This window comes from Oryza glaberrima, chromosome 5 (genome assembly GCF_000147395.1).
Source record: "Oryza glaberrima chromosome 5, OglaRS2, whole genome shotgun sequence".
Classification (NCBI taxonomy): Eukaryota; Viridiplantae; Streptophyta; class Magnoliopsida; order Poales; family Poaceae; genus Oryza; species Oryza glaberrima.
The window spans coordinates 15,743,412-15,805,148 of record NC_068330.1 but is presented as its reverse complement, the minus strand read 5'-3'; the positions used below and the strand labels follow the sequence as shown (position 1 = coordinate 15,805,148).

Here is a 61,737-nt window from a genome sequence, read left to right as displayed (position 1 = left end):
GCAAGGCAAGGGTAAGAAAGAGAGAATGAGGGACAACAGTGTGCACCTTTGTAGTATAAATTAATTGTCTGGCTGCCCAGAACTTGATGCTCTTCTTTGCCAAGCGTTCAAGCATTTAGGAATGATGGTTCTGGCTGCATCTTGCCAGACAGGGTGCGGCTCACTTGTCACTCGTAAATCAGGAATATCCTTGACTTTCTCCCAATAATCTCCCCCACGTCTGCATCTCCTCGCCAGAGCAGGGCAATCTTCAACGGTGAATATTTGGAGGCCGTGCAGTCTTTGCTGGAGACCTTCTGGTAAAGCGGTTATACCAGGACATTCAATAAAATGTAGTGTTTTGAGAGCAGTCAGATTCTGCATCCCTTCAGGCAAGGAGGTTAAGCTGTTATTACTTGCCAGTTCTAGGCTTTTCAGATTTGAAAGACACCGAATGCTGGCAGGCAAGGAGCTAAAACTTGGGCAACCCAAAATTACGAGAGTTGTTAGAGTGCTCTGGCAACCCAATCCTCCTGGCAGGCCCTCAAGTACATTACTGTCAGTTATCACAAGGATCCGTAGGCAGCTGAAGTTCGTAGGGAATACCACTAAGTTAGGGCAGCGATTAATCTGTAAGTATTCCAAATTACATGGGCCTTCATCTGTAGAGGGCCTTGCTGACAGTCGGTCAGGTGGTACACCCGTGAAGTTTTTGCAATCTACAATGAAGAGTTTTTCTAAAGAAGTCAAGCTTCGGAACTCCTCCTCTGGCCAAACGGTGAGGCTATCACAGTACCTGATTTCTAATTGTTGTAGGCATCCAAATGATTTCCAGAACCATAGTGGTGACTGTAATCCTTCATGTTGGATGAAGCAATCACAAGAAGACAGGACTAAGTCTTGAACAGACATCATGTGACCACTTCTACTCTTCACATTTTCTGGTGCTGGTGTATTGAATCCTTGTAGGTGTAGTTTAGTGAGTGAACCCCATGACAACAAGTGATCGGGCAAAATATGCTCCTTTGTGTCAGTGTTTCCTTCACGTTCTCCTTTATAGATATAGTATAGTGTTCTTACCCTCCGTGAACTCCCTTGATTTGCACAGAGATACAGATATGATAGATTACTAATACCTGACACTAACCCCAGCAGTACTTTGTTTCCTGTCAAACTTAAAGACTTAAGAATCGGAACATTAGGCAGTTGTGTCAGTTTTGGGCAGTCTATAATTTCCATGGCGTCCAACTTTGGAAAAGTAACTGATGTCACTTGTTGAGTGTCATATTCATGCCAGTTCTCTAAGGATTCCATCCATTCTAGTGACAATAATTTTAATTTTTGAAATACCACTAATTGGTTGCCATATTCTTCATCAGTGGGGTACCTGTAACACAAGTATTTCAACCTCTCCATTCGTTTGAGACGGAGAACTTCAAGAAAGGGAAGCTGCCACACTGGTGGGAGTTTGACACACATTACAGAGCCTCTCAAACTGAGTTTAACAATATTTTGCAGTGTCACACCATCTTCCATCCACATTGGAAAGTCGGTGCCCATATATTGCCTTAGCTTTAGAACTTTTAATCCGTAGGGAGGCCTAAGAGCATCCAGCACTTCTTCAGGACGGCATAATTGCAAATATTCATCTGCAGAATGACAATGTGAACAGGTGAAATTTCGTGAGTCCCAACAAAGTGCTAGTTGCTGAAGATTTTTCTTATTCTCAAGGTTGGCTTCTTTTGCTTGTAACGGATTTGTTACCTTCAGCAAATTATGTAGTTGTAGCTTGCCCCCAAGTTCTAAGTCCTTGAGTTCTTGAAGTCTACGATCAGATTCATTACCAACCATATACATTGTCAATGTTCGTAAACTGCTGAGCTGCCCTAGACCCGGCGGCATCCTTTGTAGACTAGAACAACCATCAAGGTATACATGGCGAAGGCTGATCATAAATTTCATGCCGTCAGGCAGGTGAGTCAGGCCCCTGCATCTATTGAGCATTAGTATTTGTAAATTGTACAGTGCACTGACCGCTTCAGGGAGTGTTTTTATGTCGCTATAGGATAAATCAAGATACCGCAAGTGCTTCATATATGCTGGTTCAACTGAGAATCTTTCATTGTCACAGATATGAAGCCCAAGCACTCTACAAGGGGACACCATGAATCTGACGTCCTTCATAGAATTCATATGATTCTTACATAAACTAAATAGACTTCGGATAATTGGACAACGCTGCATCACGAAACCAATCTTGTGTGGATGTGGGAAAACTAGATGATGGACATTCTTCGGCATTTTATTTATTTCAACAAGATTTTGCAAAGTATAGCACTCATCCCTGCTTATAGAAACTGCAAGATCATGCATAAGATCATGAATTTTGCATGTAGTTACATCTTTGTACCCATATATGTACTCTTCCTTGCGGGACCGAGTTTGCTTCGCATTTTGGAAAAATGATCTCCAAAGAAGCTCCAGAAAAACCTTGTTCCCAGTTTCTTCTATGTCCGAGGTCTCTTTAGATGGAATGAATCCATTTGATATCCAAAGATGTATTAGATCATCCTTATCAATCTCGTAGTCCTTTGGGAATACAGCACAAAAAGCAAAGCACTGTTTCATAAAAGAAGGTAGATGTTTGTAGCTCAATGATAGGACTGTCAGTATGTTATTTTCCTCCCAAGTATTGTTTTGAAGGATCGCCAGCCAATCCCTTACATTATGTTTTCTACTCAGCAGGCCTCCCATACTATTTATTGCTAATGGGACTCCAGAACATTTTTGAACAATTTTTGTACCAATCTCGACAAACTCACAAGACTTGGCCACACCTGTACGGAACGCTCTTTCACAGAATAGAGTCCAAGAATCTTCTTGGCTAAGTTGTTCTAGGGCCAATGGAGGAACTGTCCCCATAACTGACGCAACATTCGAATTTCGGGTAGTGACAACCACCGCACTTCCCATTCTACAGGAACAAAGCAATGTTCTTAGAGCCTCCCATTTTTGTTCATCTTCATTCCAAACATCATCTAGTACAAGGAGGTACCTCTTTTGGCTCAAAACTTCCCGGAGACGTTGCTGTAGCAATTCCAGGTTATCACTCTTCAGTCCACAATCATTCCCAATTGCGGTGTCAATTATCCCCTTGACAATAACAGGAACATTGAAGTTCTCTGACACACAAACCCACATATGCTTTTGAAAATGTGCTTTCACTTTCACGTCATTGAAGACCAGCTGCGCAAGAGTTGTCTTGCCCAGTCCTCCTATCCCAACAATAGGAAGTATTAGCAATTCGTCACTCCTGGCACTTAGAAGCATATGGACGATTTGACCTCTTTCTTTCTCCCTTCCAATAACTTCCTGCTCGTCAACGTAGGAATAGGTCTGCATCCTCTCATCCACTGGCATGGGGCAATTTAGGAACCCAAATCGATTCATTTGCAAAACAAGCTCATTGATCTGTTCGACTATCTGCTGGAGTCTCTTTCCTATCCTATACTTGAACAGTAAAGGATTATAATGAGAAGAAAAGAAAGCCCTTACGGCACTATTGATTTTATGCCCACGACGGAGCGCCTCGCAGCGAAGCGCCTCGTAGTGCAGCTCATCGAGGGCATCATCAGCATCACAGGCAGCCAGCTTCAGCTTGGTGATCCAGGACTTCACAGCAGGCTTCTTGGATGCCTGCTCCTCAGCATCATATATCACTTGGTTGACGGCAAGCAGCAAGGTACACAGCTCCGAACGCCGGTGTTCAATACCCCCGATGAAGCTAAACTCTGTGGAGAGTGATTCGCTAGCTTTTTTCAGGAGGGCAGGTAGAAGAGCTGAGAGTAGCTCAGCCATGGCTCCAAGCTTAGAGTTCAAAGGAATATGGGCAAGATGGGAAGACAGTGGAGAATCAGCAGAAGGTCTAGTATTTAGAATCTTAAGGAGGAGGAAAGATACAATACATAACAGGTTGCTGTAAGTGGGACACAAATATATTGAGGGAGGACAACAATAAGTTGATTCTTAAAGGAGTACGAGAAAAATGGATTGCATCCATCATGCTAGGTGACACCTTTTGAATTTCAAATAATCATGTCATATTTTAAAATGTACCCATAGATCCAAAATTGGTCTGAATATGTGCTTTATATCCCAAATTGGTCACGAACAGAACTTATATACTAAAACTCATGTACCCCCAAAGAATCGATAGCATTGCAGTTTTCAGTTAAAACTGCAAAACGTAAAACAGTAAATGTCAATGCAACACAGAATCAATCATGAGATACATTGGAAGTCATGTATATCAAAGCCCCAGTGGACGTTGGGTTTATGCTGCAATCACAGAGAATGTTCGTTGGGTTTATGCAAAAACAGAAATGACCATTCGCTGGAATTATAAATCATTGCATGAACCCAGTGATAGCAGAATCCCCCTCCACTGAAACATCTCCTTAGCAGCAATACGATGAAACTTCGAGGTAGTTTCATCTTTCAACTAAACAACACCAATATTTTACTCTATAAAAAATGGCAGTATGACACACATATATTACTTTATTAGAGAATGTGGCAAAGGCTCGCGCATCTTTGCATCAAGAATGGAGGGGAAAAAGCAAGCTAAAGTATAACACGCATTATTGCGACGAAAACACTAATATGGATCTTCTTTTCAAAAAGGAAATAAATAAATAAATAATAAAAAGTAACACCCTTAACAGCAGTTGTTATCACCGCGGTGCATACATAGGGTTATCATTCTCTATCGGAAAAGATGTCCATTGTGGAATCGATCCAAAGCTTCAATCAGGAATTCAATATTGCTAGACCGATCCACGCATACACCCACCACCACCACCACCCATAAAAAAACAAAAAAGAGAGGAAGACAAACTTTACCTCTAGAATGCTCTAAGCTACTAGCAGGGTCAGAAAAGTAAAGTAAATCTTACAGTTGCAGGTGGAGGCTGTGGAGCCATGGCTGCCGTGCCGTGCCGTGACTTGCGCCGACCGCGGAGATCCGGCTTCCTCCGCTCCGATGAGATTTGGCTCCAGAACGCGTACGGCCGTTGTAGGAGAGAGCATGGCTGCCGGCGTGCGGCGGCCGGCACCGGGTTTTCGCCGCCGCCGCCGCCGCCGGAGCGGAGAGCGGAGGCGACCGAGCAGAACACGAGCACCGGAATCTCCGCAACCGCTACTCCAGGCCGTCGGATCGGAACAGACGGCCAGGATCTGGCCCGGCTCACTCTCATCCAACAAATTGGGGGCCCGCAATGACGGCCCATCTTGTGGATGGGCCTATAAATTAAACTAATTTTCCAGCCCAGCAAGGGCTCGCACTCCGGGCCATGATACCATCATATTTACTTGTTTGGGCCTGAAAATTTTGGCCCATTCCTTCCTGCGAAATCCAAACGACGAAACAAACAGCGGAGTCCGAGAGACTCCGATGAGTGGTTTCCTCACTCAGATCTCTCCTCCGTCTCTCCCACCGCTTCTCAGATCCACCACCACCCGCGGTCGCCGGCGGCCACCGCGCGCGCCATGGCCGCGCCAGCGACTCCGCGGCTGCTCCTCTCGCCGACCTCCAAGGACCTCATCGCCGCCGCCTCCTCCTCATTCCCGTCGCCGCCGTCCCCGACGACCTCTTCCTCCGCCCCCGATCCCGCCTCCCCGCTCGACGCCTTCGCCTCGGACCCGGTCCTCTCCGCCTTCCTCTCCCCGTCCTTCTCCCCCTCCGACTTCTCCTCCGCCGCGCTCTCCTCGGGCCTCGCCGCCTCCCGCGCCGAGCAGCTGCAGGAGGCCATCCGCCTCCTCCGCCGCCACCTCCGCGCCGAGGTGCTCCGCCGCCACCCGCTCCTCCTCTCCCACCTCCTCTCCCTCCGCTCCGCCTCCGCCTCGCTCTCCTCCCTCCCCTCCCACCTCCACCTCCTCTCCTCCCACCTCTCGCTCCTCTCCTCCCATCTCTCCGCGCCGCGCGCACACCTCGCGCACTCCTCCTCCTCCCTCTCCACCCTCCTCTCCACCGCCGACCTCCTGCTCCACTCCCACCGCCTCGTCCGCCTCTCCTCCCGCCTCCTCACCTCCACGCCGCCCCCCGACCTCGCCCGCCAGGCCGAGCTCCACCGCGAGATCCGCCTCCTCTACGAGGAGAAGAACCTCGCCGGCATCAATGCCGTCGACGAGGAGATGCGCAAGGTCGATGCGGCTGCCTCTAAGCTCCGATCGGAGGCCAGCGCTGTGATCGATCGCGGCATCGCTGAGTCCAACCAGAACGACGTCTGGTGCGGGCTGCAGGTGTACTATAATCTCGGAGAACTGAAGCCGGCGGTGGAAGGGCTCGTGTCGAAGTACAAGGCGGCAGGCGCGAAGAGTGTGGCTGTGGCACTGGACATGAAGGCGATATCAATGGCTGCAGGGGGTGGAGGCGGCCCTGGAGGGGTGCAGAGGAGTGGCACGCCGCAGATTGGCGGCAGTAAGAAGGCAGCGGAGGCACTGTGGGATAGGATGAGGCAGTGCATGGAGGAGCTGCATCGGTCGGTCACGGCCGCATGGCAGCTGCAGACTGTGCTCACCAAGAAACGTGTTCCATTCACACAAATGCTGTTCCTCGAGGAGGTTTGGCAGGTGAGACCTGATCAATGGGCTAATCCAATTGCTGCAAATTAATCGAAATGAAATTCATAATTTAAGATGTGTTAAAGTTGGTAAACATTGAACAGACACTATATGAAGATTTTGTTGACAATATGATGTTCGTCTGTGAGTGAGATATGTTGGCAGCCAAGAGATGTTAGGCAGAATAATTCACATCGATATACCTGTAACTATTTTGTAGGGAACAAATTGTATCTAAGTCTACATGTTTAGTTATTGATCCTATATTGTTTACACTTATTTTGGCAGGGTTGCACGATATATCACAATGTAATTTGTCAACCTAAATTGAATCTTATGATATATCATTTTCATGTAGTTGATAGTAGAGATAAGTGCATGCCTTGGATTAGGTGTAATGTATCAGTTCTAGAATAATGAATTATGTTTAAGATGTCAGTTGGAAAGTAATATGAACTATCTATTCATGATGCTCAGTGTTGCAACATATATTGAGTTATTACTAACTAGTAAACACATATAGTCCTTTCTATCTCCTATAGCCTCCTGTTCTGTGAAATTTATGTGTGGATGTTCCGTGGTCTGTACAATCGAGTGCTAAATTTTCCTTGTTCTAATATTTACCTGTCAATTGTTTATACTTGTGTGCCAATATCTTGATATTGCTCACCTTTTTTTTAGAAATTTAGCATTGACATGCTCACCATGCATTCCAATTCCTGTTTCTTGCCTCACTGACAATGAGAAAAATTGCAGGAGGGTGAGCCTCTGTTAACAGAGAGAGTATGGGATGCGATTGTTAAGGCCTTTGCAAGTCAACTGAAATCTGCCTTTACAGCATCAAGCTTTGTGAAGGAAATTTTTACTCTTGGATACCCAAGATTGTTTTCAATGATTGAGAACCTTCTCGAGAGGATTTTAAGAGACACTGATGTAAAAGGCACCCTTCCAGCTCTTACCCCTGAAGGAAAAAACCACATGACTGCAGCCATTGAGATATTCCAGACAGCCTTTCTGGCTCTTTGTCATAGTCGCCTCTCTGATTATATCAATAGCATATTTCCCATGTCAGGCCGTGGTATACCTTCAAAAGACCAAATATCAAGGTTAATTTCTCGCATCCAAGAGGAAGTTGAAGTTGTGAGAACTCATGGGCATTTGCTTGCTCGTGTTCTACAAGAAATTGGAAAAGTTTTGCTTCTCTTAGCACAAAGAGCTGAATATCAGGTATTCACCTGTTACTTTATAATGAAGTTATTTATTTCTAATTTTTCCTAGGGGTTTTGTATGCTTTCTCAGTTTGTCATGTAAATATTAGCATATGTGATTCTCATGGCTTGGTAAATCTACTACTAAGTTCTGATGATTTTGATTGGAAACTTGTATATGTTATTTTTATGTCAAGTCCTGTCATGACCTGTTTCACTGACTGTTTTGTAGATTATTTTCTGTAAAAAAACTTAAGATTTTTTTCTAGCAGATGGTTGTAGCTCTATCTGTAGGTCCTTATTGTGCATTGGGTCGTTCTCTTTTCTTGACTGAGTTTGTGAAGCTAATGAGTCACCTCACAGACCTCAACCTATGTTTAATATGCACTGCTCGGTGCTCTCTGTTCATGGAGGTGCCTGTGTTCTTCTGTCCTTAGGAGCTCCTCTAGTTATATAAGTCAAGCTTTTCACTGAGATGAATAAAACTTTGGAAGTTTTTGTTAAGTTTTGTGGTTATTGGGGGTCGCAGAGTGAAGTCAGAGAGATCTTAGAACCCAGTGAATGTGTACTTGTGGGGACTGCTGGTTGCTTCCAAGAAAATAGTGATATCATGTTGGTTTGGTGAACTAAAATTTGTGTTCTCAACTTCTGTCTAAAATTTGAAGTAAAGAGAGTACAGCATAGAACTTGCATCATGAGAAAAATGATGTCCTATAGTGCACTGCTGCATGAATCCTGCTGCATGAGAAAATGCAACTGACGTCTCAAGCAGAATAGCAGATCATGAAACATGACAGCATTCGTTGGTTTAAGCCGTTCTAAAATCTACAGCATAGAACAGTTGGATCAATGTGCCTTTGCTGGAGAGCAAAAATGCACGCACCATCTAATTATATTGTTTGCTTTGCTGTTGGTTGTTTTACTGACTGAGTACTATTTGCACCATTCGTCCTATGTGATGTACTTGCTTATTTGTATGTGCGCGCACTGCACGGGTTCATTTATACACTTGTCGTGCAGTGCACAACTGCAAAATGACCATAAGTTGGTTGCAGGCATTGTCTTGGTTTTTGTATGCATCTGCTAGGCGCTGATGTATATTTTGCTTCAATGCAGATCTCTACTGGCACTGAAGCCCGACAAGTTACTGGCACAGTGACTCCAGCTCAACTAAAAAACTTTGCTCTATGTCTTCACCTCCAGGATGTTCACACACGTATTTCAAGCATTGTGTCAACACTTCCAAATGTTACCTCTGAAAAACTTTCCAAATCCCTTGAGGCCATTTATACAGTCGCGTGTGATTCAGTGAGCCCTCTATTCAAAGAAATGTTTGATCGTCTCGGATCATGCATTCTGAAAATGCACGAGCAGGACTTTGGAACTCATGGAATGGACGCAACAATGGATAACAATGCTTCAGCTTACATGGAGGAACTGCAGAAGTGTGCCGTCCACTTCCGCAGCGAGTTCTTGTCAAAGCTTCTACCTTCATCATCATCCCGCTCAGAGACCATCTGTACCATAATGGTTAGAAGTATGGCCTCAAGGGTCCTCATATTGTTCATAAGGCACGCCTCTCTAGTAAGGCCACTCTCTGAAGCCGGGAAGCTGAGAATGACAAGGGACATGGCCGAGCTGGAGCTAGCAGTCGGCCAGAATCTGTTTCCAGTGGAGCAGCTGGGCGCACCATACCGGGCATTGCGTGCATTCCGGCCTGTCCTATTCCTGGAGACGTCTCAGCTTGAGAAGTCTCCACTCCTTCAAGACCTGCCCCCTAGTGTGATCCTCCACCACCTATATTCTCGAGGACCTGACGAGTTACAGTCTCCATTGCAGCGTAACAAGCTCACGCCGCTGCAGTATTCTCTCTGGCTCGATTCCCAGGGCGAGGATCAGATCTGGAAGGGCGTGAAAGCAACCTTGGATGACTACGAGATGAAGGTCAGGTCTCGCGGAGATAAGGAGTTCAGCCCTGTGTACCCTCTCATGCTTCAGATTGGATCTGCATTGTCTCAGGCCAAGGGCTAAACTTGTGTTCAGTTCAACCCAGCATCACATATGTTTGTATCATCATCATGTAGGCATTGGTTACTTGAGAGATCGATTGAGCTTTGGAATAGTTTATACAAATGAAATAGCATTTGCATTTGTTTTTTTTATGGAAATAAAGGTGTTCAAAGTACAGACTCTCTTTCTCCTAGCTCCTATTATGTTCTGAAGTGTGTGATATGATTGATCATTGTACATCTATTAGTCCTGTTGTTTCCATCTGCCTGCTTGACTACAAGCATGGGAATTTTGCATGCGCGGCACGCTGATCACTTGCCAGTTGTATGTATGATCTTTGGTGTTTAACTCACCCGAAATGAAGGAATTTTACCTACTCATGTGAGAACTCCCAGAGATTCCAGAGTCCAATTTGGGTTCTTTAAAGAAATTTCCGTGTAATGCATAATGCAATTGTTTTTGTGCAATCGGAAAACATATCAATATCATTGTTGTGATTTTTCTTTTCTATTTCCTGGCATCTCCTTAAGATTTGTGCTTTATTTATCTCCATCCATGACACTAAGATGGTAGTGACAGTGGACATGAAAACTTAATTTATTTATACAAGAGTTAGGTTTAAGAGGGACCGAGGGAGTTACACGATTTAATATAAACTTAATAACATTATTTATTTATATTACAGACTTTCAGTATATATTTAATAAGTATCCGTCCTCACTGCCTAGTAAACAAAAGGGATGAAAAATGTATAAGCAAGATAAATACTCTCTCAGTTTCTTAATATTTAACGCTGTTGACTTTTTTAAACATGTTTGACCATTCGTCTTATTAAAAAAAAGTAATTATTAATTCTTTTTCTATCATTTGATTTATTGTTAAATATACTTTTATATATACATATAGTTTTACATATTTCACAAAATTTTTTGAATAAGACGAATGATCAAACATGTGCTAAAAAAACTAACGGTATCAAACATTTAGAAAAAAGAGAGTATAAAAGAAATGATCATGAGTCAAAGCTACTCAAGTCCCAATCCCCAAGCAATGGATCGATCATCCCCCCCTCTCTCTCTCTCTCTCTCTATAAAAAAAAAGAAAAGAAAAAGCAAGCAGTAGATCATTTTGCCGCGGGGGGAGAGTGTCAGTGACTCAGTAGAGAGAGAGAGGGGCAGCGGAAGAATGGGGCGGTGGTGGCCGCCGACGTCGGCGGCGGCCGCGACGGCGGAGCCGCGGTCGGTGCAGCTGCTGCTGCTGGTCGTAGCCCTCGTCGCCGCCTCCTTCTACGCCGGCACCGTCTTCCGCTCCCCCTCCGCCCCCGCGCTCTTACTGCCCCCATCCGCCTCCCGATCGCCCGATCCTTCCAGAACCCCAGGTACCCTTTGTCTTACCCATCTCGGAGCGCAGCGAGGTGGCGCCCGATCCGCTGCTGCCTCGCATTCTTCAGTTCAGTTCTTGTGGGGGGAATTGGCGTCGTCGGCGGTTTTGCGTTTTCTGGGAGCTTTGCGCAGCTACTTTTTGGCGGTTTTAGGTTCCTAATTGTAGAAATGTTCGATGCTCTTGAATAAGTGTAGGAAGGTGATTATTTTTGTTTAGCAAGGAGGATTGCTTGATTCGTTTGTTACCAGGTGATATAATGTCATGTATTAGACACTGAAAAGAATATGGTTTTGACAAATAGTTGACCATTTTCAGGAAAAAAAAAAAGGAACAAATCAGTTAGACATTTGATCAAATGTATGAGCTGCCAGTATAGAAAGTCGAAAGAGTGCAGACCACTCCTATTCAGTTCATAATTTGTGACATTATATTTTTTAGAGCTTGACACATTTCTGTATGTCTTAGATATGAATTTCTCTGATCTCTTTTTTCTCTGCACTGCAGTTTGTATTGATGGTACAATATACATTTTAGTGGACATAACCTGGACCCAAGCTCACTGTTTAATTTGTATTATTGTATATTATTTCCATACCAAATTATTAAATCTGTTTGATTTTCATATGCAGGTGCTCCAAAGTTTACAAACAGAGTCTCTCTTTCTTATCGAACAAAACCAATCTCAGTTCCAGATTATGGAGTTGATGTTTGTCCTTTGAAATACAACGAGTATATTCCCTGTCACGATGCATCCTATATAAGCCAATTAAAGAAACTGGATAGATCTAGGCATGAGGATCTTGAAAGTATTTGCCCACCACAAGAGAAACGCTTGTTCTGTTTGGTGCCCCCACCAAATGACTACAAGATACCTATAAGATGGCCAACAAGTCGGGACTATGTTTGGCGTAGTAACGTCAACCATTCACGCCTTGCTGAGGTAAAAGGAGGACAGAACTGGGTGCACGAGAAGGGTAAGCTTTGGTGGTTTCCTGGAGGTGGTACTCACTTCAAGCATGGTGCATCAGAGTACATAGAGAGGTAATCCTGAGTCCTGACTTGTGTAGAAGTAGAACGTTTTTTCTGTCCCATGTTCAGTAGTGAGTGTAGATTTCAATGCAATGCTTGATTGCTTGTAAGAACCTAAGATGATATTTGTTGGATATGATGATTAGCAGTTGGTGCTGAGCATTATCAAGTTTGGTCCAATTATAATGTCTTCTTGAGCAACCATTGTATTTGAAGCATACAGCCTAGTATATTAGTTTAATGCTGATGCTCTCCTTTTTTTAATCTTTTAAATATAATTTGACATGGTAGTTTTATACCTGATTGACACAGGCTAGGGAATATGACAACAAACAGTACTGGTGATCTCCGCTCGGCAGGAGTGGTCCAAGTTTTGGATGTTGGATGTGGTGTTGCGAGCTTTTCTGCTTACCTTCTTCCCCTAGACATTCATACTATGTCATTTGCTCCAAAAGATGGCCATGAGAATCAAATCCAGTTTGCTCTAGAACGTGGGATTGGTGCAATGATCTCTGTGTTGGCCACCAAGCAATTACCTTATCCTGAAAATGCGTTTGAAATGGTTCATTGTTCCCGTTGTCGTGTTGACTGGCATGAAAATGGTAAGGTTTACAACTTTAAACACTGTTTATGTCAAGCTATGCAGCCACATTTGACTTATTATGACTCTGAGATTTTGATTGGGCAACATAGTTTTGTGGGAACATTCAGCTATACTATGCTGGTGCTATTCATGATTTTGTGGGAACATTCAGCTATACTATGCTGGTGCTATTCAGCTATAACAAGTTCATCTAAAAGATTAGTTGCTCTCAAGTTAAAAATCTCTGTTCTACATTGGTGCTCTTCCTAAAATGCAATGATCCTTTGTTTCAAAATTTTAATCTGAATGCATAATTCATATTTTGCTGTATGACTTATTTTCAGATGGAATATTGCTGAAAGAGGTAGATCGTCTTCTGCGGCCCAATGGATATTTTGTATACTCTGCTCCACCAGCTTATAGAAAAGATAAGGACTTTCCTGTTATCTGGGAGAAGTTAATGAATATAACAACATCAATGTGCTGGAAGCTTATTGCTAAACATGTTCAGACCGCCATATGGATCAAGCCTGAAGATCAATCCTGCCGACAGAAAAATGCTGATACGAAACTACTGAATATCTGTGACTCGTATGATAATTCTTCACCTTCATGGAAAATTCCATTGATGAACTGTGTGAGATTGAACAAGGACCAGTCAAATATGCAGAAACTGCCTTCCAGACCTGACCGCCTATCATTTTATTCCAGGAGTTTGGAGATGATAGGTCAGCTCATTTAAGCTCCATTTAAATGTGACAAATGCGCCAAGTTTCATAATGAAGCATACTTTTTGTTTGTTTCAAATGGGCAAACAATCTTCGTAATCTTAAAAATGGTCAAAACAGGCATTCTATTCAAAATTCATTTAGGTTAGTGTTATTGACATTTGGGGCTTGACCCATTTGTTGGTGACATAGAGTGCTCCTTCCAGACTAAGGCTCATGATTTAGGGGTTGTTTTGGACTTTTGGTTCCTTGGAAATTTTTATGTCCTTAAAGCTATTTCAGCCTAAGTTGGGTGACATAAAATCTACTATATTTTTTATCTCTTACCTAATTATTTGGGTGATTCTGAAGGATCAATGGATAGTTTCCGTATCCATTACAATTTTGAACTAGGAAGCGCTGTTAATGAAGCATACCAATCTGTCTTGCATTCATCAATTTTGAAGTTCTCTAAACAACTATATATAAGCTTATAATTGTCATTAGTTCAACTTTTATGAGTACTATATTTGCAAATCTGATGGGAGTTACTCTCAAATATCAAATCTGACTTTTGCCTTGAGTGGCATATACATGAATGTAACCTGTTTTCTGAAACATGCTTGATAGGAGTTACTCCAGAGAAGTTCGCAAAGAATAACAAGTTCTGGAGGGACCAGGTTAGCATGTATTGGTCATTTCTTGGTGTTGAGAAGACTAGCATCCGAAATGTCATGGACATGAATGCTAATATTGGTGGATTTGCTGTGGCACTAAGCAATGATCCTGTCTGGATTATGAATGTAGTACCCCATACAATGATCAACACATTGCCTGTTATCTATGATCGTGGGTTAATCGGTTCTTACCATGACTGGTTGGTTGTTTTTCTGGAAAAATAAACTTTTCTTTTCGTTATTTGTGATGGAACTAAATCCATCTATGCTGCAGGTGCGAGCCATTCTCAACATATCCTAGGACATATGATTTGCTGCATGCTTTCCACATCTTTTCTCATTACCAAAGTCGGAAGGAAGACTGTTCAATGGAAGATATCATGCTAGAAATGGATCGTATCATTCGCCCCGAGGTAAACATGCCTTATATTCTACTTGCAGAGTCAAACTTCAAACGTAGATATTATTATGGTCACAGAAACGATTTGTTAGTGCTATTTGTGCTAGAACAAAAGTTATGCTCATTGGCATGCTATATTCCTCAGCAAATCCTAGCTCTAGTCATCAAGTGTTTTGGCCTATCGTTATTGATGTATCATAAAATAGAGTAGAAATGCCTTATCAGAATATCTATATTTACGAACAACTTGACTTCAGTGCAAACGTAATGATTGGTGTTTTATCGCTTTGCCTAGTTAATAAATATTTTTCCATTTCATTTTTAGTTATCCACAAAAGGATTGGACTGTGTCCCATGATTCTCACAAGCTAATTACTGACAAAAATACCAGATTGGTGGTCACTGCAGAATAAATAGTTTATCTGGAGAAATAAGATAACATGTTATGAAATTCAATGATAGTATATCCTTAACCTAATGATTTGCCATTCATATTATTATGAACTGTAAGCTAACAGATTCACGATTCAGACATTATCTTGTGTTGGATCAACTTTTGTGTTTTTCAATTTGATATGGTTAATTACACAAATAAAGTTTATAGAGAAGATCCGTGATCTGACAAAATTATGAACATACAGGGTTTTATCATTATTAGAGATGAGAATGCCATCCTGTCAGGAATCAATGATCTTGCACCAAGGTTCCTTTGGGATGTCACCACACATATGTTGGAAAATGAGGAAAGCAAGCCGGAGAAAGTCTTGATTTGCAGGAAGAAATTCTGGTCCATCGTTTGAGGTGGGCTTAGGCCTAAAGCTGCTGTTTTTATGACCTATTTTGCATTCCCATTTATATCGCTGACTAAACGTGGGTATTCTGCACCAGTGAGCGGATACTATTCAGCGCCAGTTCTTTCCAGATGAGTGTCCTATTATTGAAAAAGCAGATGTCATTCGGCAAAAGGAACACAGAAAAATACATGGAAAAGAAAAGAGGACAACACCGGGTTTCCTTCAGCAACTATTTAGATTCGTATTTCAGTGCTTGAGTATATGTCGATTTTTCTGACTTTAAAAAGGGCCGACCAAAGGTGTAAAGATGCAAGATGACTTTTTCACTTGTTTGATGACGATGCTAGTATGTGTTATGTACTTTCTAATTTCTAACTAGTCTAAGTTAACCTAGGTGTTTTAGCAAAATTTTGCTGGTGTTTCTGTTCTTGTACGGGAGCACATGTGGTACTACTACGACTGAACGGCATGAAGGCTAAATTTACAGTGAACTTTGAGGGATAATTATTTCATTATCTGTTTAATTTGATTTATTATCCTAGTTTGTATGTTGTGGATCATCAACCATGCGCTTGTTTGCAATATCTGTCTACTCTGTCTCTGCGTTGAGCTACCCAGTGTTAACACAATCGCCATGACCATGCATGTTCCATGCCTGCCTGTTTCTTTATTTGATTTTTTTAAACAAAAATATTAGCATGTTATTCTGCTACGTTCCACGGCACATTGTTCTCATTTTTGTTCCTCTTTTTTTTTTAAAAAAAAAAACTTTGGAGTTTTAAACCTTTTATTTTTCTTTTGCCGATATGCTTTATATTTAGCTCGGATTCTAGTTTTATTTTAATTTCCACATGTTTTTTTTCCTTTGCATATTTTCCGACCGATTCTTTTTTTTTTTTGCATGTTGATTGTTCACCTTTTTTAAAACCTGCAACTTCTAAGTTCTTTTGCTGATGCTTTATGCCTTTTCCCATTTTTGCATGATCTGCATGTTTTATTGGTTTCCTTCTTATGTGTGATATTCTAATTTTTATTTACTTTGTTGTTTCTTATTATTAAAAGGTCTGTAGGAGATGTTCCATTATATCTTTGCACGCAAAACAGAATAACTCATTAGCGCATAATTAATTAACTATTATCTATTTTGAAAAAGATTAATATGATTTTTAAAGCAAATTTTCCATAAGAAGCGATAAAATGTAAAAATGCAGACATAAATGGAAGAGAAGCTAGAGCAGGAAAACACATGTATATTACAAACTCTGTAACTAATCAAGCAAATCTAATGAAGGGGCTAGGGGCCGGTTCCCTCATCCTACGGTTCCCTCATCCTACTAATATGGATGTGCAGGTCTCCCCCATCAGGGTTTTCCAAACCGCCGGGACCGGAGTTACCGCGCCCCGGTGGTAAGCACGGTTACCGCGTGGTAACCGCGGTAACCGTGAAAAACCGTACAAAATTTATCAAAAATTTAAATTATTTTTTAAATTTATTTGAATTTACGGAGGTTACCGTAGTATTTATATTACCGTACCCCCGCGGTAAGCCCGGTAACCACGCGGTTACCGGCGGTAAGATAAACCCTGCCCCCCATCCGTCAATATTATATAAAATAATTTCATTGCGCTGCTTACAGATATGTCAACATGTCAAAAACATAAAGGTGTACTGCACGTAGTAAAACTCATGCACTTTAGAATTTAGAACTCCTGGCAGTGGCAGCTAATTTAATCGTGCATTCACAATTAATGACCACATTTATCTTGTTTTTTAATAATGGAAAAAAGAATTTCGGCCTTGCTTCAAAGAAGCTACAACTACTTATTATAAAATTCTCTTAAAGAAAACAAATACTCAGGCAACAGTAAGAACATAATAATAAAGCCAACACACAAGACAAAAACAATTATATTGAAGTATATTTGTAAATCTCTATTTGTAGTTGGTGAAAATCTGCATGACCATATTTATCTTGTAGATATTAATATACATGATCTTGTGACTGATAAGTACTGCATGTTAAATAATTAACTGCAGGCACGACAAGTGATCGTAATGGTCGGAAATTCATTGCCACAAGTCCACAGCGAGGCATGGTAAATTAATTAAGTTGAAAAAAAAACATCCATTAAATAGTTTATCCATGAGAGCGACAGGGAACCTATTCTTTGTGCAACATAATTAAACAGTTGGGAGGTCGATCTTGAGTATATATTTGTCGATCTTGAGCTTACGTGAGTGACAATAGAAGCATCCACAACGCAGTAGAAAACAATGTACTCCAGTAAGCATTAGAGACCATCTTATTATCTGGTAATAACCATTGTCAAAGTGGTGAAGAATAAGGCCCCACCTTCTTCCCCATTCTCACAAACAAACATTGTGGATGCCGTAAAAATCTGACCACTACATTGCAGATATATATGCTCTAAGTATTCTTATGTATGAGTGCAATACAAAATGCTGCCACTTGTCTAGCATTGTTACGGAGTTTACAGTCCACCTAGCTACTTAGAGTAAGGGTCCTCTGCAGGTACCTGCAGTACTGCTCACTGATATGTGGGCCCAAGGGTCTGCGGGGTCCACATGTCAGTCAGGTGCAGTACTGCAGAGGATCTGGATTGAGATACTTATGGTCTCTATACTATCTACTCTCTCAGTTTCAATTTTACTTGTCGTTTCAATTTACTTGTACAAGTATTCAAAATTTTGTCAAAATATTTATCATTTTCATATTCCAAAGCACTTTAAAGATGTTTTTCCCTACTATTCATCAATATATCCATACTAATACTACTCACATTATTTTCGGTAAAAATGGTTAGGATTTAATTAACTTAGCATACCTCCTGTTTAATTTGAGATTTATGTATAACGATAAATAAATTGAAATGAAGGGAATACTAATTAACGGACTAGAGAGGTATATTCATGGATGGATGTTTTTTTTGAAACAAATTCATGGATGGATGTGGATTATTCGTGCTACCCACGGTTGGTTGGTCCCTTTCATAATTAAGGAGCTTAACTCTCTCTATATATAGTCGCAGTTCTTACTATTACATTACCACTTGTTTATAGGGATTTTCTAAGATCCACTGTTTTACTTTAGACTATGTGTATATATGATGACAATATATTGGTGCGTGATTGTGCTCTGACGATCGAATAGCGCAATAAAGGTGTGTTTGGTTGCCTGTACATAGGGTGGCTCGCATCCAGCGGGATGTGGTGCATGTGTTTGGTTGCCTGCTTGCACGCGCGAACCAGGATGTGCTGATGCAAAATCTGCCTCCCAGCCAGGCTGAGGGGGAACGCCCGATTCCTTCGTAGCTCCTCGTCCAGGCTCGACTTGTGCAGCGCGTGGGGACGAGCGGATGCAGGCGCGCACGAGCGGGTGCAGGCAACGCGTAGGGGTCGGTCGATCTGCTCACCCCCATCTCTCATTTGTTTCTCTCGCCCATCCGATTGCTCCTCGCCGCTCTTCGCCCTCGTCTCCGTCGTCGTCGCCGCGCACCATTGTCTCCAACCTCGAGATCCTTAACCCTCACCGACTTCTCCACAGCCTCCGTCTCCGTCTCTACTTCACGGGCTAGAACCGGCGGCCTCGAGCACGTCGCCACTCGCCATCGGATCCAGCAGATAGAGGCTCGACGGAGGACACTGCCACCATATCCAATAGAGGGAGGCGTGAAGGAGCTCGCTGGAGGTTTCGGCGACTGCCCCTCTCTGCGCCACCGCCTCCAACCTCGCCGGCCACCGGATTCCCTCCTCACTGGTCACGAATTCCCCATCTTGGCTGCTTCTCGGATCTGGCGGCCACGAGCTGGATGCTGCCAGATCCGGCAGCCTCGGGCTCATGGCCACCGGATCCTGTTGCCCCGACAGCTCCGAACAGAGCGCACACACGACGGCGAACGGCAGGTCGAGGCTTCGGCGGAGCGGCAGGCCTAGCGACATGAACGAAGCTCCTCTCCTCTCCGTTTCTTTTTCTGTTTTTTTTTTCTTTTCTTTTTTCACCGACTGGCAAACCATGACCATGAAACGTGGGAATATAATGATGTTTACTGTATGCACTGCTAATTATTTCACTTATTTTATAACTTTGTGCCATGCAGTATATATATCCTGCTCATTTGACGATTCTTAAAATAATTGTTGCCACGAACTTCAATATCAATAATTAATATGGAAGATAAAATCAAATGTTTAGTACTTAGAAATTTACACTCTTCTTGAGTTAAATTTTAGCTTATCTAAATGGTAGTCCACAAGTTCTAGGTGGTAATCTCACCTTTTAGAAAAAGAGATACCTACCCCTACTGTCCATGCAACCAACCAAACAAAATCTCATGTCAGCCTAGCTAGTCTAATGCAAACAACCAAACAGCTGCATGTGCATCATCTCAACCAGGCCAAACTCAGCCTGGATGAGAGAGATGGGCCAGGCTAGGGGGATACGAGCAACTAAACGCACCCTAAGTCTTCTCGTAACATTGTACAAGTGCAAGCGCTAGCTGGTTACATACATGCGCGCACAACTTACCCTTACCTCTATCATGACTCATGAGAACATCCAAGGAAATAGGGCCATCACATCTCGAGATTAACAAAGTCACTACATATGCCTTATTATTGACGGGTATGTTGTCTAGCTATCATCGAAAAAATAATTAGCCATAAGTACAAGCACTTATGTTGAATCTAGAGGTTGAATATGGATAGATAAGTTTTATCACAAAAAATCTAACTAGCTGAGAACTACGCTTAATCTAAATCAAAATAGACGCATACGTACGTCTAAACAGATTGAATGCCTAAACTTAATTATATGGCCGAGTCTAAGATCAATTGAAACCAAATGATCGAGCAAGGCGCGCGCGGCCGGTTACACCAGATAGAACCTAACCGTGCATGTGTTTTGTAATGGGGGACTTGATGGGTTAATTTTCCTCTTGTCGGTGCGTGGAATTATCCGGAGATTATATCCACGTGCAAACTATACCTGACCACCAGCTGGTCCCCCTCCGTATTTTAATGTATGATGCCGTTGACCTTTTAACCAATGTTTGACTACTCGTCTTATTCAAAAATTTTATGTAAATATAAAAATAGTTATATCATGCTTAAAGAACATTTGATAATAAATCAAGTCACAATAAAATAAATTATAATTACATAAATTTTTTGAATAAGAAGAAATATCAAACGTTTGTCAAAAAATCAATGGCGTCATACATTAAAATATGGAGGGACTATATCAGCTGGCCAAATGACAACAGATCATCGTCGACTTTATAACAGCAGATCTCGAGAAAAATTAAAGCGTTAACAAAGTGTGTAGCAAGTTTCTTTCACGCGCGTAGAAGTAGATCGCAATGCAAAAACATTTGTAATCACTCGATGCTTTCATGTGCCCGCGAGATATCGATCGATCGATCGACATTGCAGATCGACGTACGTATGAGAGAAAGGATGCATATATAAAATTAATATATGTCGTCGAAATCAACCTGATGCAAACACGTCTCGTCAGAGAGAGGAATCAACAGAGAGGGGATAGAATTGATTCCTTGTTCCAAAGCAAGCAACGCAGCTAGCAGCTGGGTGCACGTAACACAGCACAGGTCAGAGGGGACAACATGGCTGTATATTGTAGCTTTCGGCGGCGAGCCAAAAGCTAGCTTGATTCGTATATGTGTATCCATCCATGCAACCGTGAATGAATTAACCGGCGGCCATTTGCTGAATTTGTACATTCATATTGCATGCGTGTGCACATGCATGGACACGATCATATCGATCGATCGAGCATCTGCAAATACGTGCAGCGCGTGCTTTCCTTCCTTCACCGCTGGGAGATGCCAGATGCCCCGGCCAGCGACGCCACACTGTCGAGAGGCTTCATGAGCGTTGTTCCGAACAGAATTAAACATATTCCTGAATATTAATTAGACGTTCGACCTGATGATTCTAGCTTTCGTCTACATGTACATTGTCAAAACTAAAGCAAGTCCGAAGACAATTACTCCTCTGTTTCATATTATAAATCGTTTAACTTTTTTTTGCTAGTTAAAGTTCGCTATGCTTGACTAAATTTATAAAATAAATTAGTAATATCTATAACACCAAATTAGTTTTATTAAATTTAACATTGAATATATTTTGATAATATGTTTGTTTTGTATTGAAAGATTATTATATTTTTCTACAAATTTGGTAAAACTTAAAGATGTTTGACTTATAATACGAAACAGAGGAAGTAGCTAGCTAGCAGGCTATATATTGATCTACTAACTACCTCTGTTTTTTTAGTAATCGACAGTAAATAATATTGAATAAACACACAAAATTTAACCACTAATTTTTTTCCTTCAGAATTTATAAAAACATGTGATTCTGCACCACTGCATTAAAATAAAATTCAAAATGATTCTAACAGTATGTGCTTTAGGCCCTATTTGATTCAGCTTAGAATTATTATAATCTAGCTTATTAGAAGTAAGCTGAAACAAACAAGTAGATTATTATAGCATATTATTATAATCTATAAGCCAGATTATTATAATCTGATAAGCTGCTCTAGAGGAACTTTTTTTCAGATTATTGAGTGGCTAAAGACCCACTACCCCTACATACTTGAGAAAAATTACCCACCTATGCCATCAACCGAACATATAGTTGAGGGCATTATAGACTTTAGTCTTTCAAACCCAATAATCCATGCCTTCAATAATCCAGACAAACAAACAACTCACAGCTTATTATAATCCAGCTTATAGTAATCTGGCTTAATAATCTAGATTATAATAATCATAAGCTGAAACAAACAGAGCCTTAGTGTACAAAATAGAATAAATTAGTGTTCATAAAAGTTTGGATAGGAGAATCCTCTGTTTTCAAATAGTCAGTAATTTATAATTAATGCAAGTGTTAATATTTGCCTTGTGAAAAATATCATTTTGTTTGTTGTAGAAACAATACAATGATGCATGCAATATTAAGGACAATTTAAATGCAGGAGTAATTTTTTTATTAAAGACAAAGTTATATGAAGGAAAATAAAATGGTAGGGGATTAAAAACCATTTTTATGCCATTATATTTTTAATAACTTTAAGGAATACACAATTAAAAAATAATTATCAAATGTTATTGTTTCCCATGTTAGATATGTCTAGAACGACTACTAAGATAGTATTAAATACAGAGATATAAAGGAAGTCTCCAAACTTTTCACGTTTGAATTACAAACCCAAGGGCTAAAGTTTATTACCTGCATGTTAATTGAAGGAAAAATATCTGCCTCGTACTGCACTGATAACGTACAGTGGATTGAGAAAATATTAATTTTGGATTCATCTACTAGATTTACTAGCTCTTACAAGAGGATTTTCAGTAATAAGTTAGCACTGGTACTTAACTAGCGAATAACTTCGCAAAATTCTGCTAGTTTAATTTATTTTCAAACAAGGATTCTCTCTCCAACTTGTCAACAAAATAGCACTATATAGCTGACGAACTCTTACGTTACAACATTATAGTCGCAGGGTCATCTTCTTCTTTTCCCCTTTCGAAGGCATTGTCAATTTGTCAGCCTTCTGCTAGCCTTTGGACTTCAAATCCAGCAACCATCTGAAAAGTTAAATGGCAAGTAATTCAGAAACAGAAAAGCATATCTGCTTTGTTAATTAGTTTGTTCTGGTGATTGTAGTGCGCGTGTGCGTCGATGTTATATATATATAAACACATGGAGGGGTCGATCGATCTCAATAACACATCAACACCAAGCAAACCGACAACTTGAAGCTAGCTAGCTTAGCTGCAGCTCATGCAATAAGCTAATTAGAACTTAGAAGCTAGCACAAAGTATACGTAGTAACAGCTATATTCTCTGATCTCGATGGAGAACAACAAGAACAGCCAGTTGCAGCCTCCTCCAGGTGACCATCGATATCTATTGCTCGCTTTCTAATTAATCTTCAATTAATTAACCTTCATGTATACATTTATATGACAAATACCACAAGCTAGTTAACCCATCTCTCTCTTTATCGTTTAAACTTTTAATTGTTCGTCGATCTCTGAGTTAATTAATCTCTGATATCTAAACTAGCTGTCCGATTAATTTGTGCTTAACTCGCTTAAACTAGAGTAGTAATTAATCATGTGTGTTCGTAGGTTACCCGAGGTTGGATTCGGAGCAGCAGGCAGGGAAGAAGAAGGGACGCTGCTGTGGATCATCTTGCCGCCGTTCAACTAAACGTGGGGAGACGAGCTTTATTGAAGGATGGTACGTATATATACAGTATACTCCACTACTCCAGAACATTATATTTGATGCCATGCATTAATTCTGAGTTAATTAATCTCTGTTTCTTCTCATCCTGGCTATAGTTTTTTTTTGTTTTTTTTTAATTTTTCCCATCTTCAAGTGCGTATATATGTCACTTGGCTAGTGGCTATTTAGTTACTGATCTTTGTTATTGATTAATTCTGATTTATATGCGTTTGTTCTTAATTTTTTCAGCATTGCTGCGCTCTGTTGCTGCTGGCTCTGCGAGCTGTGCTGCGACTGAAGAAGGGATATATATACGATTGAGTTAACTGCGTATGTATTCGCAGTTTTCTAGATAGCATATATGAAAAACAACATTCCATTATCTAATTAAGAAATTAACTGCTTATATATATGTATCACATATTTGCTCCAGATTGATCATTGTGAAAATCGAGGATTGTTAATTATATACGCATGGACGTCTGTCCTTATACTTGTTTAGATGAGTTTGTTCCCAATATAATGTTAATTTGGCGTAATATATTATATATATTGTACTTCTCTCATGCAGTACGTATATAGAGTATATAGTACGTCTTGAGGCATCTATATATACTTTCTTCCCTTGTTATTATTGATCATATATATATATGTATCGACTCTCGTACTCAAAATAAGCATTTTCTACATTCATGTGAAGAGTGCCCTCTGTTTTTAATCATATGCATATATGCTCCTCTTACAGTGCCCTCTGCACGCTTGAGAACTCTATCGATGATATATATGTTATGCGCGTCTGGATTTAAATATACGATGCTGTTAATTTTTTGGTATGATGGTTGATCATTTATTTTATTCAATAAAACTACATAATTATTGTCTTTTACTTGTTTTTATATCATTAAAGATACTTTAAACACTCTGTTTATATATTTTTGCACTAAACTTTTAATGATACGAATAATCAAACGTTATACCTAAAGGTTAATAACATCATACATTTGAAAACAAAGGGAGTGCATTTTTAGAGATGCAGCGGCCACAGAATGTTATTTCAAAATACGAAAATAAATTCTCAACTATATAAAGCATGATGATACGAGATGTCGCTGAAAGTGAAAGGGAAGAAAACTGGTGGACGCGGGAGATATCTAAGATAATATTAATTTCAATGGCAGAGACCACGCGAATCTCAATCGTGCTATGCTCTGCTTGTAGAATATAAATCCACATGGACAACTGATGGCCGAGAAAAGCAGCAAGAGAGTGAAAGAAAAAGGCCTTTTAGGGCGGATATGGTGTCTGAATTAACGTAATGGGAGAACTTTAACGGTCGTTGGAGTTTAATTCGCTTTGCAAACCTTGTCTTTTAGCAAAGTGTTGTTCTTCCTGTTGTCTTAATTAATCTATTCATTTGAACTTATTTAAATAGCACACACATAATTACATACTCCCTCCGTCCAAAAATATAAGCATTTTTAGAATAGTGTCAAGTTAAACATTTTTAACTTTGACTATTAATAGCAAAAAAAAAAGTTCAATCAAGTAAAATTGATATTAGTACGCAGATTTATCATTAAACAAACTATCATAATATGTAACTCTTTTTATTTTAAACATCTTACTTTATATATATTATTGGTCAAAACAGTGTCTTGAATACCGCATCAAAGTCCAAAATGCTTATATTTTGAGACATAGGGAGTATATAGTCTTTTAGTTTTGGTGGCTATCTTGGGACTGTACTTTTCCGTTTTTTTTTTTTGCGAGAATTGATGCCCACCAAAGCATATATGCCAGTACACTATATATGATATGCGTTGGTACAGAAGGGACATTATGAAATGGTTCACAAATGATATAGGGTATGTCTCAGACGATTTCCTGAATTCCTGTACAGTTTGAGAAAAGAGCTTCACAGATGAGGGGGATTATCACAAATATAGGTCTAGTAAGGGCATTTACAGGGCATTGACGTGGTAATTGGCTATGGCTCTCGAAGCCGCCACTCGTCTTAGTTAGCCCGCGCCATGTCCTTGCCGCAGGGCCCCCTTGTGCCTTGCAAAGGGCGCATTGCCTCATTAGGGCTGAGGCCCACTCAGCGGTAAGCCTCCCCCCTGCTTTAAAAATCCATCATTCGATACCACTAGAAGAAATATGACCTTATGTGATGAATTTCTCGTGACGTCGGAGCTATTCGTCATTAGCACATTCCATTTTATGACGATTAGTATGAGATGGGTTAGCTTAGTGACGAAAAAAAGGTGTTCGTCGTTAATACCAACTAGAAATCGTCATAAAGTATTTCGATGGGACATCGTGACGAATATTAATTTGTCATAAGGGGCACAAAGCAAATGTCACAGATTTATATAATGCATTTATAGAAAAATATATTTATAGTTAAAGCAATTTAATCAAGTGAATTAATGAAGAAACTAAAATTTTCCTATAAAAATCATGGATGGGAATATTTTTGTAATATTCTACATGGTCTAAATTATTCTCTGAAATTTTTCGTGAATTTTAGAAGCTCAATAACTAATTTTAATACCATAAAATTTATTTAATCTATTAAAATAAATAGAAAACAAATTAAAATCACTCTCTTTGTCCTTGGGCCTTTTTCTGCCCAAGTATTACTCTCCCTCCCTCAGCCCGCTTCTCTTTCCTTCCTTGGGACGGCTTCCTTTTCCCCAGTTCCCCTCCTCCCTCTTGGGCCGCTGGCCTAATCCTTTTTCTCCTCCCTCGCCAAAAAGTCTATTATTCCTCCCTCCTCTTAATTCAAATAAATTTTTGGGTAGTAAATGATTTCAAATTAAAAAATTATCAACAACAAAGTTGTATAACTTATCAAGATCTACAACTTTTGTTTTGGTCATTTTGCTATATGACTTTGTTTTAATAATTTGAATTTGAATTTCAAATTATGACAACTTCAAACAACATTTTCAAGTACTAAATGATTTCAACTGAAAACTTCATCAACAACAAAGTTAGATAAATCATCAATATCTACAACTTTTGTTTTGGTTATTTTGCTATATTACTTTGTTTCAATAATTTGAATTTGAATTTCAACTTATGACAACTTCAAATAATATTTTCAAATACTAAATGATTTCAACTGAAAAAGTCATCAACAACAAAGTTGTATAACTCAGCAATATCTATAACTTTTATTTTGGTAATTTCTTCATCTGACAAAGTAATAAGAGATACGTACATTTTGTGAACAATGTTACAAATCACTTTACCGGATGAAGAAATGACTCAAATAAAAGTTATAGATCCTGATGAGTTATGCCACTTTGTTATTGATGATTTTTTCAGCTGAAATCATTTAGTACTTGTAAATGTTGTTTGAAGTTGTCATAATTTGAAATTTAAATTCAAAACTGTTCAAAGAAAGTCATATAAAAAAATGACCATAACAAAAGTTGTAGATGTTGATAAGTTATACAACTTTGTTGTTGACAACTTTTCCATTTGAAATCATTTACTACCCGAAAAATTATTTCAATTTCTTATATTTTAAAATTCAAATTTTATATAGTTCAATTAAACTTGGATGGAGAAATGACCAAAAGAAAATTGGTAGATCTCAATGAGTTCTACAACTTTACTTTTGACAACTTTTTCACATAAGTTCATTTAGCTGTGATGTAGCAGGTAGGACCCGATTTGCTTCGTTCTTGATGTGGACGTGATTTCATTGTCGACTTACTGTTCTATGCTGCTGCAGCGAGCTGTCTAGAAGTACTATTTTCATTATAGGGCAACATGTGCTATATATACAGATAGTTGTATTTCGTGCTTTTGATACAATGTTGTTAGTGTATATAAGTAACTTCAGATTTTCTATCTCCATTTTGCTGAAAAATGTTTCTTTATTTGTGTTTATGCAATATCTGTTTCTGCATTTTTGTGAGAGCCATGTGAGATTGATCATACGCCTCATTGTGGTTACGTAGTTGCAGGATGCAGGTTCTCATGATCAGAGATGACAAAATGCATGGGCAGGTTGTAGTTATCAGGTAATGATGCAGCTACTCTTTAGATATCTCAATCACTCAGTGTACTGAATTATGTTTTTAAATCATGTATAGAGGTAAATCATGTACAACTGAATTTGTTATGTCTACGTCTTCTTATTATGCTATGCCTAACTCATGAATTTTACTATTCCTCACCCATTCCGTGTGTTTGTTAGGTGTCTGCTCAATATGTAACAAGTTTCATTTACTATTATTTCTTCTACTTATCATGCAATGCAGGTTTCTCTATCCTCTTCATGTCGACTTGCTGATTCATGATGGAGATGGTTGTCTTTTGATTGGTGTCATTTCGACACGTGACTTGGTTTGGTTAGCGAATGTAAATGACTATTTAGCCATGCGACTTCTGTTTTGGCGAGTGACTTTTATGTTCATTAGTGACTTGTGGTTGCTTATTTTGCTACATAGGATATGGTCATGTACTGAGTAAACACGTCACTGAATTGGGCTATCAGATGTGTGGATGTTAATTGGGTTTTGTATTGAATTTTAATTGGGCTGAATCCATTTGATATATGGGCTTCTTGAGTAAGCATGGCCCATATGCTATTTTGTTGCAATGCTTGCGCCTATTGGGCTTTTTGAATATGCATGGCCCACTCAATATTTATTCAATATACATGAATTAGGCTGAATTTATTAAAATCTAATTGGACTTACAATAGGCTTAACCCATTAATAGGTTTTTCACTATATGGGCTTTAAAAAGGCCTAGCCCAAAAACAGCTTGCTCACTACATGGGCCGTAACATGCCATATGGAATCTCATGACGTTTTTTAGGCTAGATAATGAAGAATATGAGCGTCACAAAGTTATGACGATAGAAGGATCGTCACTAGATTAATGACGAAAAAATAAGGTTTCGTCATAGAACGCCTTTAGAGACGCATGATAGGTGACGAATGAATTTTCGTCACGCGAGCGTCACAGATTACGAAATATGACGAAATTTTATGTGTTTGTGACGTAAATGAAACGTCACCTATCATAAGATCTCTTGTAGTGTACTAAACCACCACTACTACAACATTTTTGGGCCATTTAGGCTTAAACCACACATCACTCAAATAGGTTAAATGTTTGTTGAAGCACAGTGGCCGGATCAGTGGGTGGAGAGAGAGGATCTAAAGGGAGGAGGACAGTGGCTATGAGGAACTTGCCAAGAGGATCCCGCCACCGTCGTGATTGCTGGTTGTTGAGCTAGTTTGCCGTCCCACACACCACCTTGATTTGCGTTGTTTGGATTAGAAAAGGAGGGGGGGGGGAGGTGTATGGTGGTGGCTAGAGGCAAAGGAGATGCCTACACTAATGAGTGGATCTGGCTAGAATGGGAGGACTGGTATAGTCTGTGATGCCAAATATCTAAGGTATGGGGCGGATCATACATTGCCACAAGGCTGTGATGCTCGTTAGAGGGCCAGGATGCGTGTGTGGAAGAACTCATAGTGAACAAAGATTGAGCCATCGAGATGGGGATTAGAGAACAATGAAAATAAGTTCGGGGAACGACCGAGGGACCTTTGAACTACTAGGCAATTGTTTAAATTAGTATCTTTCTCTAGGGTTCTATTGGTGAATTGTTAGGATCAAAAGTTAGTTGAGATTAAAGATGTCAGTTGAGAGTTGAGATCACCTTGCACCGTGGGGCAAGCGAATTTCTAGACGTGTGGCTTCATGCCACATGGCACACTTTTTCTCCATGAGGTCACTCGTAGGAGTGGCCTCCGTTGTGAATGTCCTAAGAACCGTAATGTTTATTAAGATCCTTTTTGTAACTAACTGTTTAGATGCTATCTAGAATCGTTAGTGATGGGTGTTACTCATGACAAAAATGGGATAATTTTTTGCCATCCCTAGCTTGGGTTTTGCTTGGAAGACTAACATTTTGTCTATATATATAAGACATTATTTTCACCATCCAGCTATAACAGAATCCCCTCTTGCCTCAACCCAACCAAGATGTCATTGCACTGAGACCATGGAAATCCTATATATATATATCTATAAAGTATATCCCCACCATTTAATGTTAATTCTCTTTTTTCTCATGAAGTTACATCATCTTAATTGGTTTTAGTCTTTGAATGATTCATCAAGGGTGAAATTACATATCTTCTCCCAAAGAGCCACTCATACATCTCAGTTATTTATAACGACCCAGGTAATTATTGATCAAGGTGTACAATTTATAAAAATCACTTATAAGAAATCATATAGTATAGTAAGTAAGAGAAAACAAATATGACTCATATCTACTATTTGTCATATAATTCTCCTGCAACAACGTATGAGATTCCCATCTAGTAGATATGAGTCATATTTGTTTATAAACCCACAAGAGTTTGACACAAGGCCATGGTTCCTGCTTTTGTAAAGAAGCCATGGAAATCACCATGATGCTACCTTCACGATAAGACTTTTTTTTGTGGGGCGTTTGTATATATGCATGTTAGGGGGAGGGGGTGGCCACAAAAGCTACACTAGGAAATGTGAGACGATAGAAGAGAGAATTGGGGAGGAAGATTGAGGAGTCACAATGACTTCCTATTTTAAATGGCAACTTCAGCAAGACAAATAGAAAATAAAAATTTTGCAAGGGTTTTCACATAGTTTTTTTTTAGAACTGTTAGCTGGGGATAATTACTAAGGGTTCTAGCTAATGAATATCTACACTAAATATTGATGGTTACAAAGTAGAAAACCTAGACACCATCTTTAGAACTCTGTCGTCTTTGATAATTGACATATATGATATTAGGCTTCCTTTTCCTTCCAATATACTTATGTTTTTATTACACGGAAGAGACACCGCATTCACACATCTCGGAATACATCACCTCTTACCACATGCTAAAAGATGAAAACCAATGGCAGCTCTCCAACCTCATTAAAATCCTATTAAAAGAGCAGCCCCATGTGCATAATATTTATTACCATCAAATTTCAACTGTGGTTTTCTTTAAGGATATATCTGTATACATGATTGTTTTTTAGATACATAGAAAACCTTTTCTGATTGTGCGACTTTGCTAGCTGCTAAATTTGAAGTGGGTTACGTCGGCATTAGTTATACATGTTTTTAAATATTCTCATACACAACATCTAAGAAGTGGGTTCTAGTTTTTTTTTTTACCATGCATGCATATATAACCCTGTTAAATCTAGAGATCAACAGTTAACTTTAAACTATAAATTCTTTGTTGACAACAGTTGGAAAACCACTACATATAGCTAGATCGACTTCCCTAGAATACACAGAATGTTACTGTTAGTACTGAAACAAGAAGCCAACAACCGGCATTTCGTTCATTTTGACAGCTGGGACATTGAACTACAGTGAGTGTAGAGAACAAATTGCCATTTCCAAAGAATATTATCGAAATAAAAAGAGTATATACATATCGCGATGTCTGCTACTAGCTACTTAGCAATGCAACAAATGCAAGTAGCAACAACTGTAATTTATGGAGAACAAACTCCATCCTCTGTTAAGAACAAATTAAAATAGATTCTTACTGCCTCCCTGAGAGGCCATCCAATTCGCTATAATCAACTGCATGCTTTATGAATGCATGCGCACCTGAACCTAATTCAGAAGCCGGGAACTGATCGACCCTGTTCTTTCAGTAATTAATAATTCTCATTTCATCACCAATATCAGCACCGTTTGCCGACAAGCGACGATTAATCAGCCCTATCGATTTCACTCTCTTAACTTTTAGTTTTTGTCAAAACCGCGGCTAGCTGATCTGGTTTTAATTGTTCCAAGTTCAGTCCAAGAAGCATCCCCAGCAACAAAGACAGATTCGATTGGTCTGGGAAGACAACCAGCCTGCTTTGCAACCTATCCATGCATCGATCCCTAACCTTCTCCATGCACCAACCAAAAGTCAATATGGATCGATCGAGATCGAGAGCATCAGATAAATCTCCTTTCGATCATTTCAACATTATTCTTTCTTCAATTTTGAGGAATCTTTTGATTGCCAACTTTGATCGGCAAGCTGTAGCTCTCATGTGAAACCCCCGAAAAGAATATTGATTTTGCATACGTGCACGCATCGATCGTATGTGCCCCGCTTTATATCGATCGGCTATATAAAACCCCAGGGAGATCTAGCCTTTCTCTTCATCTCAATTCAAACAACACAAATTTGATAAAGAAATTAACGCAGCTAGCTACTTGATCAAAGAAACCTCTCCTTGATCTAGTAGTGCGAGCTAGCTAGCTATAAATTCGCAGTAGAACGCAGCCAGTGTGTAGCTAGCATGGACAGCAACAACAAGAACCTGCAACCACCACCAGGTATTTAATTATTGGTCAATTAATTAAGCAACCAAGTTATATACATCTACTCCCTCCGTACTTATAAAGGAAGTCGTTTAGTACAATGTTTAAGTCAAATCTTGAGAATATAAATCATTAATAACTCTTAAGTTGTTGAATTTGAAAATGTAAAAATTATATGAATAAATTTGTCTTGAAAAATACTTTCATAAAAGTATACATATATCACTTTTCAATAAATATTTTTATAGAAACAAGAAGTCAAAGTTGTGTTTTGAATACCGTGTCGCTGTCCTAAACGACTTCCTTTACGAGTATGGAGGGAGTACACTTCTGTGGTCTTAATTAATTTCTAGCATCGATCATATTTTTGGTTTTTTTTTTTTTGTTATTAATTTGGTTTCGCTTTCGTCAGGCTACCCGACGGTGGATTCAGAGAACGGCGGCCGCGGACGAACGACGGCTCGCGGGAGAAAGACCAGATTCATCGATGGATGGTAACTAATTAAAATACACTCCCCATCCATATGCTCTAATTTTAAAATTATTGTCTGAATAATGATGTACTTATTGGTTGTGCTTTATCAGCATCGCCGCACTATGCTGCTGCTGGCTGTGTGACCTTTGCTGCGATTAGAGGAAGGGAAACAGATGAGATTAAAAGATGCCTTGATATTATATGTGGATAGTATTTCTACATGGGTGTGCTGAAAAGAGGATCTTTGGAGCAGAGAATTGAATACAACGAAATGTTGTTGCAGAAAGTATACATCCCGTAATTTCTGCGTATATTTTCGATATATATATAGCGCGGAATAATGAATAATGATATGCGTGAAGTATCTATGTAATTCATTAATTACATAGTGTGCTCGTTTTGATTTGTATCCATTTTTCAGCTCATTTATTTTGACCCATATAAAAATGTATAGATAATCTGATTCCTCAATTAATGAGTTAATCTTTCCTTGGCTCCAGATGTGTGTAGCGAGTTAGGGACGCACATTGTTTTAGATGATGGAAATAGTTTACGTCTCCGGTATCTGTCGACATGCACCGTTGCGCACACACACAGTCAATAAGTTTTACTGTTGAGAAAGAAAAAGACAATATCAAGTAATGGGACAATGCCCCAAGTGCTCTAATTAAAAATATAACCATTATATTTAAATTAAAATTTAAGACAAATCATACAAATTTCAGCATGTAATTTTATAGGTACTATACCATTCAAAGCGGGAAAAAACTATTTACTACCAATTTTAAGAGAGTATAGCACCACTGCATATAGATCCCGTTCCTCCTGTGATAGCGTCAAAGTGCAATTGCGAAGCTATTTAGTAGACATGAAGATAACCTGCAAAATTGGTAGGATTAGTTAGATTTTTATTATAATAATCTGATAATGAATTTGAACATTGATTTTGATAAAAAAAACTAGCGATTCTGACTAGTTAATGTTTATTCTTAGGGTGTGTTCTTATCCATAAAAAATATTATGGATCGATGCAACAGTACACTTCCCAAGCTGGTTTTAACGATTCTACATGAATTTCTTAAAAGAAAACTATATCAAATCTATTTGTTAACTTTGTAATAGTTAATTTATTCGTTTGCACCATCGACTCACAGAATCATTCAAGTACTATTCAGCTATTCGAGAAATTAAAACAAGCCTCGAGGGATTAATTTCACCATCCTTGATAGGTACTAGGAGGTACCAATTCTTTTTTTTTAAAAAAAATATTGACACCTTTTAGTACTTATAGTGTAGAATTTATAAATTCTACACACTAGAAATAAAATATAGTTACTCTCGGTATCCTCTCAAAACAAATGTAAAATTTCTCCATTAATTTGTAGGATCGAATCACAAGAACTAAGCCAACCAGAGGGGGGTGAATGGTTGGTATACCCAAAAACCGAAAACTATTAGCGGAAATAAAAGTTACCCTCGAAATCGATAGATCGCGGTCTGACCGAAGTGGATGCGCCGATCTGACCGCCTAATGAACGTCGGTCTGACCGATGTAGATCGATCGGTCGAACCGTCGAAATCGCCTGCCGCTGCCTGCTTGCGCCGCCGGTCTGACCGCCCTAGCGCCGCCGATCTGACCGCCGCTTGTTGCCGGTCTGACCGCCGGTGAGATTCCGGTTGGACCGCCGAAACCCGGTGAAACACAAATCGAAGAACTCTCAAAGTAGATGACAACTTTATTGCTTCTCTCTATGTTTACAAAGTGCACCAACAGCACTCCTTACAAAAATCTCGACTAAACTCGAAACCCTAACTAAACTAACAACTCAATTGCTCTCAAAAGCGATACACAAACGATACTGGGAAGCCTCACGCTCCCCCTCTATTTATACATGAGGTAGGCAGCCTAAAGCCACGAACCAAACTCATACTAAGAGTTCTAAACACCTTAGAAAACCCTCTAGTACAAGAAAGAAACTTTACATAACCAATTGTACCAAATTTGGACTCCTTCCAAATTCGACTCCGCATCCCATACGCATACAATACCTCCATCGTATGCCATATGGAATCTTCACCAACCACGTGCATCAACTCTAGCCTTAGTATCCCGCATGATATCTGACCACCACGAACATCGTCTTTCCACCAAGCCGACTCCCGGTCCATCACCGCAAATACTCTCCCGAGGCATCGAGTCACCTACACATGAAACAAACAAAGAAACTATATTCCGAGTCCAAGCTATCTCCAACTTGACTCATTGTTAGCAAACAACAGTATTACATACGTAAAGTATCCATCTAGAAGCCATAACCATGAAACAATCACGAATATCCAAAGAAACAACCCGAAACCGAAACCGACACAGCGTCGGCCGGTCAGACTGCGGGCCTGCCGGTCTAACTGCTCGATCACCACCGGTCTGATCGGCATACACCGCCCAGTCGGACCGGTCACATGAAATAACAGTGAATTCGATCATCACCTGAAAATTGATTATCTCCAAAACCACTTCGACGATAATCTCCAAATATCAAAACCAATAATCACAGATGCCAATTGTTCATCACAGAATAAGAACCAAAACACACTTTGATCTTACATAATTAACATGATAGACTGCGCGTAGGTTGTTAGGCATATATATGTTGATATGTAGGTCTCATCAGCCTTCTGAGGGATGCCCAAATAACAGTACGTATATTGCTTGCAACAACGAGATGACATTCACACAGGCGGCGTATATATATGGTTCGTCAAAAGGGACCTACAAAATACTCACTCCGTTTCATATTATAAAACATTTTAATTTTTATCATTATCAATCTCTTTTTAAATTTAATTAAGTTTATATAAAAACATAGTTCCGCATTTTCAGCACTACAAAAATATTATCAAAACATATTTAATGAAACTAATTTGGTATTTTAGATGATGTTAAATTTTTCTACAAACTTGGTTAAACATAAAAAAGTGTGACTAGTAAAATAGTATAAATGACTTTTTTTTTGAGAATTCATGCATTTTATTTAAAAGAGAAAATATCGTTTAGAAACAAATTGCATGAGTTATAGTTACATCTCCAGTGGGACTACTGGTAAGTGCTAGTTTGACAGGACAAACACCCCTTTGACAAATGTGAGAAATATTTGAGCAGTCAAATAGTATAAATGACTTATAGTATGCAACGGGAGGTAATAGATACTAACTCTATTTTGGTTTTCATCACTCTTGTACTAGCATGTACTTTCATCTTATAAGTTGTTTTGTTTTCTTTTCTAGTACATCAAACTTTCTTTAAGTTTTACTAAGTATATAGAAAAACATAGTATCTATATCACAAAAAAACTCTTTTTTCAATTTTTTTTGTGAATTTAGTCTAAATGTATTCAATTTCAGTTAAAATTTCAAATAATTTCATGTAAAACAGTTCCAAAAATATTTCAGTGACCACCGAAATTTCGACCAAAACCAAAAGTGTAACCCTGCTTATATATGTACGACGATCAAGAAGACAGGGAATGGTAGCCATAGAGGTGGAGCGAGCTAGCAGTTGAGATAGAGGGGAGAGGGAGATTAGTTGAGAGACGTGGGAAAAAAATGCATGTGATATCATGCGGCTTCCCAACCCTTGTATAGCTCTCCACCCGTGCACTTCCGATTTATTCACATGTCTACTTGAACAATATTATGTGTGCACCATAGTGATATGTTTGTGCATTGCAATATAGATCCATACGACTAAGAATGTGGGGCGATGCATGTATGGGGCCCTATGACTGAAGATGGGCTAGGAATATGGATTTAGCATAAAGCACCGGATCTAACAAGTTTTTTCGTTAACCAACATATATTGTACGCTTTGTGCAAGGAGGGATGACTCCACAAGTGGAAAATCTTATATCTACTACTTGAAAAGTACTTGAAATATAAGATCTTCCCTTTTATGCATGTATGACAAATTAGTGGCAATGGTGATTATTAATTGCACCGTCGCATTTGAAAGAGGGTTCATGCGTTTTTTCTTCTAGTTTAATCTTTTAAAATTCTGTAAGTGATTTGTGCATCCTAATACAATTTGGAATTCAAAAACTATGTTTAGAAAAGAGAGCTCAAATCATCCCACCACGCATAATCTTCGATAAATTGAAGTTCTTGAAGCCTAAACAAAACTAGCTAATCAACTGTTTTTGAGAATATATGTGGTGCTAACCCTACATCAGCTTTTATTTGATTTGTCCCATCACATTTCATCTCATATGTGCTATAATTTCAAGAGCACAATAACACGTAGCAACTTTTAATATTACTTAGAAAGCAGAAAGTAACGATGTTTAGTTATTAATCAATTTTGTAATCTCTGAAAGGACTTGCTTTGGTAAAGGATTATTAATTCAGTCCTTTAATTTGGTTTAAAAATCAAAAATCAACTATGTATAACTTAATTACCAATATGCCATTGCCATTGCAATTTACTAACCTGAAATTCACTATATATCCAAATCTCATCTATTCATCTCACTGTTAAATGAAAATACATTATTTTGATTCCACTAGGCAATTTCATCATATATTTTCCTCAGCAAAGAGAACTGAATACTTAATACCAGAAAGTAATAAAAAATAAAAATAATCAACAAGAACGACATTACTTTAAACCACAACCGATGTATTAATAATTTTAAAAGTAGCACAACATTGTTCTCTTAACCGAAAAACAAAGATAACAATAGTGTTCAGAACACAAACAAATTAAACAGCAACAAGAAAAATCACACGGATAAATAATACATGTTCAACAATAGAACATATATCAAGGACAAAGAACCATAGCATGCATCTCTAGGACACACACGATCACCAAGCTGTGTGTGTCCTCTCCCCTTGATCATCTGCATGCGATAATCGCCATTGCTTCACTGCCTCCTCCACGCAGAGACGCAGAACATTGGCTTCTCCTCCCTGTTGAGGATGAGCCACCCGCCGCCCTCCGTCACCCCATACCTCCTCTCATCCCCTCCTCCGGGAAGCCGCGCCGCCACCGCCCTCACCCGCCCCGCCGCCGTCACCACGGTGATCGCCGGCGCGAGCGCGAACCCAGCGGCGCCCATCCGGACGACCCACCTCCCCAGCGTCTCGTGCTGCGCCCAGCGCGGCCCGTCGTGATCACATGCGATAACGTCCTTGATCTCCTCCCTGAGGAGGTACCTCTCCGCCGCCTTCCGCTCCACCGCGGCGGCGCCCGCCTCCTCCATGGCGGCGAAGAGCTGCTCGTAGTAGGGCAGCGCCGAGGCGAAGCGGTCCGTGAACGACGGCACGAAGTGGTTGGCCTCGTTCTCGGTCAGGATGATGGCCCTCGGCGACAGCAGGTGGAAGCCGCGGAGGAGCCTGTCCACCTTCGACGACATGTTCGCCGGCGGCAGCGGGGAGGTGATCATGCTGGCCGCCGCCGCCGCCGCCGGCGACGGCGGCGCCGTGGTGCTGAGGATGCCGGCGCCGACGAGGCGGTGGAGCTGGAGCGTGGAGACGATGACCACGGCGTGGTCGCTCCTCACCCCGAGGGCGTCCAGCTTGAGCGCCTCGACGCTGGACTCGACGATGTGGAGGTCGAGCGGCACGCCGTGGCGGTCGGACTCGGCGGCGAGGACCTGCGCCGCCTGGCCGAGGAAGTGCTTGTGCTCGTGGACGATGGTGAGGCGGAGGCATGGGCGGACCGCGGCGCGGCGCGTGGCGAGGCCCTGGAGGAGCTCCACCCAGTGGGCGTGGTGGATGCCGCCGAGGTCGACGATGTGGATGAACTTGTCGTTCCTCGTCGTCTCGAGGATGATCTCGTTCACGGCGACGGCGGCGAGGTGGAGCAGCGGGCACAGGTTGAGGAAGCTCTGCCGCGCGAACTCGGCCTCCCACGCGGTGAGGGCGTCGCCGGCGGCGCCGGCGTCGGAGGGGAAGAGCGCGGCGGACACGCCCCTCCAGGGCCGGATCACCACCCGGGCCATCGCCTCGGCGAACGCCGCGGCCACGCGCTGCACGGCGTCGCCGTCCGCGGACGCCATGCGAGCGATTCTGGCGAGCTCGGCGTCCGCGTCCGCCGGCCGCGACGCGGCCAGCGCCTCGGCGCAGCGCCGGAGGTGGCCGTGCAGCGCGGCGGAGCGGTGCGTGGCCTGGTTCCTCCTGTGCGCCGCCAGCGCGCTCGCCACCGCCGCGAGCGAGGCGTTCTGGGCAACGGCCATCGTTGCCAACGGCGGCGCCGGCGCTGGCGCTGCTGCTGCTGGACCAGCCATCATCGGCGCCGCAGCCATGGGTGGCACCGAGACAGCCACAGCCGCCGTCGGCGTTGAGCCGAGCGGCCTCAGTTGCAAGGACAAGGACATGCTGCCGCCTTGTCCTTCGCCTGAGCCAGAGGCGTTCTGTGACGCCGACGACGATCCATGGCCACCATTATCGGCTGCTGCCACAGCTGCCGGAGCAGTAGCCGTCGCCATGGACGCCACCGGAACCGGCACCATGGACCCGAAGAGCTGGAAATTCGTCATCGGCACGGCGGCGGTGGTGGCAGCGGCGGTGGTGGTGCCGGCGGCGGTGGCGGCTTGCGCTACCATCAGTTCAGAGGTGTTCGCGGCGGACGGCGTCGAGGACGAACCCTTCTCCATTACAGCTACTGATCTGATAAAAAAAAGAGAACTTAAATTAAAATAGTGTCACGTACACAATCTTGATAAGAGCTAGCTAGTGAGTGAGATAAATAAGTGTCACACAATCCTAAGGTGAAAAGTGGGAAACACATTTATTTAAGCAGACAGGAGAAAAAGATTATTACAAACAGTGAAGAAACACAAAAACCCTAGCTAGTTTTATCCTATGCATGGAGACACTATACATGTATTTCCTGCTCGTGTAATCTACTTTGAAGAAGCACCTAAACCCTAGTTACTTTTTTTTTTGCGACGAAAACCCTAGTTACTTGTATTAATCTATGGAGACAGTACACCACATGTTTCCTGCTGGGGAAAAAATCTACAATGGAGAATTAAACGCATAAACCCTAGCTACTTGTATATATCTTACATGGACATAAAACTATACGTTTCCTCCTGAAACTTTTCTATCTGAGCAGATCTATTGAAGAAAAATAAAAAATAATAGTTGTATATGTTGTTTCTCGCTTACCTTAACGCAGACACAGATCTGCGACGAGGAGAAACCCTGCCAAAAGACAAAAGATTATGCATCCGTTAGAGAACTAGCATACAACAGATCCAGATTTGTTTTTTCAACAAAAGAAAACAGCACGAATAAATCAGCATAAATTAATCTGACCCAACGCTTTCAATCAAAACATACATAAAATCCCTCTCCAAAGAAAAAAAAAGAAACATACATAAATCAATCTGAATCACCCCGGCACATATCAGATCTATTATTAAACATCTTGATATATGGAATTATTGACAAATCAGCATGAATTAATCTGACTCAATGCTTTCAATCAAAACATACATAAAATCCCTCTCCAAAGAAAAAAAAAACCATACAGAAATCAATATGAATCACCCCGGCATATATCAGATCTATATAAACATCTTAATATATGGAGTTATTCACAAATCAGCATGAATTAATCTGACTCAAAGCTTTCAATCAAAACATACAGAAAATTCCTCTCCAAAGAAAAAAAAACCATACAGAAATCAACATGAATCACCCCGGCACATAACAGATGTATATAAACATCTTGATATATGGAGTTATTCACATGGCAGAGAAAGAGCAAATCCCATGTATATATGCTCTAGCTATCTCAAGTCCTCAACACAGATATATAGTATATCAGAGGACGAACAGAGATGCTAGCTCCTTATACATATAAATCAATCTGAAACCCTATTAGATCTATACATCCAAGATAAAACAGATTTGTTTCACAGATAAGCAGAGAAAGAGAAAGAACACAAATCTCGCATATGCTCTTGTGTCTCTCTATCTCTATCTACCTCAACAAAGACGACAGAAACCAGAGGAAGAACACACAGATAGATCGAGAGAGATGCTCTCTCTGCTGCCTTACCCTAGAACTCGACCTAGCTTTTGCTGGCTAGGAGAAGATCGAGACGAGCAGAGAGATCAGAAGAGAGCTCTTGCTTAGAAATGGACGGAGCGAGCTAGCAGATGAGTTTGGGAGAGAGGACGTGAGGTGTGGGTGCCTATTTGTAGCGGAGGGAAATCAATGCATGCCAAATTTGCAAAAAAGAGTGTTTGAAATTTGCACAAATTTTGTGGGCGCGGGCTGCAGCTCCCCTACCTCCGGTACTCGTTCACACATGCGCCTAAAATCGAACGTTAGGGGTGCATATATGGTCTTCCTTTTTAAGCATCCATCCATGAATGACGTACAGCTTTCAAAGCTAGCTAACACTGCCACGTTTGAGGGAAGGTTCAAGCCAGCATTCCTTTTTCTACTTGTGTTAAATATTTTTATGTTCCAGTTTTGTCGTCCTAAAAAGAAATATATGTAAAAAAGTTTGTTCAATTTTAATTTGTTATCCTAAGAGAAATTTGAATTAAAAAATGCTTTGCTCACAAAATACAAATTGGAGGTGTAAAATGTATATTTCGGTTGCACATTTTTACCAGGGAAGCTTCAAATATACTGCGTGAAAAGGAGATGTATGAAAAATAAATCGATTTATATTAGCGGGGCATGTCAAATTGATTTGTTCCTGTCACGTTTCATCTCATATTATGCTTTAACTTAGAGAGAATAACAAGTTCATTTACAACATGGTAAGGAAAAGATCGATCTGCTAGTACCCAAATAGGTATATGATCTGAAGTAGTACTCTAGCATAGCCAGCAGCTTGCACCATAAATATCTTCCTTATTTATCCTTTCTCGACTGCATTGGACTAGTGCTCCTCTTTTAGCAATCGCCATAAAAGCTAGAGGGCTGACAAAAGGGTGATTTGGAATGTTAGTACATATAAGGATTCCTAGAGTATTACTTGTCATATTAATTACCTCTCATTCAAATTTATTACCATTTTATCCCCCAACCACCTTCCCATCCTCGAATCACCCCTCGTCTAATTAGTAGGGTTGAAAGTGATTCGGATTTTCCGTCCGATCGGACCTTTTTTCGGATTCGGATAGTTTCGATTGGATATATCCGGAAATTTTCGAATTCGGATATTTTTTCTGGAAATGAAAACGAATATGATATATGTGATATCTGTCGGAATCGGATAACGGTCTAAAACTATCCGTTATTTTCCATCGGATATCCGCATTACACGTAAGGCTGCCATAACCCATAAGCTAGCCCAACCCAAGAGGCAGCCCATCCCAACAACAACAACAAGGGTTCCCCACACTCACTGGCACACAGCACAGCCGCCGCCTCCTCCTCACCCGCCACATCGTCACCGCGGGGCCAAGCCGCCGCCGCCGCCGCGTCCCATCGCCTCCTTGCCCGCCACATCGCCATCGCACGCTCTCGCCGCCGTCGCTCCCTAGGGCGTGGGAGGCGGATCCGGCGCCGCCGACCCTCCCTATTGCCGCCGCCGCTCCCGCCGTCCCACCAAACCACCGTCTGGCCGCCGCTTGCTGGCCATCCGCTGCTGCCTCCACCGGCCGTCGTGGGCGCCGAGCCCGCCGCTGGGCGCCGGCTACCGAGAGAGAGAGAAAAGGAGGTGAGAGAGAGAGAGGACTGAGAAGTGGTGAGGAGAAGAGGAGAAATAATGGTGGAGAGAGAGAGGACTGAGTGTCTGAGTGAGAGTGAGAAGAGAAGATAAGGTTGCTGAAATTTTGAAGTGGTGGAGAGGGAGAGGACACAAGACTTTTTAGCAAAAATAAATTTCGAATTGAATTTTATGATAATAATGAACTCATATGAAAAAGTTATCAAAAACAAAGTTGTAGAACTCATTAAGATCTATCAATTTTATTTTGGTCATTTCTCCATCCGAGTTTGATTGAATTTTAAAATATAAAAAATTCAAATAATTTTTTGGGTAGTAAATGATTTCAAATGAAAAAATTGTCAACAACAAAGTTGTATAACTTATCAAGATGTACAACTTTTATTTTAGTCATTTTTCTATATGACTTTGTTTGAACAATTTGAATTTGAATTTGAAAATATGAAAACTTCAAACAACATTTTCAAATACTAAATGATTTCAACTGAAAAAGTCATCAACAACAAAGTTGTATAACTCATCAAGATCTATAACTTTTATTTTTGTCATTTCTTCATCCGACAAAGTGATAGTAACATTGTTCACAAAATTTACATATCTCTCATATTTGGTTTTATAAACTATAAGAGATATCTAAATTTTGTGAATAATGTTACTATCACTTTATCGGATGAAGAAATGACCAAAATAAAAGTTGTATGTCTTGATGAGTTCTACAACTTTTATGTTCATGACTTTTTCAATAGAAATTATTAACTGCTTCAAAATATTATTTGAAGTTTTGAAATTAAAATTTTTAATTGATAAAACAAAGTCACAAGGAAAAAATGGCTAAAATAATAGCAGCAAGAACATAATAACGTTATAGAGCATAATTTTAAAAACATTTAGGAAAAAGAATAATCCAGTTTGGAGTTCATATGAGTGAGATAAACTAGTTTCAAATTTTATTTTCGCATACGGCTCCTTAAGACGCCCGTATGGAAAAATCGATTTTTCCATGCGGGCTCTTAAGTGGTCCGCATGCAAAAAATGAGCTCATTTTTGAATGCGGACCACTTAAGAGCACGCTTGGAAAAATTGATTTTTCCATACGGGCGTCTTAAGAAGCCATATGCGAAAATGACACTCGATTTTTCCAAACGCGCCAAGTTGTGATCTGTCGGTGATATGGGCCCGAGGGTATCAAGACTAGAGGGAGGAGGCTGCCCCGGTACCCACGTGGCACTCCCCCAAAGGGGGTCGGGCCTGGGGTAGGTTGGCGGCCGCCCCCTCCGAGCCTCTGCATGACACCACGTGTGTGGGATTAGGTGGGCACCCCCAACGCTCACCTAACCGCATTTAGGGCGGCGCGCGCAGGAGAGGGGGAGAGGGTGGTGCTCGGCTGAGGGGAAGGGGAGGGAAAACAGAATAGGAGGTTAGGATAGGACTTTCCTAAAAAGGAAAAAAATGCGGTGCCGTTTTAGGTAAAGAACGGAAATGGTCCCGCGAACGAAAATGGACACAGTTCGTTATGCAAAACGAAATCGCTGACAGAGAGGGGAGTGAATTGGGCACAATTCATGACCAAAGGCAAAAGGAAGAATTATTGATGTGATCTTGACATTTTTAAACTTAGCAACATTGCCTGCGGTGCTTTGTGAATTGCACTTTAAGTCCTGTTAATGAGTTTAGAGCAAAGAAAATTCAAAAAAAAATTCTCCCTGGCAATTCCGATTATTAAGTATATTTGTTAATTAGGGTTTTCTCCTGGTTAACCAAAGTAATTTATGTAGATCATTTATTAGTGAATTGGAAACAAAGGAAAGGGAAAACTCCAGGTGTGACACCGAAATAGTGCGCCTACATATTGCTCACATGTCAGGCGGCGTGCGGCTTGGCCTGCCTCATCACATCATGATAATGAGAAGCTTTTAGCCTCTCATCCCGGCCGGAGTCGGTCCATCCGCTCTGGTCAAAGTAGGGCTCCCGTTTCTCGGCGCAAACGGGAACTCGGAAGTCTTCATTCAGTAAAAGACTAGGCCTACATGTCATTGGCATAGAAGAGTGGCGTCAACCCTGGCCGCCTGTGGAAGGTTTCGGTCAGGGCTGACACCGTGGCTACTATCGGTGATATGGGCACGAGGGTATCGTGTCTAGAGGGAGGAGGCCACCCCAAACCCCACATGGCACTCCCTTGAGAGGGGTCGGGCCTGTGGTGGAGCGGCGGCTGCTCCCCCCCCCCAAATAGGGGTCGGGCCGCCCCGACCCCCTCCGCATTCCTGCCAGTGTGCGTGGGTGTTAACAACCAAATTTGGTAATGCCATGGGCCGGATTCAAAGCTAGAGTCAAAGCCGATTTGGAGAAATGCTATTTGAGAAGGCAGAGTACGCATCGGCTGCCGCATGAATCGGCTACAGGCAGTATCGGCTGCAACATATCGGCTAGCGCCAAATCAACGGACTCAAGCCGATGCAACCAGTTTCGAAAAAGACAGTCCCACGTCTGTCATCGGGATTAGTCAAAGCTCTTCATAGCCATTGCCACGCAAGGATTGGAGTCCTAAAAATGGGCAATTGTATCTATTAATTAGGACATTTTTCTGTTTCCTTAGAGATATGTTTGGTAAGAGTCCACCTAAGGGATTTATTCGCATTTTAAATTGTATTAGAGATAAGAGTCGTGTCCAGCAAGAACATATTATGTACTTCGGGTATAAATATGACCCAACACCATGTAATCAAAGCACAACAGTTCAATAATACTTCGGCGCATCGCCACCCTATTATATTTTCGTTGTTTCGACGAGTTTTTGCTTTCGAGTTGGGCTTCATCGGGTTCGATCTCCGACGAAGAGGTAAAGCTTGCTATGGCGGATTGTGTTCTCGGGATTAGTGCTTACATCTTTATGACACTCTAATCCTGTCTATGTGAATCGCCGAGTTATCATATATACTGCATAATCTAGATTGATTTCGTCATCTAACCTCATCGGCTAGCCTCTATCGTCGAAAACGGCCGATGGGTTTAAGCTTCGAAGTCCATCTAGACTATGCGATATATCTTCCATCCTGAATGAGTTTTTATCGATTTGCTTATGGACCTTTTGTTTCCTTTCACGCTTAATGCTGCATCGGTTAGGTTCGATCTGTTAAGTATTGTCTTGAAACGTCTTGTCTAGCTCTTTCTTTGAATGCTAATAGAGATAGCATCGGGGTTTCAGCCGATCTTACCTGATTTAGCTGTCTTGTTTCCCTACTTGGTCATGAACCGTCTAAATCTGCCCTTTATATCAAGATCTCATCCGCTTAAAGTATATTAAGCTTCCTATCAGTCTGCTAGTCCATCTTTCTTGTTAGATTGATCTTTGTTTTGTATATTTTCATTCGTGCTGATATCTTTATCTGTACTACTTAAAAGAAACGTAGTAGTGATGGTGAAGCCAACATAGACGTATCCGTGCCTCCCCCTCTCACGCCCACACTCGCGCCTCCTCCTCTCATGCCCGTGCCTGACAGACACGTTTCATTCTACCCGTACGATCGGGAGATCCAATGGCCAGATTGATCCCTCGTGCTCTTCCCCTACACACGCACCCACACCACTAGCGCCCTCCCGGCCTCCCTCATCCACCCGCCCCACTCCCGTGCGACGGCTGCGCCGCCACCGGCTGGGCGTCCCCAGATCGATTCTTCGCGCTCCTCCTCTCCGCTCGCGCTGCACCCCAGCACCGCCGCTGGTTGTAGGTCGTCTTCGTTGCCACGCGATCCCACCTCCCCCGCCGACGGCTGCTCCACCGTGCCGCCTCCGTCATCGGATCGGCGGGACCTCACGTCCCTCACGCTGTCTCCCCTGCGAAGCCACCGCCGGATCGCACCACCTGGTCGGCCGACCCTCGACGACGCGACCCCGCGTTGCCTCCCCTGAGTCCACCTCCCTCCCGATTTGGGGGGGACCACGCCGCCGCCGGCTCCTAATCTCCCTCGCGTGCCGTCACCGGCGCCCTCTCCATCGTTCCACCGCACCGCCAGTCAGGATGGCGTTGATCCCTCGCACGCTGTGGCCGGATTCCTCCCCACCCCGCTGCCAGTCAAGCCGCCGGCGATCCTTGTGGTCGACTCTAACTCGCAGGCCACAGAACCAGCCCTCCAACAAGGTAACTATCGTGGTATCCATTTTTATTACAGTATAAATGCAAATTTGTGAAATCAGTGGATGTGAATAATAATGACAGTGCCATGTTTATGATGTGTGCACACATATCCCACTACTAAATTATCAATGACGATGTCCTGTTTTGAACAATTTGATTAGCATTTTCATCTTTTTATATAATGCAAATGGTTTAACTTCTCTTATGATTGGAATGTTTTATGTTTATATCTGTAAATTCAGATAAAGCGCTTTAATTAGTAGCGTGCATATACTACCTTTATGTATTATATCATTCGACTGCTGCAACAATGGAATTCATCCAAGTTCCAGAACTTCTTTTACAAGAAATTGAGCTTCATGTTTCATGGTTTATATTTATTTGTGTATTTGCAATGGAGAAGAGAACAACGTTAAATTATTTTATAAACAATTTGAGGATATATATGGCGGCGGTGGAGGGAGGCACTGGCGGCGGCGGTGTAGGTTGGGATGGTTGAAGACATCAACCGCCCTGTGGAATGTAGTCCCACGCTTGCTCTCCCGTGCGACGATATATATGATTTGGCCGCTGCTTAATTCAGAGAAGTTCTAGCCTCTGAAAGTGAATAACGTTGGCATGGTTTGTGCCATCTTCTTAATGAGTAGGTTTTCTTCTTGGCATTGGTGGCCCCAATTTGGATGTCATAAGGATCATTGCTTCACCAGCTGATAAAATGTCACTTTTAATGATCTATTGGCTATGCTATGCGATTTGAGATGATTTTATAGGTGATTTTATGCTGATCAGCAACAGAAGTGGTTGATATTGGAACTTAATTGAAGATTCACGAATATATATTTAAACATACCATATGTACCCTCTGTAAGTTTGTTTTCTTTTGAATTCTGATAAGGTTTATCTTTTAATCCTAGATATCTTTGTTACTACAGTGTATTATTACTAATGATATATTACATTGTACACTACTTTCTCAGCATTAAGGTGGTGGCATATTCAAGAAGATACTTGAGGGAGAGAAATAGGAGAACCCAAAGGATTCTAATTGCCACAATTTGAGTTTTTTGTTTAGAAGAGTTCGGTTGATCTTATGGAAGTTTCATATTAATTCCTATGAATCTTCGGTTCTCTTATGTTTTCCGTTTGAGATTTGTGCTAGATTTTAGTTGTACATGTATCAGATGACCATGTGTGATCCCTGTGAGATTTATCTCACGACCTAGGTTATACATGTATTCAGTTTGAGCACCAATTACTAATTAGGACAAACTGACTGAATCTATATTTTATAGTTATGGTTTGATTTTTTAAATGAATAATTTGTTTGGTGGCTGATTCAATGTGTTTTTGCCTTTTAGGCTGGTCTGCTTTGGCTATTAGAGCCATTTGATCCAGATGAATATTTCTTCCTTCATTATCAGTTGGCTTGTTTGTTATTTACTATGACATGGCTGAGCTGGTACTTATGGTAGTTTTGATGGTGCAGGTTTTTTCTAAGACAGGAGACATGCATGCTCCATCAGCACGATGCAATAGTATCATAGCTAATTTAGTTCTTAGCAGCGAAGTCGATGCTCATGATAGAATTTTAGATTTTTGTTTTCTTTCTTCTGTGGTGTTTATCACCTTTTGGTTGTTCGCTTTACATTACCAAAGAGCACCATAGCGTTAGCATGGGCATATTACTAGTCTTGGTACAAAGTGGTATCGGAGTACTAGCCGATACACATTAGGTTTGCCCTATCGGCTATGTTGTGAGCATACATAATCTCTGCTTTGAGGCACATTTAGATATTGAGTGACTTATATTGTCTCGGCATAACATCCGATCTATCCCAATCACCTGATCTAAGTGTGTTTCACTGGATAGACTACGTATCATTGACATCTACAGCCGATCGAGTAGATCTAATAATCCCTACGTTTTATCTGACCCCGCTGGTCTGACGCAAGTCACATCGACGTGGCCCAGGACGATATGTCATCAGCAATCCAACCGATCAGCTATCATTGATGGATTTAACTTTTTCCTTTTTCCTTCCTTGTTGGTTGCAGGATCAAACCAACTAGCACGCTCAGAACCCGAAGGCAATGTCTTTGGACCTGCACTAGAGTTAAGCAGATCTCTCAGGCCAGTGCGTGTTTTTCGTGTCAACAGCGAGTTAAGTGGGCGTGCCCAACGCCCACCTAACCGCATTTAAGGTGGATCCTGCGACCGCGCCACGCTGCATTTAATGCGGTGTACAGGCTTGGCTGATAGGCCACGCGATGCTTGAATGACCGATATGGCAAGGCGGGTGCGCCTGTGAGCTGACCGCCTACCAGGCGGCGTGCGCCTGTGCCATCCGGTCACATCGCCATGATGAGAAGCCTTTTGCCTCATATATAGACCGGGGACAGATTCCCTACTCCGGTTCAAATTAGGGTACCCGTTCCCTGGTTGGATTGGGTGCCCGGAAGTCTTCAGTAATTAATGCAGAATGATGCAGGCGTCCCACATGTCGTCCGGCGTGATCTGATGGGGGCCATGCCGAGGCGCTGTGCGCATGGTTTTTCCTAGTCAGATGGATAAGAAATGTAATAAATGTAAAGAATGTTTTCGTTATCTCCTAGGTGGTTTTTTGGGCCCCTGTGGTAACCCTTTGAGGTATAAAAGGAGGTCCAGGTCTAGTGAGAAGGGAGGATTTTCGGATTTCTACCGACTCATACACTAGTGTTCCTCGCAGAATCAACCACACACAGGAGTAGGGTTTTACGCTCCTCAGCGGCCCGAATATGTATAAACCCCTTTTGTCTCATCATTCTCGAGGGGCCCGACCCCTTCCGCATAACTCTTGCTACCAAACCACGATTCTCACCCGCTGCCCCCGACTGAACTAAAAGGGGGGGCTCTCCAGTCCCCTACTTGAGGAGTTCACCCTCCGACAGCTGGCGCGCTAGGTACGGGGCGCGTTCGTGAGTTTTTGAGGGATTTTTCGATTTCGTGTGCGCCAAGTTTCGCTCGTGAGGCCGAATGGCTGAAGAGGCGATCGTGTACACACCCACACCCATTGGAGGTGACGACGGCGACGAGGACAGGCGGGACCAGAGCCCGCACTTTCGTCGTCGAGCTCGCACCCCACCGTTTCCACCGCTTCACCGAAGCCCTAGGCGAGGGGATGGCTGCGGCAAGGCTGAGGGCTCCGTTACTTCCCTACTAGCAGGCGAGGGAGTGGGGCGTTGCGGGTGGGGCGTGTCGCCGTCTTAGGTACGGCGAGGGAAGCACGACTGAGGGCGCGCTCCTGCGTCACTCGCCCGTCGCCCTCGATCCAGAGGCCCCGATCCAGCGTTGGCTGGACGATGTGGCCAGCTTGGTCACCACTGCGCAACGGCAGCTAACCGCTAGCGGGCGAACATCGATGGTCGGAACGTATTGCACTCCGGCCACCGCCTCTTCATCGTCAAGACGAAGGGCCTGCCGGGCGGCGGCTACCGCACGTGCCTCATCCTTGCTTCCCTCGTCGACGCCCGCGAGCAGCTGTGGACGTCATGAGAGCATATATGGTGGAGCCGATGCTAGGCTCGTTATCGAGCGCCGACGTGATGAACGTCGTGCCACCCATGCAGTGGAAGGCACCGCCTCCTCCAGAGCGCCACGCCACCCTAGGCAAGGGGCTAGGCCCTCCATTTTCCCATTGAGTAGGGCTAGCTACCATGCCTCTGTGGCGAGTCTTCGGAATGTCCGATGGACCCCAAAGTTTCGGCCCAGCCTCACCGAGAAGTACGACGGCAACGTTAACCCCTCCGAGTTCCTCCAGATCTACACAGCAATCATAGAGGCGGCGGGGGGTGACGACCGGGTCATGGCGAACTTCTTTCCCATGACCCTCAAGGGCCAAGCGCGGGTTTGGCTGATGAACCTGCTGCCTGCCTCGGTCCACTCCTGGGAGGATCTCTGCTGGTAGTTCACCACGAACTTCCAGGGCACGTATCTGGGCTCGGGAGAAGAAGCGGACTTGCACGCGGTGCAGCGGCTAGAAGATGAGTCCCTCCAGCAGTACATCCAATTCTGCCAGGTCCGCAACACCATTCTGCATCCCTGCTCACGTAGTGATCTACGCGCTCAGGGGGGCGTGCGGCAAAACCGCATGCTCGAAAAAATCGCCTCCAAGGAGCCCCAGACTACCGCGCAGCTCTTCAAGCTCATGGGCCATGTGGCTTGCAAGGAGGAGGCCTGGACCTGGAACTCTTCTCACTTCGGTGCGGTGGCCGCGGATGCCCTCGAGCCCGCGGCCCGCTCCGGGCAGTGGGAGAAGAGGAAGAAGAAGAGATCGGCCCGTTCCGACGACGAGGGCCATGTCCTCGCCGCTGAAGGTGCCTTGCGACCCCCGCGCAAGGGGGAGGCCACGGGCGGCAAGCAAGGGGACGCCGGTGCCCCCAGCGGGGAGCGCTCGGTGGACAAATGGTGCTCCGTGCTCAACACCTCCAACCACAGTCTCGCTGATTGCCGCTCGGTCAAGAACATGGCCAAGCCTGTCAAGAAGTTTGAGCAGGAGAGGAACTAGGGTCGCCGCGAGGAGAACGCTCCGGCGATCTCGACTGACAACCGATGAGGTGAGGCCAAGGAGAAGGCCCTGTCGAGGAGCCCGATGGCGAGGATCTAGGCTTCTAGGAGCCCCAGCATGCTATCACCACCATCGACGAAGGGGCATGCATTCACGCCTCCCGTCGAAGCTTTAAGGCCATGAAGCACGAGCTTCTGGCCGCCGTTCCCATTCATGAGGCGGCTCGAAGGTCGCATTGGTCGGAGGTGAAGCTCACCTTGGATCACACTGACCATCAGCCATGCACTGCCCGAGGGGGCCAGATAGTGTTGGTGGTCTCCCCTGCCATCTACAATGTCAAGATGGGTCGTGTCTTGATCTATGGCGGCGCGGCCCTTAACATTCTGTCCCCCGCGCCCTTCGACATGATCAAGGCCCCGGGGATGCATCTCAAGCCGTCGCTACCGATCATCGGCGTGACCACGGGCCACACGCGGCCGTTGGGGCATATCGACCGCCAATTTCCGCACCGAATGGGTTGACTTCGATGTGGCGGATCTCAATCTGCCCTACAACGCGGTGCTAGCACCGCGTTGGTAAAGTTCATGGTGGCTGCCCGCTATGCCTACCTCCAGCTAAAGATGCCGGGCCCTAGCGGCTCCATCACCGTCCACTTAGACGTCAAGGTCGCGCTGGCTTGGGTGGAGCAGCGCGCAAACAGCCTCACAGCGACCACTGAGGCTGGGGACGACAGCGGGAGGACCGAGGCTTCCACCCTACGTGCCCCGAAGAAGCGGATGACCTCGGGCGACGAGGTACCCGTCAAGCAGATCTAGCTTGGCGATGACCCGTCCAAGACCGCCAAGATTGGTGGTAACTTGGACACCAAATAGGAAGACACGCTCGTCTCATTCTTATGGGCAAACGCCGACGTCTTCGTGTGGAAGCCGTCGGATATGCTCAGGGTCCCCAGGGAGGTGATCGAGCACCGCCTGGTCGTGCGCCCGGACATGAGACCTGTTCGGCAGAAGGTTTGGCGGTAGGCCCCGGAGCGCCAAGCTTTCATCCGCGAAGATGTGGCGCGTCTCCTGGAGGCCGGTTTCATCTGAGAGGTGGTCCATCCGAAGTGGCTGGCAAACCCCGTCGTCGTCCCCAAGGCCAACGGCAAGCTCTGGATGTGCATAGATTACACCGACCTCAACAAGGCATGCCCTAGATCCCTTCCCCCTACCACACATAGATCAAATTGTCGACTGTACTGCAGGGTGCGACCTTTTATGTCTTTTAGATGCATATTCAGGATATCATCAGATTCGCATGGCTAGGGAAGATAAGGAAAAAAACTACATTCATTACTTTTGTTGGCACCTTTTTTTATACATCTATGCCTTTCGGTTTAAAGAATGCAGGCTCTACCTTTCAGCGAACTACTCGTATTACTTTGAGTAGCCAAATAGGGCGTAATGTTGAGGCATATGTCGATGATTTGGTCATGAAAACGTGCCACCAAGAGACCTTGCTCTCAGATCTGGAGGAGACCTTTGACAGTCTCTGCTCCACGTGCATGGAACTGAACCACGAAAATTGTGTGTTCGGTGTGCTGGCAGGCAAACTTCTCTGTTTCTTGGTCTTGGCCCAGGGCACAGAGGCCAACTCCGAGAAGATCAAAGCAATAGAGTGGATGCGCCCCCCTCCCCGGCAAGCTTAGGGATGTGCAGTGCGTGACAGGATGCATGGCCGCCCTGAGCTGATATATTTCGAGGCTAGGAAAGAGGGCGCTGCCCCTATTCAACCTCCACAAGTGCTCCGGGCCATTTGTCTGGACGAAGGAGGCCGAGCAGGCATTGAATCAATTAAAGGCTTACCTCAGCTCTCCTCCAATCCTGGTAGCCCCGGAGCCAGAGGAACCGCTACTACTTTACTTAGCGGCAACTCTGCAAGTGATTAGCGCAGCGTTGGTTGTGGAGCGCGATGAGGAAGACCCTCGATCGTCGCACCCCAACCTTGTGTCAAACCGACCCGGGCAAGAGAAGGAAAGAGGAGCCCTCGTACCGAGTGGTGGCCTCGGGCCCCCTCAGGATGTAGGCGGCCCTTCATCCTCTTGTCAGGAGACGTCGAATACCACTGACCCTCAGGAAGGCCCCGAGGGCACCGAGAGGAGGAGCGGCCTGACGGCCCCTGACCCCGAGGCCACTAACGCAGATGTTGGGCGGGCCAATCAGGACCACCCTAGCCCCGAGCCTCCCGAGCCCAGTGCCCCTAGTGAAGAGCCCTAGCCCCGCCGAAAGGTGCAGCGGTCGGTCTACTTCATTAGCGAGGCGTTGCGAGACACCAAGACCTATTACCCTCAAGCCCAGAAGATGTTGTATGCAGTTCTGGTGGCGTTGAGGGAGCTGCGTCATTATTTTAAGGCGCATCAAGTCACGGTGGTGACGTCCTATCCTCTTGGCCAAATATTGCGTAACCGAGAGGGTACCGGGCGAGTGGTCAAGTGGGCTATAGAGCTCTCGGAGTTTGACCTTCACTTTGAGCCATGCCACGCAGTCAAGAGCCAGGCCCTCGCCGACTTCTTGGTTGAGTGGACCCCATCGGCTGAACCAGACCCCACCCTCGGGTCTTCTGCCCCCGAGGTCGAAAGAAGTCCTAGTCGTGAGCCTCATGCCACGCACTGGGTGATGAACTTTGATGGCTCCCTCACCCTGCAGGGTGACGGTGTTGGGGTCACATTGACCTCGCCGACTGGGGATGTCCTCAAATACGTGATTCGCCTTGATTTTCGGGCGACCAACAATATGGCGGAATACGAGGGTCTCCCTGCGGGACTCAGAGCGGTGGCCGGAATGGGGATCCGCCGCCTCCTGGCATTGAGCGACTCTCAGCTAGTCGTGAACAAGTCTCCAAGGAGTACCAATGCTCTGACCCATAAATGGAAGCCTATGTCCACGAAGTGCGGCGTATGGAGCGCCATTGGTTAAAGTCGGCATAGACTATACGAGTCTTAAATTAGATGTAGTTAGAATTGTTGGCTCACCACTGCGCTACGAAGGGCACATGTAAATGTATTTCCACGATGCATAAACTTACTGTCTACGGTGTTAATATTAATTCCATGCCACTAAACACTAGGTGCAAATCGACAACCTCAAGAGTATTTCTAGTAGAAGTAAGGCAAACTCTTCTGATCCCTTCTTAAGGGGATGTCCCCCTACAGCCATCTCCGTTCATCACCCTTCGAGATTCGTGCCATTCGTCCCACATCTCAAAGGTATTCCATTGTATTTTGCTACTCCACTCATTTTCTACCACCCGTATATGGAACAAAATGTCATTTCATCTGGAAATGTCATTTCATCTGGTCCCACGTATGTACCAAAACTATATTATTCAGTGCATTCAGCTCTGATCCTCTGCAAGTGCTTTTCTCCTCCTCACGATACAGATTGAAGTCTCTAGGCCACATTGTTGTCTTTCCACACCTAAGCTTTATCACTTTCCTCTCAGGATCCATGGTGACGCAGAGTTCATTTTCTTCCTCCATCAACCAAAATACTCCATCCAATGTTGTCCTCCACTCTTGATGGCGCTCTCTCTCGTGGCCCGATCTTCTGGTGAGGGGATAACTCTCGCTTTGATCGAGTGCGATGTTTGCGACGTGGCTACCAACCAGAACAAGTCCAGGACGCCGTGCAATCGCTACACCACAAACGATGTCGTACCAACCGTGACGCGTGGTTGATGATCCCTGCAATGCAAACGAGAGAACACTTCAAGAACAAGATAAGATGCAATCTAAATATTGCGAATAGGTGATTAAGCATAAAGGAATAGTTGCAATTGAAGTAGTAGATCTAATCAACCCGGCAAATCAACACACCAACTATTGGGGGCTCTGAATCTATAGTCGCCGACTAATCGAGCGAGGACTAGAGACAAGGTGAATGGCACATGGCAAAATTCAACTAAACAAAACCCAAATGTTTTTGAGGATGTAAAAAGCTATTTATAGAGGAAAATAAAGCTAGGGTTAAGTGCTAATTCGTGGAGGTGGAGGGAGACACTTCCGAGATGGGCCTAGTCTATTACAAGGCCCAAGGCCCAAGTTCGGTTTCAACAACAGCACTGTCTTGTTTTGGCGATTTGTGTTGACTCGGGATGAATTTGGACATGAGACCAGATGCGTTTCAAAGGTAGCGAGATAAGCTTTCCACAAAGTCCAAGATCACCCAAATCGGAGTTGGCATGAAGGCTCTAGGTCCATTTGAAGTCAGTGCTGTCTCCGGAGGCCGAATTGGATTCCAAAACTTATTGGACTTTAATATCTTGTATATCCGCCATTCATCCGATGTATTCTTTGGAAATGTTTTATATTTCTCATGCTTGGTTATATGCATATACTTGATGGTCACATCATCCTCCCCTTCTTGTCTGGAAACCGTCCTCGGTTTCTTCTTGCAATTGTCGTCGTAGGAGAGATCACATGAAGAAATAGCAAACAAGAAATCATTGTGTAGCATCATTTGTTCCTCATAAATACAATTTACATAAAGAGAAAACCAACTCACCTCACTTAATGAACATTTCTTAAAATGATAGCGTGACTTGACCATAGAATCTAATGGTGCACAACACTCCCCTTCTTGAATATTGTCATCGATTTTCAAAATAGGGTTAGGTAAATTTATCCGAATAGCATCAACGTTGTACGATCCATTTAGTTTCTCACATTTTTCCATATTTAAAGGAGTATTCACATCTAAGCATATATAAACACGATGCACCATATAATCTCCTCTATTATTATATTTACCAATGAAATGATAATTATTCCAAGAAAAACATGGAAAATCGTAAAATTTCTTCTCTAAGGTATTTAGATCACAAGGAGCATCAAATTCAATATAACCTAAAGTACATAAAGAAGACAATAATTTCAGCTCTTCTTGGTCATCAGCGATAACATAGACATGTTTATTTTGAGTGGAAACCAAATATTCAGAAATAGAAGTAATGTGTTCTTTCACTAGTTGTGGCATGTATATAAGTGAAGCATTGCACAACTCTTTCTCATTACAAGCATTATCAATATCAACACAATCTGAATTTTTAGCTTGTGATAAAGGCAAATTAGAAATCTGTTCCACTAGAGGTTGCTCTAACATAGCATAATCAGTGGACAATTGTAGCATATCGCAATCTTTCTTACCTTGGTCCAGTTGACCATCAGTTAAATTACTTGAAACACTCTCTTCACCTAATTTAGGTTCTTCATTCTCCTTTTCTTCAAAATTGTTTTTACCTTCCTGCACGATGTTAGATACAATAGAAGGCACAAGAATATTCTCATTTATCATAGGCATTTTTGTTTCTTTCTCAATCTGACTTTCAATATCGCAAGCAAGCAAAAGTAACTGAAAAAGATGGCTATGTGTTTTATTTTCAAGCCTATTCTGAATTTTTAAATCAAGCCCATGTAAAAACCTTGTAATTGTATCTTCTCTAGATTCCCCTGTACCACCGTAAAACATACAAATTTTAAACTCCCGGTGGTACTCTTTCATGGTTCTATTCCCTTGTTTCAAATTTTGCAATTTCTTTTGTAAATCACGAATATAATAATCGGGTACAAATCTAGCTCTCATCATTGTTTTTAAGTCATTCCAAGAACCCGGTTTCTTACTGACATCACAAATATCACTCCACCAAAGAGATGCAAAAGTAAAAGAACTGGTGGCAGCTTTAATCTTTTGTTCCTCAGACCATTCATAATATTCAAGTTCATCTTCCACTTCTAACTCCCAATCAATATAGTCCTTAGGATTAAACTTACCAACAAATGGAGGCAACGATATCTTATTTTTACAAACCTCATCATGTACCTCTTCTTGATGTGAAAGCCAACGTTTTATATGTTCAATCCCGTTCTCTTTGTACGCTCCTGTCATTGTTAGTAACCAAAAGAAACTCACAAGAAAGTGTTAGTTCCTAACAATTTATAGATATTTGGAGCTTTTGAAGGCACTCAACACTCAAGCATATACCAATTCCTATAATGTTCTCAAAGAATGCAAAAACAGGTCAATCACCATGGCTGTTTTGTGGCACAATGACACGCTTGATGAGTGAAGCGATTGCAAAGCCGGACCTATAAAGGTTAGTAGTATGTGGATCTTGGTAGACCTAACTATATCACAAGGAATAGCAAAAATCAAATAGATTTGCGAAATTGAATAATACTCCAAAGTACTAGTCAAAGTTGCTGGCCTAGTGTAGACTCAATCCTAGTTCAAGCAAGCAAATGATCAACACTCGGACTAGAAACAACTCGACTTTATCACATAGTAAGCAAGTCTCTCCAAGATTCCAACAAAACATATTTCCACACTTTCTTTTTTTTTCTGATTTGTTTGCTCTTTTCTCTTTTTTTTCTGATTTTTTTTGTGCGGCTCTTTTTTTTGCACCTTTTTTTTGCCTTTTTTTTTTTTTGCTTTAACAAGTGGCAAGTGCGTGCGCGCGCATGCTCAAATACAAGCAGCTGCTAGCTATTACTGGGAGAGAAGATCACGTGCATGTATGGAACTTGCATGCATGGCTAAACAAAGGAAATACACCAAGGTAATTACGGAGATTAACTACTGAAACAAAGAAACCGAAAAGCAAGGAGACTGAACTTGTATGCACGAGATAAACAAAGGGCCCACCCAATTTATGTGTTGTGCTGCACACAGTAGGAGGGAAACAAAAGAGATAATCTCCCCCAACTAAAAGGAAACTGACTGAATAATTTAGAGGAAACAGATCCTTATAATTTCTTGCGCAAGCAACAAACTTAATCATGAATCGATCAATCTGCTAATTTTCTTCAACCTATAATGAACATGCAGTGCACAACCGAGATGCAAAACTCAAACCAAGGTGATACTAGGACTAAAATCAGCACTCCGACATGACGATGGACCAAAAACTCAACAAAGCAAAACTGAATAAAAATTGCACGGCTCAAAACTAGGGTTCGGTAAAGGAAAAAGTGGTGCGGCAATTTGTAGATGATAGGTAGGAAAAATAAATATATACAACTGAAATCCTCACCAGGTAACCGAAGCTCTGATACCAACTGATAACAATCCGGCCCAGGTGGGGTTGGCCGAGGCCCAATAACTTAAGGTTGCTCGGACACCAACAAGCTTTGGCACACCCACTCGAGGAAAGGCCCAATCTCCCTAAAAGACTAGTCCAATAGGGGAAGGGTGGCTCTCCCTTTTAAGGTGGCTTCCTCCTCCCAAGCTAAGCAAGGTGGGATTATTCAGAGCCTCACACGGTCGCCGCCCGACTTTAGCGTCTCTACCAGCGGGTAATAGTGGAGAATGTCCTCATCATTCCCACCCCCTTAAACAAGGGCACAGCTCTGATACCAACTGATGACGCTCTCTCTCGTGGCCCGATCTTCTGGTGAGGGGATAACTCTCGTTTTGATCGAGTGCGATGTTTGCGACGTGGCTACCAACCAGAACAAGTCCAGGACGCCGTGCAATCGCTACACCACAAACGATGTCGTACCAACCGTGACGCGCGGTTGATGATCCCTGCAATGCAAACGAGAGAACACTGCAAGAATAAGATAAGATGCAATCTAAATATTGCGAATAGGTGATTAAGCACAAAGGAATAGTTGCGATTGAAGTAGTAGATCTAATCGACCCGGCAAATCAACACACCAACTATTGGGGGCTCTGAATCTATAGTCGCCGACTAATCGAGCGAGGACTAGAGACAAGGTGAATGACACATGGCAAAATTCAACTAAACAAAACCCAAATGTTTTTGAGGATGTACAAAACTATTTATAGAGGAAAATAAAGCTAGGGTTAAGTGCTAATTCGTGGAGATGGAGGGAGACACTTCCGAGATGGGCCTAGTCTATTACAAGGCCCAAGGCCCAAGTTCGGTTTCAGCAATAGCACTGTCTTGTTTTGGCGATTCCCGTTGACTCGGGATGAATTTGTACATGAGAACAGACGCGTTTGAAAGGTAGCGAGATAAGCTTTCCACAAAGTCCAAGATCACTCAAATCGGAGTTGGCATGAAGGCTCTAGGTCCATTTTTGAAGTCAGTGCTGTCTCCAGTGGCCGAATTAGATTCCAAAACTCATTGGACTTTAATATCTTGTATATCCGCCATTCATCTGATGTATTATTTGGAAATGTTTTATATTTCTCATGCTTGGTGGTATGCATATACATCATGGTCACATCAACTCTTCTGATGCCCCCCCAAGCTCAAGTGCACCTGTGGTCACCCAATTGGATCCTTCACATCACGTATACCCTAGAATCATGGTAGACATTTTATCAAATGTGCATAAAACTGGTTCACTATCATCATTTTTGCATCGCAGGCAAATCCCCCTAGCATGTATTTGTTGCTTAACGTGACTTTGACCTGCAAGGTGGATGCAAAGTTTGAATTTGGGAAGATCTCCTTCATGAATATGTCGATGATATGGTTGGGTACTACAACAATGGCGCCATACATTGCCACGATGAAGCCATATTAGTCTTTTGAAGCATGAGTTGGAAGAGAAGACGACCCAAATGCAACAGATTGAAGAAGATAACGAGAAGTGCCTTGCATAGCTTAAAGAGAACATTGCTAAGTTGAAGGACAATGAAGACATCAGAAGGGTCCTCAAAGAATTGGACAGCTTGCTAATCTCCAAAAAGGATCGAACAGCTACAGGGGTAGGGGATGCGTTTAGTTTGGGGACAAGGTGCGATGGGTTAGACTCATCCCTGTTTTTAGGATGGGATGATCCTATCTGTTTGGCAGAGGGGATGGGATGATCCAACTTTTGAAGGAATGACCCAAATGTCAGCGAGAGAAAAAAATGGGTTGGATTGGTATGCCGGTTTTTGAGGGACAATACCAACCCGATCTTCGAGGAATATTCCCTGTCAGGGACCATCCTATCTCACATGTCCCCAAATCAAACACACTGAAAAATGGGTTGAATCCAACCTAACCCACCCAACCGTTTAATCAAAATCCTCCTCCATGGAAGACCAAAAGTAAAGCAACTATATATACCAGACTATTGGATATATATAGTTGAACCAAAAATTATTTTTCTAAAAAAATTATGTATATATGTATGAACATCGCAAATCACCCTATGATTACGCTATATTTCAGGACACACATTTGGGCATTAGATAGCTAGGATATCGACCTTTTCATTATCATTCTGTAAATGAATGTGTCGATTACTGCCTCAAAATTAAAGCTATAAGATGAAATGTGATGGGGAAAAATCAATTTGATTATTTTTTCACTAATATAAATCAATTTATTTTTCACATATTTTCGCAGCATACAAATGTATATGTGAAGGATAGTTTATTTTTTTCATGGAAAATGGCCACAACACAAATACACATCAAATAAAGTAATAAGGACACGACTAGCTCAGATATGACCATGACTATCTTATATCTTATGTATTCATCAAACAATGGTGCATATGTTCTATATTTGGATTTTAGATGCAGAAAAAACAACAAACACCGAAGCATCATATGCAGATTAAATGAAGACGAGCATGTGTACCTTAAGTACTACTAATTCGTCTCTAGCAGATATTTTTCCCATATACAAGCAGTACAAATTTTGCTCATGTCCAGCACCAGCTGGATGTATTCTCTCGATCGAAAAGAGAATTGAAGGATCGATGGAAAAAAGACAAGTCATATCTATCTCTTTGTTGTCAACAGACTAGCTATTACTCCCCCCATCCCAAAATAACTGCAGTTTTACACTATTCACATTTAACGTTTGACCATTCGTCTTATTTGAAAATTTTTTATGATTAGTATTTTTATTGCTATTAGATGATAAAACATGAATAGTACTTTATGTGTGACTAAATATTTTCAAATTTTTCACAAATTTTTCAAATAAGATGGATGGTCAAACGTTGGGTACGGATATCTACGGCTGCACTTATTTTGCAATTTTGATATGACTATAGCTAGGGTCCAAATATACTGATATCAAACCATTGCACAGCCTGAAATGTATAATTCAAATATTTGTCATCATTCTATACCTTAAATATTAGTAAATATTCTTTCAGGAAAAGATGGACTGTTGCTGATACAATTCTTACTCAAATCTGGAACTATAAATGTGGAACTATATAAAACCCAACAAGAACTTGGAGTGTGCTGCTTCTTGAACTGTATGCAAGCACATACATATAGGAAGTCATAGACTAAGAGCTGTAGCTATTATTTGAACATTGGCTTGCACATAATAATTTTGTAATAAAAAAAAACAACGGACCAAACTAATTAAAGACCAGAACTATCATGAGGGCATATAAGCCTGTATAGTGATCCTAGATACCACTAAACTATAAGTTGGCTAAATTGATACAAGAACATTTGTAATTCTGCAAAATAAATTGCTGCTAAATTTCCATGCAAAAAAATAGTTGCTGAATTACGCAGCACATCAACCAAAAAAACACAAGTAAGCACTTCTTGCATTCAATTCCTAGAGCATGAAATGTTTGATTTCCTAAGAATCATGAACGATCAAAACCAACAGTAGTGATTTATTTTTTGTTTCTCATTATGATGTATATAGAAATGCATTCTAAACGTACTACGGTCTGCAATCCAGAAATTTGCATGAACAAAATGCAGATCATTGTGTAAATTTTTGTATATAATTATACTTGTGCTGGTTATGGTTAAACTTTTCTAGCAATTCTCATGTCCCTGTAGCCTGTAGGGACCGACAACCTAGCACATATATATATACACCTAACAGATTCACTGGCAACAATAACTGCAAACAAAAACATAAATCAGCAACTCTATGGTAACTGAA

The 61,737-nt window shown here is 42.2% G+C and overlaps 4 protein-coding genes and 2 long non-coding RNA genes across 6 annotated transcripts; 4 read left to right on the top strand and 2 right to left on the bottom strand.

Annotated features, from left to right (window-relative positions):
• Positions 1–1,437: 1,437 nt before the first annotated feature.
• On the bottom strand, positions 1,438–5,234 carry LOC127774213 (putative disease resistance protein RGA3). The gene is made up of 3 exons (XM_052300477.1): positions 4,935–5,234; positions 1,744–3,846; positions 1,438–1,628 (listed from the first exon to the last, which is right to left on the bottom strand). Exons 1-3 carry the CDS (start codon positions 5,232–5,234, stop codon positions 1,563–1,565), a joined length of 2,469 nt encoding a protein of 822 aa, XP_052156437.1. The 3' UTR covers positions 1,438–1,562.
• Positions 5,235–5,426: 192 nt separating this feature from the next.
• On the top strand, positions 5,427–10,285 carry LOC127774419 (conserved oligomeric Golgi complex subunit 5). The gene is made up of 3 exons (XM_052300661.1): positions 5,427–6,609; positions 7,357–7,827; positions 8,925–10,285. The coding sequence occupies exons 1-3, from the start codon at positions 5,527–5,529 to the stop codon at positions 9,837–9,839; spliced, it is 2,469 nt and encodes an 822-aa protein (XP_052156621.1). The 5' UTR covers positions 5,427–5,526; the 3' UTR covers positions 9,840–10,285.
• A 646-nt stretch (positions 10,286–10,931) lies between these two features.
• LOC127774526 (probable methyltransferase PMT7) lies at positions 10,932–16,031 on the top strand. Its single transcript, XM_052300787.1, has 8 exons — positions 10,932–11,196; positions 11,831–12,242; positions 12,543–12,832; positions 13,158–13,541; positions 14,151–14,397; positions 14,472–14,610; positions 15,239–15,398; positions 15,486–16,031. Exons 1-7 carry the CDS (start codon positions 11,004–11,006, stop codon positions 15,395–15,397), a joined length of 1,824 nt encoding a protein of 607 aa, XP_052156747.1. The 5' UTR covers positions 10,932–11,003; the 3' UTR covers position 15,398; positions 15,486–16,031.
• A 7,084-nt stretch (positions 16,032–23,115) lies between these two features.
• LOC127775068 (uncharacterized) lies at positions 23,116–24,327 on the top strand. Its single transcript, XR_008017864.1, has 3 exons — positions 23,116–23,334; positions 23,573–23,684; positions 23,922–24,327. It is a non-coding gene; the product is annotated as an uncharacterized LOC127775068 (long non-coding RNA).
• Positions 24,328–31,879: 7,552 nt separating this feature from the next.
• Positions 31,880–32,980, top strand: LOC127774957 (uncharacterized). The gene is made up of 3 exons (XR_008017853.1): positions 31,880–32,037; positions 32,435–32,516; positions 32,608–32,980. It is a non-coding gene; the product is annotated as an uncharacterized LOC127774957 (long non-coding RNA).
• A 4,436-nt stretch (positions 32,981–37,416) lies between these two features.
• LOC127774212 (scarecrow-like protein 3) lies at positions 37,417–39,033 on the bottom strand. The gene has a single exon (XM_052300476.1). It carries the CDS (start codon positions 39,031–39,033, stop codon positions 37,417–37,419), a length of 1,617 nt encoding a protein of 538 aa, XP_052156436.1.
• Positions 39,034–61,737: the final 22,704 nt, after the last annotated feature.

Excerpts from the sequence above, each read along its gene's own strand:
- LOC127774213 (XM_052300477.1), bottom strand. The coding sequence starts at position 5,234 with ATGAGAGTGAGCCGGGCCAGATCCTGGCCGTCTGTTCCGATCCGACGG. Across the intron at positions 3,847-4,934 it reads CACAGCCTCCACCTGCAACT|CTTGGAGCCATGGCTGAGCT; the intron begins GTAAGATTTACT and ends TTGAACTCTAAG. Across the intron at positions 1,629-1,743 it reads AACTACATAATTTGCTGAAG|ATGAATATTTGCAATTATGC; the intron begins GTAACAAATCCG and ends GTCATTCTGCAG.
- LOC127774419 (XM_052300661.1), top strand. The coding sequence starts at position 5,527 with ATGGCCGCGCCAGCGACTCCGCGGCTGCTCCTCTCGCCGACCTCCAAG. Across the intron at positions 6,610-7,356 it reads TCCTCGAGGAGGTTTGGCAG|GAGGGTGAGCCTCTGTTAAC; the intron begins GTGAGACCTGAT and ends GAAAAATTGCAG. Across the intron at positions 7,828-8,924 it reads CACAAAGAGCTGAATATCAG|ATCTCTACTGGCACTGAAGC; the intron begins GTATTCACCTGT and ends GCTTCAATGCAG.
- LOC127774526 (XM_052300787.1), top strand. The coding sequence starts at position 11,004 with ATGGGGCGGTGGTGGCCGCCGACGTCGGCGGCGGCCGCGACGGCGGAG. Across the intron at positions 13,542-14,150 it reads CAGGAGTTTGGAGATGATAG|GAGTTACTCCAGAGAAGTTC; the intron begins GTCAGCTCATTT and ends CATGCTTGATAG. Across the intron at positions 14,611-15,238 it reads ATCGTATCATTCGCCCCGAG|GGTTTTATCATTATTAGAGA; the intron begins GTAAACATGCCT and ends ATGAACATACAG.
- LOC127774212 (XM_052300476.1), bottom strand. The coding sequence starts at position 39,033 with ATGACGAATTTCCAGCTCTTCGGGTCCATGGTGCCGGTTCCGGTGGCG.